The sequence below is a fragment of the Arachis ipaensis genome, chromosome B4 (genome assembly GCF_059453495.1).
Source record: "Arachis ipaensis isolate K30076 ecotype BB chromosome B4, ASM5945349v1, whole genome shotgun sequence".
Taxonomy (NCBI): domain Eukaryota; kingdom Viridiplantae; phylum Streptophyta; class Magnoliopsida; order Fabales; family Fabaceae; genus Arachis; species Arachis ipaensis.
The window spans coordinates 20,690,598-20,762,686 of record NC_142439.1 but is presented as its reverse complement, the minus strand read 5'-3'; the positions used below and the strand labels follow the sequence as shown (position 1 = coordinate 20,762,686).

Here is a 72,089-nt window from a genome sequence, read left to right as displayed (position 1 = left end):
CTATACTTACAACGCGATCATATATTTGTGAATTTCTTTACCGACAGGAAATCCAGTTCGTCAGTTGCTGAAACACTATTTGGTACTTCTGGAGGAGTTCAGCAAAAGCAGGCCCCATGGTAGGGGAAAATGGTAGGGGAGTGGCTGTATTTTGTGCAGGTTGCTGAACTTCCACTGTGAAAGCTTCCTTAATTGTATCAGTGTTGAGAAGACGTCGAATGTGGTGATACTGAGCTTACTCCGGGGTGGGGTTCTTCTCACCATACACTGTCACAAACTCACCATTATGCAGGAATAGAAGAAAAGCAGCATCATAGTCCACAATGTGCGTTTTTAGTTGCTTGAGCCAAGGAGAACCAATCACCAAGTCACCTCCAGCCACATGCAGCACAAAGACATGTGGAATAGTGACTTTGCACCCACTCATTGTGACCCCCAGAGAAGGGATATAACCCTCAACATCCATGATGCCAAAATTTTCCACTATCACCCTCACACCAGGGGCAGGCTGCATTGGAATGTTCAAGAATTTGGCTATTCGAGGTTGGAGGAAACTATCAAAGCTGCCTCCATCCAATAGAGCTCGAACCTCCAATCCTTGAAGGAGAGCTCTAATTCGGATTGTGGACGAACCAGAGGTACCATGCATGGCATTGTAGGATAGGTGATGGTCAGTTACTTATTGCTCCAAGGTCTGAAGGAAGGGATCTACTTCCTCTTCAATTGCAGCTTGTTGTTCCCCATCAGGGGCTTCGTCTCCTTCAAGCTGAAATAACATAAAGTGTCTATTCGGGCATTTATGGAGAGCTGTGTATTTCTCATCACACCAATAACACAAGCCTTTGGCCCTCTTAGCCTGAATTTCAGCTGAGGATAACCTGCGAATCGGATTCCGTGGAGAAGAAGTGGAGGATCGTGGTGATGGCGCTGGTAGTAATGGAGGAGAGCCTGTACGTAGAGAAGGCTTAGGTTGAGTTAGAGCCAATGTCGGAGGGTTAACAGAGCGGAACGAGGCCAGTGCCGTAGTGGTAGGCGGGTTGGGTGAGAACTTGTCCTCGTATAAACGGGCCAAGCTCACGGCCCTCATCAAGGAAGGCGGGCATTGCGCCTTGACCTCGCGCCTAATATCCTGCTGTAACCTGCTAATGAAACAATCCCTCAAGGCATCCGGGGGATCAATGTGGGATCGGTTAGCCAATGCCACAAATTCTGCATAATATTCGGAAACCGTCCCTCGCTGTTGAAGTTTGAAAAGAAGTTCTCTCGGTGATTCAAACAGTGAAGGACCAAACTCAATTTCAATTGATCTCTTCAATTGGGTCCAAGAACGAAAGGGGGATGTGCGTTGCATCATCTGAAATCAGGAAATTGCCATACCCGACATGTGCATTGCAGCTAGACCCACTTGTTCCTCTTCGGGAACCCGAAAGAACTCAAAATATTGATCAACAGAAAAAATCCAAGCTAAGGCATCAGATCCGTCAAATTTGACCAAGTCGCAATTTACCTTCCTGGGTTGCGCAGCTCCGCGCCAAGAATGATCCCCTCCAGAGTTCGCGCCATGGTGAGAACCCAAGACAACCGAGCGAGCCTGAGAAGACTCATTAGCGATTTGGGAAATGGAGGCTTGGAGAGACTCGAATTTCAGATCTGTTGCTTCCTTCAATCGAGCACACTCAGATCTGTTCTCCTCCATCATCGACTCCATCATCTGGAACAACTTCTTGATGTCGGCCTCCAAACCCTTCATTCTGGTGTTGTCTTCCATGGCAATGAAAGCACCAAATGGAAGGTACTTAGTAATGCAAGGGAAAAAGAGATATTGTATTGATGAATCAGAATTTAATTATAAGGAGTTTGTAGCTATATGAATTGAAAGTATTACTTGAAAAAAAGAAAAATAACAATGAACAGTGATTGGGACTAAGAAGAATTAAGTGAAGCAAGGAAAAGGAACGCAAGAATTTCTGATCTTGCGTGAGGACCTGGGTGAGAAGAAGAATTGATTAGAACAGAACGATAAATATCATGTAACCAGAATAGGGAGGAACAGAGGATAAAATAGTACCATACCAGGCTCTAACTATCTTGCATAATCCTTCCATTTGGTATTTATGATGCGTCCTCTCATGCTTTTACGCACTTCTGCAGAAGGTGGATCAACAGCCACGTGTCTCTGCTCTGTAACTAACTTTCCCTTGGCATCATGGTTTGCATTAGAGTGCTCACTCCCATCCAATTCTGTTATTTTCTTTCTTACAAATAGCTTGTTGTGGTATTGCCTCTTCCACTGAATTCCCTTCTTCCCTTTTTTCTCTGACTTCTTTTATGCATCTCCGACTTCACCTCTTATCTCTTTAAATTCTGACCTTTCCTCTATCACATCTCTAACCTTAATAATTCCATTGGCACTTCTTTTTTATTATACTTCATGTAGTTGTATTTTTTATTCTATCTCTGCTACTTTTATACCATTTAATATACATATTTTCAATTTCTTGAGGCATATATCACTAATTTACTGTTCCATTAGTTACTCCTAATCTTTACCCTTCCACATTATCACGGATAAAGAGCAATGATGATGCACTTTGACTTCCACTGTAGAATCACGATTACCTTCTAAAACATTGCACCATAAATATTGTACATTGAAACATCTTTCAGAATTTAACATAAAATAGTAAGTATTATTTAATTTTTAATTTTTATTTTCTTCAATTATGGTGAATATTATTGTCAAAAATAGAATTGTTGTGTTTACGGATTTAGTAGAAAAAATATTAATGTGTGTTTTAAACTTTATTATTTTATTTTTAATTATACTGCTTAGTCACATATAAAACATATTGGTTTATATAACGTATGTTCTTTTATGGGTTAAGTATAATTTTGGTTTCTGAGGTATAGGTAAAAAAAATTTTTTCATTTCCAAACTTTTTTAGATACAAAATCGTCCCTAAGATTCAGCTAAATTTTAAAATTATCTTTAGAAATAAAATATCCTTCTTCTTCTTCGTCTTCACAGCAGATCTCTTTTTCTTTTCTTCTTCGTCATCACAGAATCAAAAACAGCAACAATAAAGCAGAAAGAAAGAAAGAAAAGAACAATAACAATTCATTTTAACTAGCAGCAACAACAGAAGAGAAAAAAAAAGAGAAACAATCACCATCTCTCTGAACTCCTAAGAGCAACAACAAAGAAGCAGAAAAAATAGAAGAAATAGAATCAGAAGAAACATAAAATTAATCATTTTCTTTTCCCATTTTTATCTCTATTCAGAATCAGAAGAAACAGAAGCAGAACAACAATAAAATCAAAATAAAATCAGAATCAACAACAATAGAATTAAAATCAGAATCAATGTAATTAATAAAATCAACAAATCAACATTGTAATCAACCAAAAAAACAAAAGCAGAATCAACAATGTAATTAACAAAATCAACAAATTAGAAGTGGAATTAGAACCCCAAGGAAGAGCAGCGGCGAGGAGCAGAGCAACGGCGACATGCTAGGAAAAGGAGGAGCACGGCGACATAGCGAACTAGCAAGGAGGAAAAGCACGGCGACGCGGCGAACTAGCGAGGAGGAGCAGCGGTGTCAGCTGGCGCAATGGCGGCGACACTCCTCCTCTACCTTCAACTCGCACATCCCTCTCTCTCTCTCTCTCTCTCTCTCTCTCTCTCTCTCTACGGGGTCAGCGACGGTGGCGGATCTAGCGATGACGGAGCAGCTCAGAATGGCGACAACGACGTGGCTCAACGGTGGCGATGAGCCCAGTATGACGATAGCGGCCTCCCTTCCCCTTTCTTCTTCGGCCATTCCCTCCCCTTGCGTGATTCCCTTTCCCCTTCTTCCTTTAATCCGTTTTGTTTCATTTTTTTTAATTTATAATTTCTTTTATTTAGGGATAATTTAGTAATAAAAATTAAAAGTTTGGTAAAAAGAACGATTCTAAAACTAAGTTAAATTTTAGAGACGATTTTGTATGTAAAAAAAGGTTGAAAACGAAAAAAATTTTTAACCTATACCTTATGGACCAAAATCCTACTTAACTATTTTATTTATGGGCAAGTGTTTTATTATATATTTTTTTATAACAGATTTGATATATAAAAATAATTTCTAAAAATTAATGATTAATATATAATTCTAAATATATTTACATATCATATTTGTATACATATTGGTTATTGCACGGATTATTAAATTTTTTATTACCCTAAAATTAAGTATAGCCTAAAAAAATTCGGGGTTGTATAATGATGGTGATTATTGTATGGTATTTTTAAATTACTTTCAGAATCTCCTCATTTTGGAAAATAAAGTAACGATGATAAAGAATAATTTTGAAAAATATACAAAAAGAACTGATATAATTAACAGTTTGCAGCAAATTTCTATAATTTGTTTGACTAGAGAAATATTAATTGAGACAAAGGTTAACTTTATTTTTCAGTTTTGCTTGAAAATGAGGCTGGCTTTTAAATATATTTAGCTTGGTCTTCAATTTCATAATTATAACTCAAGTTTGTCATTTAGATACTATTTTAGTGAATAAAATATTAACATGTATAAGAACCTAATAACTAGCCAACATTTTACTACTGAAGTATGAAACTCAATTTGACCTATTAATCAACAAAATTAAGTCATTCACGTTAGGGGGTATTTGTAATGCGGTTTTGAACTAATTTTGAGTCAAAAATTCATTCGATCCAAACACTAATTTTATTTGCGATACAATTTAAATTGGATATTTTTTTAAAAAAATCCGATCCAATCTAATTTCAAACGATTTGGATTGGATTAAATTTGTAGTTTTGTAAATTAAAAAAATTAAATATATATAACAAGTCTTAATATCAAACTTTAAATAACCAACAATGACATAACAAATCTCAACAATATATTAAAAATCAACAATAACATAACAATAGAAATAAAATTGATGAATAAAATTGTAGATTAGTTAAAAACGAATTTTTTAAGTCACTAAAATCGGTCGTTATTCTAGTAATTTTTTGTAATGTATCCGTGTCCTAGTTATAGTCTATATAAACTACGGCTGCCTCCCACGATTAATCATTTCAACGTAATCTACAAAACCCCTACAGTGGTTTATGAAGACCACCAAACGGCCATAATCCGCGGCACCCTTGCAGCGGTTTATGTAGAAAATGGGTGAACTAAAACACCCCAAGGTATAGCAGATTACGTAAGTTTGCGTAGTGATAATCCATTATGACCTGCAGCGGATTATGAATAGTTAGAGGCTCTATATATACCAACTGAAAGTAATTGTCAAGGAGAGACTCATTTTCACAATGTCTAGTGAGGATAGTTTCTTAGTGCTAGTGCATTGATCTAAAAAAATTTATAAAAGCAAAAAAGAGGGTGTGAGGTTCACCGACAAGGAACCCTTGAATGTATTTATCCGTTCATCAAATATCTTGTCAGATCTAAAAACGAATATACTGCAGAAGCTTGGGTGTTTGGAACTAAGTGGGTGAAAAAGATATTTTATAAAATCCTTATTGCAATTGTGTCAACCAATGTGAAGTGTGATACGTTTGTGATAGGCTCTGATTAAGATCTGCAGGTTCTGTTTCATTGTCGGAGAAATTTTTCGGAGGTCAAAACACATGAGATGTATGCAAAGTTGGAGGATGGTGTTGAAAGTCCTAGGGCTTCAACTCTGAATCCTCAGTCGACTGCCTTGGGAGGTGCTTCCAATTCAATGCCTGTGATTGCATTGGCCTGTCCATTCGTTGCATCTCCATCTTTTGCGGTTGATTTGAACCATGGGGATGAAGATAGTTGTGTAGCATTGGAGAATCATTCATTCTGGCCGCTGGCAGTTGAGATGGGTAGTTCTCCTATCATGATTCCTGATTGTGTAGGCGACGGTGAACCATATCGAGTTGAAAATGTAATGTGAGAGGATGATTCGAACGAAGAGCCTGTTGACATAGTTGGGGACAGTGATGAGTGAGCAATCCACGTACACAGCACGGCCCATCAAGTTCCATCACACAACAATATCCTCCACATTTTTCAACCTTAAACTTGGATAGATGCTACCATTAGGGATCAAGGATTGCATCATGGAACCGCGCCTACAGAATTTCAAATTGGACAATCATTCCAAAATAAAGAGGAAGCTATGTTAAGTGTAAAAGATTATAGCATCCGTCACGGAGTTGAGTACAGGGTGTTAGAGTCAAATCATCTTAAGTACCATGGAAAATGTAAGGAATTCGACAAAGGTTGCACTTGGTTGATTCACATCTCACTTCGTCAACAAAGGGATACCTAGGAGGTTCAAAGGTATAATGGACTGCACACTTGCTTGGCTACATCGATTTCAAGCGATCACCGCTAGCTTGATTACCACGTCATTTGTGTGAGGATCTTTCCGTTAGTTAGAGCCGATGTTGTGGTTACGATAAAGGTGTTCTAGGAAGCAACAGAAGCAACTTATGGTTTTAGGCCTACTTAAAGGAAGGCTTAGCTGGAAAAACAGAAGGCAATAGCACATATCTATGAAGATTGGGAAGAGTCCTACAGCAAGTTACTACATTGGATGCTTGGAGTCCAGTCCACCATGGTCGGCACCATTGCAGTGTTGAAGACTTCTCCGATTAGAGTTGGGGATTAGGTTGATGAATCTACAATGTACTTTCATCATTTTTTCTGGACATTTTCTCCTTGTATTGAGGCCTTTCGACATTACAAGCCACTAGTGAGCATCGATGGTACTCACTTATATAGCAAATATGGAGGTACTTTGCTTCTGGCTATAGTGCAAGATGAAAACTCGAACATCTTGGCCATTGCGTTTTCACTTCTAGAGGGAGAAAATGCGGAGTCGTAATCTTTTTTCTTGTCCAACCTACGACAGCATGTAGCACCACAAGAGAGTATTCTTGCTATCTCCGACAGGCACAATGGCATCGAGGCTTGCCTAGAGGCCCCTGATAGTGGTTGGCTACCTCCGCGTCTTATTGATCATTTTGCATTCGTCATGTGGTGGCAAACTTTTCACTAAGTTTCAAGGGTCAATACACAAAAAGGCTACTTGTGAATGCTGCATATGCAAAGACCGAAGTGGAGTTTGACTATTGATTTGATATTATGCTGACTGAGAATCCGGCAATGTGTGATTGGACCAACCGAATGGATAAGTGGACCTAACATCAGAATAGCGGGAGACGCTTTGGCCACATGACCACAAACATCTCTGAATGTATTGATTTTGTTCTAAAGGGCACAAAGAACCTCCCAGTCATATCGTTGGTGAAGTCCACGTACGGAAGACTTGCAGAGATGCTTATTGTTTGAGGACAAATGACGTAGGCACAATTAGGGACTGGTCATCAATTTTTCTAGGCTTTGGTTAAAGTAATAAAATGCAACCTGAGTATCTCTAGATGAACCATAGCTACCACCTCAGCAGCAGAATAAGGCTCCCATAAAAATTATAAAGGATAACTAAGCTTAGAAAACACCATAAAAAGAGGCATATCAACTGCATATACTACAAATGCCACATCTAAACAACTTACATGTCGATCAAGCAACTTGTCCAAAGCAAGACGCATCTGAATAACTCTTTGCTCCTTGGCATCGGAAGTCAGTAGATAACTCGCCTACCTACAATTCACTCATTTAGAATAAAGAAGGATAATACATTAAAATAAATATGTATAATGCGCAAAACATTAAAAGATACATATAAGCTAGTGAAAAATCAAATGTGTCAAAACCATTCGGCCTCAACGTGAAAAACCGCCAAAAAATCTAAGACTGTAGTAGCTGAAGTGGTCCGGCCAAGTTAGTGACATTTTTATTGGCCACTCGACACATGGATCGATATAACCAGGTCAATGCAGCTGAGCCCCAGCTATAATTTTCTAACTCGTCAAACTTCGCCACAAACGGCAACCACTGAAGGTGAATTCGGTTCCTATTCTTATCACCAAAAAGACGAGTGGATATATCCAGAGATACTTAGTAGCAACATAATGTAAGCACGAGCGTATATACGCACTGTGCCCTCACTCGCATCTGCTAGGAGCACCCTAAACCTCTAATGGAACCATGTGAAGTAGATTGTCATCTACTTGACTTTATTCGGCAGCAGTAGCTCGCCGAATAACTCCTGAAACCACTGTCACGCTAGTTTTCCATCGGAAATGAACTGGTCAAAGTCAGTGAGGCACCCACTAACAGCCTCCCTATCAACGGGCAATCCCAACTGGTACACCACGTCTTAGAGCGTGATGGTGCACTCTCCAAATAACATGTAGAAGGTGTGCGTCTCAGGAAGCCACCTCTCAATGAATGAGCTTACTAGAGGCTCATCCATCCAGAACTAATGAGTGTCCAGTCTAGCCAAGTAATACAAACCAACGATTTCCAAATAAGGTATGATCCGATCATGTAGAGGCATATTGTTGCCTTCTAACCAAGGTTTTTGAAAACCGGACCGGTCATCGAACTGTTCTAGTCACTGGTTCACTAGTTCATTGGTTCAACCGGTCCAACTGTGATTCAATCAGAAAAATCGTTTATAATAAAATAATAAATAAATTATAAATCAATATCCTAAAAAAGTATAAACATCAAAATATTAAAAATCAATCTTTAATGTAAAAAGAAATAATTAAATCACAATAACAATTACACAGCAACAACACCAATAATTAAATCACAATAACACAATAATAAGTTACACAAGAGCAACAAACTTTTTCAAAGATTAACAAAGATTATCAAAATTGTAGGCAGATCACATCTTTCTTTGATTGATCATGATTAAGGTGGTTATTGTTCTTGAAGCAATTCGGGTTATCTAAGAGTATGCTTTAAGAGAAGGGTACTTGAAGCTTTCTATGCTTCCTCACTCTTGCATGACCCAAAACCATTGTAACGCAAAGAAACAACTTTCTTGAACTTTAACACAACTTCACTAGTTTCCACCATTAAATTCCTATTCTGAACTTGATCCCTTGGCTAAGACAAAATACTAAGAACTCTATGACAGAACTCTATGACATCTTTCAACGGCTAATCTATTAGCTTGTTCAACTTCCTCTATTCTTATCTATCTATTTATCTAAGTTAATAAAAATCTTTCAAATCAGAAGCTAAACATGCCTTGATACTAAAGAAACATGAACACCTGAGTTATGAACACAGATACCATACATTCAGCCATAAATGGCATACAAAAAGACCTAGATATGAAGAATCTCATTTTTTTCAACGGTAGCCACAAAAATAGAATTTTTCTTGTTCAAGTCTCAAAATTCCATCAAAGGATGAAAAAGGGTCAATTTTTTTTCTTTTTTGTTTATGTTTTCTGTTGTTGGTAAAAGAAACAAAGACCCTGGAATCAGAACTAACTAATAGGAGTTAGAAGAAATTGTAGCATATCTATATCTGCTTTAGAAAATAAATAAAAATAAAAAAATTCAACCAACCTTATCTTCAACGAACCCAAGAAAAAAAATGAGAAAGCAGGAGTTGGAGAGCACGGACGGGGGCCGAGATCGACGGACGGACGGTGGTAGCAATTACAAACTTTAGCACATTATAAAACATTCCAAAAACACTAAACCCAGCAAAACCAGCAACTACAAAACAAAGCCATTAGCGAATTTGAAAAAAAAAACAATTAGGATCCATCAACAACTAGTAAAACAGTAAAAGTGTAAAACACTATTAGAGCCATCGAGCAATTAAAAAACACTAAAACAGAGTAACAGCTAACAAAAAAACTTACAGCCATTGAGCCATCAGTAAATTTGAAAAAAAATCTTACAGCCATCAGAAACCAACAAATAGAACAACAATTTACAAAAAAATGGAACAAAAAAATTACAATTTTTTTTTACAAAACAGAAAATTAAAGAATTGAAGAAGAACAGCAGCAAAGAAAAAGACCGAAGAACAACAATTTCAGAACTTCAAAGTTCAAACTAAGAAGAAGACTGAACATTCAGCGAAGATGAAGACGAGAAGCCACTAACCTGGGTTTCGTGCCGAGAAGCCAGCGAAGATGAAGACGACGTGCCGAGCTATTGGGTTCCAAACATGAGGAAGAGGAAGAAGCGGCGGCGCTGAAGACCTGGGACGGCAGCGGCACGGAAGACCTAGGAACGGCGGCGGTGATGAACGGCTAGGGTTTTCCCTTTGCTTCAGAGTTCTCCAGGGAGTGACGAATGACTGGGGGAAGAAGGTGGGGTTGGTGACTTGGTTCACGAATGGATCTGGTTACCTTTTTTTTTTTTACAAAACGGTAGGGGTGTACATGCGCCAGGCCACACCGGGTTTGGCCTAACCCAGACCCGACCCGAAATATAGACGGGGCCTAATTTTTAGACCCTAACCCGATCCTAGACCCGATGAAACCTATGCACCTTCGGGCCGGGTGAAAACCGGGTAAAAACCGAGTCTTTAGCATGTAAAAATCACCTAATCTTCAATCATGATTTCACAATTCACATAGTAAAATTCACTTAGAAAAATATAACAAGAACCAACCCTTATCTAAAATTAAAGCATAACCACAATCAATACTAATATTGTCTAATAACACCAAATATTTAAATCAATACAAATAACACAATATTATGCATTAGTCTAAAGTCTTATGCATTTTAAACATAAAACATTAACTTATAGTCTTATAATGACTAATAACACAAAATATTAAGGTTTACAATAATCATCCATCACTAATAAAAAAAAATATTAATTGTGTACGATGACCGGGCCACCGGACCGAGTTCGGGTGACCCGAGCTATGACCCGGACCCGACCCGAAATAATGACTGGGTTTATTTTTGAGACCCTTACCCGGCCCTAGACCCGATGAAATCACACTAAATTAGCCCCTAAAAAGTTCGGGGCCTGGCCGGGTCTTCGGGCCGGCCTGAGTCATAAACACCCCTACAAAACGGCATTGTTTTATTCGAACCGGCCAGTTACCGATCCGGTCCAACTAACCGGTTCTCGACCGGTTCGACAGTTTACAAGCAATTTTTCTTCCAGTGGTTATAGACAACGGACCGGACCGTTTTACTCATCGGTTTGACCGGCCGGTACGGTCCGATTTTTAGAACCATGCTCCTAACACTATAAATACAATTAGTCGGCTGCATCGCATAAAAGAATTAAATTGGTACTAATTAAATTTTCATAGAAAAAAGACTAACCTAAATTATTTATAAATTAAATAATTCACAGATAAAAGACTAACACATAAATTAACAAAAATAAAATTAAATTAGTACAAATCAAATTTTAATAGATAAAATACTAACACCTAAATTATTTATAAACAACTAACATATAAAGAAAACAACATATAAATAACTAACATATTCATTGATACTTCTTGCCACGTGAGCAACGCTATCAATTGGTACAAACAATTTCGTTCTTCCATGACCGCACCTCCACAGAGTATCGTTGTTACGTGATTCTCTCCTAAATCCTCTCAACTCCAAACTAAACTCAAACACTCAAGTATCCAATCCATCACTGGCTATCGCAGTTTTATAATACCTCTACATGTAAATTGCGATAGGATGCCACAGCTTTTGCACATTTCATCTTCTTCATAAATCGGGCAGAAGTCCCACAGATTATGTTCTTAAACCACTGTAGGAGTGCTACGGATTATGCCCATTCGAAGGTCTTCATAAACCACTATAAGAATGCCACAGATTATATTGAAATGCTTAACCGCGATTGACAGCCACGATTTACATAGAATATAATTAGGACAAGCATGTAACTAGTTTCAGATTGTTGTATTTATATAAATATAATACCCAATTATTTTATTTGTCATTTGCCCTCTATAAAATTTAGTTTATTGAACAGACCAAATTAACTCACTTAAGCTATTTGATCTAACTATCACGGCAATAATCAACCTAAATGATAGTTATAAACCTCAAGGAACAAATTAGTTATCGAATGAAAATTCTCTTTAACAAATTAAGTCTTAAGTGAATATTAATTAGTACAAGCGACTATTTGTACTTTTTAGCACAGGCAAAGTTACAAAGACCTCATCGGAAGTCTTTTGAAATTACAGTATTATATTTAGCTTCCTTATTTTTGTTATTCTCAGAGTATTTCCGAATTTGGTAAGTTAATGACCAATTTGTCACGGATTTGAATTCTATTTAAAAGTTTATTGTTGGCCAATAAATTGCTGCAAAAATAAGACGGAATTTAAATCTCTAACACTTAAAGCAGACGAATGAATTAGTCATTTGACCAACTCAAATTGGTTATGTGCCTTATCTTATTTAATATTATCACAACATACCTCTGACAATAACTCTTTATTTTCCCTTTAAAAACATAGGTTCACATTTAAAAAGTGTTGCTATAAGAATCATGCAGTTTGTGCAACAGCTAAGGCATTGAAATCTTCTCTGGCTTTCCTCAAACGAGGATTGATGCAGAATGTTGGAGAGGGGACCCATCTGATTTCCTACCACTCCATCCTCTAGATGAACCATTTTTTAGTACCCTTTGAGCTATTTTTCAAAAGCAAAAGATGATGCACCACTAAATGGTGAATTCATATCATTGCCATTGATCAATTCCATTGGTAGATCAAAGTATGAACTCCTATAGAGTACATTTTATTTATGTTTTGTAAATATTTGTAACCCTAAACATTTATTTATTCCGATAACATGTTTCCTAAGTATATAATGTAGCAATCAACAAGGTCTCAAAAACATTTGCACAAATCCAATAAACTAGTAATTGCACAGACTCAGAAGAAAAAAAATACCAAGATTACAATTGAAGTGTTGTGGAGTTGGAGACCATGTTCCAGCAAAGGACATCACTAATATAAAGATGATAAAAATAATCCTTTTTTTTTTTACTTTTTATTTAGTTATAATTAAAAAATATATTCTAAAAAATGTAGATTAATAATAAAAATATAAATTATGAATAAAATTAAAGATTTAAGAGAAGTAATAATTATATTAATTATTTGAACTAATATTAATTCAAATGAAAATAAATTTCTTAAATCAAATATCAAATAATTTTTTCTAAAATTTTAATTTTACAATAAATTTTATTCAAAAAATTTAAAAATAAATAAGGATTATTGGACTAAAAATAGAACAATTAACAATAAGAATTGGTAGTTTAAAATATAGATATTCAAAAATAAAAGAATTATAAAAAGTATAAATAAAAATTCAAGTCGTAAAAAATTATTAAATTCATAAAATGAGAAAAAATATTAAAATAATAATTAAATAAAAACAGAAAAATAGTATTATAAAATTTATAAAAAACAATAATAAATAAAGCAAACCTCTAATAAAATTTTTATTAAAAATTTAAACTGTAAACAAATTTAAAAAAATGGTATCAAGGTCAAATTAATAATTTTAAGAATATAACTCATTTAATCTATGTCACGTGTCAAAAATCTAATATATAATAATCTATTCAACGAATGAGATCAAACCCCACGTTTTAAACGTCTTTGCCTGAGTATTTGCCTCTGGCAAAAATACCAAAAAAAAAAATTATTGTTACAAATAAGCATTATTGAATAATCCCAAATTTTCAACTTTTTAATGATATTCATTATTATGAAAATACTTTTTATAATTATATTTATATTTAATAGCCATTAATAAAAAGCTGAATTATTTTACTGTTCATAAAATATCTAATTTTATTATAATTTATACTTATACTATATAATATACATTTGAAATTTTATGAGATGATATCTTGCTAACTTCAGAAGCATGCACTAACAAAGATACATATAGGTATGATTTTAACTTTTAAACAATTAGTACATCTTGAAGGATGTTTTATTTTTTTGTTGGGGTGATTATTTTTCCATACACTCAATTTAGAGATAACTTCAAGACATGCACTCATAATTTACTTCTTATATATATAAAAATTATAGGCATTATTTTAACATTATTTTTTAAAATAATTAACACATTTAATTTTGTTCTTATGTTTATGCTAGAATTGTTTAAACATAAATATAAGAGCAAATATATATATATATATATATATATATATATATATATATATATATATATATATATATATATATATATATAATTTATGTTTTTTTAGTTTTACTTAAAAATATATTTTATCAATTTTTATATATTATTTTTATTTTAGTAAGTAAATATTGATTTTATTATAAAATTAATTAATAATATCTATTCAAATATCTAAATTAAAATAATAGGATAATATAAAAAAAATTATTTAAGTTGATGTTTATTTTAGTAAATTTTTTATTTAAAAGTGATTTTAAATTGTGCAATCTAAATATTTATTTTATTATAATTCATTTTGATATAAAGATTGCCAAAAATAAATCACCTTTAAGACAAACTTATATTTCATCAAAATCAAATTTGCGAAAACAATTTTATACAAATTTCTGTTTGTAAATTATAATCCAAACACACTACGTGATGATCAAAAATAATAAATTCTGATAACCTTTAATATTGGTTTTAATATGTGAGATTGGTTTGCTAGGTGGTATATATGTCTTTTGAAATCTTTTCCTTTAATCATGTGTGACTCTAATTTGATATTTAAAAATTAAATTTAATTCTTTTAAAATAAAAAAATAATAAAAAATAAAGTGAAACATTAATCATTATTAATTTATCTTTTCATTATATATGAATTTTATTATTTTAATTTAAGAATAATCAACATCTTATTTTATTACATTACTAACTCTTTCATTTTAAAAAAACTTGATTTTTAAAAGTTAATAATACTAGTAACGGATTCAAAAATTTTAAGCAAAGGGGCCAAAATCTAAACATTTGTATAATCAAATATTTCATAAAATTTTTTTAACAAATATCATGTTAAAATAGAAATTTATAATAAAAATATAATTTTATGTTTTAATGTAATTCGTAACAAAGTATTTCTCTAATATTTTTTATGTATGAATTTAAAATAATGTAGTAAATATAATATATAAAATATATTCATATTAAAAAATATTTTACTTAATATATTCTAATTTTAATATTATGAAAAAATTAAATAAAGAAAAAATAAATTAATTTTATATATTCTTAATACATTTAATTAGAAGTTATTATAAAAATTAAAATATTTTTATATAATAATAGATATAAAAATAATAAAAAAAAACCATCGTCACTAAATATATAATACAATATTTGATTTTACAAATGTTTAAATTTTGGGCCTTTTGATTAAAATTTTTGGATCCGTTACTAGTATTATTAATTTTTTAAAAATCAAACTCTTCTAAAATGATAGAATTAGCAATGTAATAAAATAACATGTTAATTGTTCTTAAATTAAGATAATAAAACTCATATAATAAAAATTACAATTTAATGATGATTAATCTCATTTTATTTTTTATTAATTTTTTTATTATAGAAGAGCTAAATTTAATTTTTAAATCTGAAATTAGAATCACACATGATTAAAAGAAGAGCTAAATTTTATTTCCTCTCTTACTCATCCTCATTTTCCTCCCATATTCTCTCCTCAAATCCACCATCCAAAAACCCTTTACCGATTTCAACAAAAAGATTCTAACTTTATCGATCTTCGTTGGAATCATGTTGGGAATCAATAATCTTCTTTTCCCATGGGGGTTTCGTATCTTTCAGTTTCAACCTCGTTGCTTCTTTCTTTTCAGCTTGGTTTCAATCTCATTCTCTCCGTTATCATCGTGAAGCAAAAGATAACATTTTCGAATCTCAACACCGTGATTCTCATCACGTTGTTCTCGCATTAAATTCGAGTAAAAAAAAGACCCAAAGGTGTAACGGAGAAGCAGTACTTCATCGGATTCTTTTGCACCATTAGCGTAGGTTTGTTGTTTGCTTTGTACCTTCCCGTTGTGGAGAAGATCTACAAGAAGGTTTATTGCTATGAGATGGTGATGGAGATGCAGCTGGTCATGCAGATGACGGCGACGGCGCTGGCCACCGTGGGAATGGCATTCGACGGCAGATTGTCCGAAACGAAGAGAGAAGGGAAAGAGGTGTCTGACAAAGGAGAAAGGGTTTACGGATTTTGATCGTGGCAACCATCTTGGCGTGGCAGTTTTGCTTCATCGGCACGGCGGGGATTGTTTTCTTGACGTCGTCGTTGACCGTAGGAATTTGCATGACGGCGCTGTTGTCCATGAAGCAAAACTGTCACGCCAAGATGGTTGCCACGATCAAAAATCCAATAAACCCTTTCTCCTTTGTCAAACACCTCTTTCCCTTCTCTCTTCATCTCCGAGAATCTGCCGTCGAATGCCATTCCCACCGTGGCCAGCGCCGTCGCTGTCACCTCCATGACCAGCTGCATCTCCGTCACCATCTCGTAGCAATAAACCTTCTTGTAGATCTTCCCCACAACGGAGAGGTACAAAGCAAATAATAACCCTACGCTAATGGCGCAAAAAAATCTGACGAAGTACTCCTCCGTTACACCTTTGGATTTTTCTCTGCTCGAATTCAATGCGAGAATGATGGAACTCAACGTGATGAGATTCGAAAGGGTTATCTTTTGCTTTACGATGATGACGAAGAGAATGAAATTGAAATCAAGCTGAAAAGAAAAAATAAGCGGCGAGGTTAAAACTGAAAGATACGAAACGTCCATGAGATAAAAAGATTATTGATTCCCAACATGATTCCGACAAAGATCGAGAAAAGTTTTGGATGGCAAATTTAAAGAGAGAATATAGGAGAAAAATGAGGATACGTAACAGAAGAAAATCCGCCCACTGAACCCAAGTTGAAACCCATTTACTTGAACCTTTGTGGGTGAAATAATACTTTTAAGAGCATGTTTGAAGAGAAGAAACCACAAAGGAAAGAAAATAATTCAGAACCAGAAGAGACATGTGCCTCTTGTTTGTTATGGATTTTTGATCTGTTGTTGCATGCGCTCTTGTGTTTTTTTATTGCCCATTTCTGACTCTTCGTTTTTTTCAATGTTAGATTCTATTTCAAGTGCTTGTAGTTCTTGTTGGTTGGAGCCCTCTCTATAGAAGAGAGTGAGACACAGGGAGACAAGGGAGATTTGATAAACACAAACAAAAAACTTATGGAAGCACAAAATTTATTGGATATAATAATGATAAAATCAAGGATGTAGTACTCTTTGTAGTAGCGGTCCTTATATATCGTATTAACAATCGAAAGATGGTCGAAAGAAAAGATCTCTATTTGACAGGGCTTCTTTCCTTTTGCCGCATTTCGTTCAAAGGGTTGAAGGGAGATAGTGCATCAAGCTGTTCGCAAGGGCCAACTTGATCCTCTTCCCCAGGATCCCAGATGAGGAAACCCTAGGAGAGCCGCCGACTCCAACTACCGTCCATGTACGATCCCTACTAGATCTGACAAGCAGTGACAATTGCCCTATGAAGACTCGCTTTCGCTACGGCTCCGGTGGTTTCCCTTAACCAAGCCACTGCCTATGAGTCGCCGGCTCATTCTTCAACAGGCACGGGGACAAAAGGAATTCAAGTACAAATTGTGGGATGTAAGACCCAGAATCTTTGAAAAGTCTTATTATGATCAAGTCTCAAATCCTACAGTTATTTATAGCCTTAATTTCAGAAATTATTTTATTAAAGATAATTAAGGCAGATTGTGATTTATTGAATTTGAGACAAGTTATGATTTATTATCCAATTTGATAATTATTGGATTATTTTCTATAATTATATTATAAAGTTGGTAGTTGCGAAATAATAAGGATTTTATATGATTTGGACTAGATAAGTAATATTTTAAATATTAATACTGCTACTTTGGAAAAATAAAGGGGTTTAATTATATTATTTCTAATTATTTTGATTTGGGCATTTTATGAAAAATAATTTATGAAATTGATGAGCAAATAGTATTTTCTATACATAATTAGTGTTGGATTTAATTTGGGTTTCAATTACTATATTATTCCCAATTTTATGTGGAATTACCCTAATGCCCTTAACCCTAATTTTCAAAATGAAACCCTAACCCAGTAACCCATGACCCGGTCCCCTTCTCACCCAACCCAGCAGCAAACAAACGCCTTCCCCTTCCCAAACCAAAACGCAGCAACGACTGCAGAATGAAGCAAAAGAAAGAAAGGGGTTAGGAGGAAACGGGAAGAAGGAGAGGGGAGACGGGAGGAACAGCGCCGGCAAGGAGCCACTATTGCCGCCGCTTCACGAAGAGAGGAAGAGCGCGAGCCAGGGCACGCGAGACGGGGCAGCCACTGCTGGGTCTCCGTTCTGCCTCGCAGTCACCACTGGAGCCGCACCCAGTCCCTAGTCGCCGCTGCGCCGCCCAGGACCGCCGTCGCGTCGCGTCGCCGTCTGCACCAGCGCCGAGGGGACCGCGCGGGGAGGAGAGACGCGCGAAGGAGAGAGCGGATCTGAGGCCGAGCTAAGGTCCAGCCACCGCGTCGGAGCCCATTCACGTCGCCAGCGTCGCCGTCCCCTCCAGCTGCGTCGCCACCGTACGTGCCGTGACCTCCAGTCGCGCCGTAGCCATCGTGCTTGCTCTACCGCCGGGAAGCTCGTCGCGGTTGGGGTCTCACCGCCGACGTCCCTGTTGTGGCTGGTGTTGTCGCCGGAGAACCAACGATGAGGAGGGAACTGCGCCGCCGTGCCTGGCCACTGGAAAAAAAAAAAAAAAAAACCCCGCTGCCGTCGCCGGAAACACAGTCGGTAAGGGTTTTGGATTTGGTTTTCATTCGTTTAAGATTCTGGAAGCTTTATCGTCTCTGTATGTGGGTTCCAGGCACCATTGCCGGAGTCCGGTCGCCGCTGCCGCTTGGGGTGGCTGCCGGGCTGCCGCCGAACGGTTCGGAGACCGCCGCTGTTTCGGTTCAGCCGTTCCTCCTTCGGTTCGGTAAGCATTTTCGGTTTGAAAGTCTTTTGGTTACTATTCTGTTATTATACGCTGAGGTTTGTGGCGTTAATTTCTATACGATTGAGTTCGGTTGTTGTATGTTGTGATTAGAGTTGTTGAGACTGTTGCGAAAGTGGCTTGGAACCGAGGTTTTGGCTGCCGGGATTTGGATTGTTGATTTCGGGTTGAGGCGAAAAGGATTCTGTGACGCGTTTAGGTTATGGAATTTGCGTTTGAGGTAGGGGCGCTTTCCAAAAAACTGTGTTTTATGTATTGGAATTATTACATATGGATACTGGTGCGAGATATTGTGTATTTGGTGATTGTATCTGCCTTATGTATTATTTGATTGACTCGAATGACTATGGATGTTGGTTTGGTTGAATTGTGGTGCGGCTTTGTGAAATGTAATGTCTGAAGTCGATTCTTTAAAGATTTGAAATATGAGTTTAATCCGTTGAGGATTAGTTTGAATTGAGTCAATTATTTTGATGATGTGAAAGATAGAATACTCTTGAAAGTCAGCCTGGGTCGCTTTAATTGATTTGGTTTTGATAAATGATTTAATGCTGAACCGATTCTTTAAAGCTTTAGAAATGAGTTAAATCGGTTGATATTGAGTTGATATTTGAAATGGTTTCCTTGAGATATGCCACTGAGGCGATTGTTGGATTTAGCTTGCTTTTGAATTGATTTCTGGTTTTGAGCTGTTGAGAAGGAATGAGAAACGGTTTAGTTGGGACCCGAACCGGGTGGCAAAAGTCCAAGTTTTAGGGGAGGTGCTGCCGAAATTTCTATAGAATCCGAGTCCTTATTTGAAATGTTAATTGGGGAATTTTGAGTTTAATGCCTTTCCTATCTATTTTGAGGATTGTGAAATTATGGCTTCTTTATTACCTTTACTTAGAACAATTAAGAAAGCAATGAAGTTATGCTTTGAAAGAATTATTGAAAAGAGAATCATGATTTATCCTTATTTTCCAAGAAGAACAGTATGTCTTTGGGTACAAGTCATTTGAAAGAGAATTTTGCTTTGAGGCTGTTTTAAAAGGTAAAACGGGTTTATGTTTTTCTCTATTAAACACAAAGATTGTCCCTTGGGAGAGTTTTCGTGATTTTAAAAGGAATTGGATTTCGATTGATGAGCCTCATTATTTTGACGTTTTAAATAAGATTCAAAGTATCTTTTGAACTCTAGTTTAACACAACAAAGATGATTCTCTTATCAGTTTGAAACGCTTCAGATTTAGTTATGGAATTGAAGCCGGTTTTGTTTAAGTAAAGGAAATGGTTTTGAAAGAAGTAAAGATTACGTGACTCGGTTTGGCTTAGATCCTATTTTCTTACTCAAATCAGAAAGCCAATGTTTTAATGATTTTAAATGAATTTGGTGAAATGAGATATGTTATTCTCCCCTAAAGACTTGGGACTCTGCCGAAAAACTTTTGTTATAAAATCCCATTGTTGGATGGGTGATTTTGAATATCTCAAAGAGGCTTTTAACTTGCCATGATTATGGAAGTTTTGGAAAGAGGATGCCGAGAGTGGCATTGTTTTGAAAGGAGAATTTACCTTGAGTAAAAGTGGCTTATGAGCCTGAGATGATTTGAGAAATGAGATCTTTAAAGCCAAGGCTGAAAAGAGTTGAAACTTGATTTCAAAGTGAAATGAGTCGAGAAAATGATTTATGGCTTAAATGCCGATTTCATGAATTTGATGATTTTGAATGTGGAAGTGTTGTTTTATTGAGAGCCGGAATGGCTGTGTATGTTTATACATATTGATTGGTTCTGGATTGAACCGTGAGCCGGAATGGCTGTGTATGATATGAATATTGGCTGGTTCCAGAATGAACCGTGAGCCGGATGGCTGAGATGGATGTTGATCCATGGATGAGATTGAATGCATGTTTATGCTGAATCATTGATATATATGAATGTTGCACTTCCACTATCTGAGATACGAGTTTCCCTGGGTAGTAGCAGTGGCTAGCCACCACGTGCTCCAGGTCGAGACTTGATACTCTGTTGACCCTATGTCGTAAGTGTGGCCGGGCACTGTGAAAGGCCCGGATGAGCTCGCCCCCATAAATATTCACCAGTGAGGGTGATGGATATGGATCATGATTATGATCAAGTTTATGATGAGTATAACTCGAGTTGGGGATGCACGACAGAGGGACAGTCCAATGGTTAGCTACCAGGACTTGTCGGGTTGGCTCTATAACCGACAGATGATATCATCAGCCACTAGGGACAGGCATGCATCATATGCATTTATGTGACATTGTTTGGGTGTGCATATTATACTTGGTTTGCCTATGTGATTAATTGCTAATTGTTCTACTTGTAATAACTGTTTGTTTGTGTTTGCATCTTCCTATTTGTGTTTGCTACTGGGACTCTGTTGGACTGTGGTGATTGGTTGATGGTTGGATTGTTTGGGCCTAGGGCCGTGGTTGGAATGAGATGAACCGATGGTTGATTTTGGTTTTGTGTTTCTGGTTTGAAATAAAATATGAAAGGCTATTTTGGTTCAGCATAGACAAACCGTTTTGAAAGGCTTTTGAGTTTTTGAGAATTGAACTGTTCCTCTTTCAGAAAAGATTTCCGATTCCTCTTTTATTGTAAACCGTTATTTTTGAAAAGAGGCATAAGACGGTTATGAATCACTGGTGCGATTATCTTCATGTATCCTATTACAGTAATTCCCAAAAACCCTCTACTGAGAACCCTTTCGAGGATGATGTTCTCACCCCCCTACATTTTTCCCCTTTCAGGATATGGGCGCAGAAGTTACGAAGAGCTTATTTAATTGTTGTTGTGATGCTCTGTATTGTTTTAGTTATGGTTTATTGTACCCTCGCCTTTATCTTGATATAATCTGTAAGAGGGATAGGAATTGTATTGGTTAATGCTTGTAAAGTTATTTATATGTATTTATGTATATATATATATGGATGTACTCTTTATGAGTTGTTGCAAGTTGTATGGTATTTATAGATGTACGTTATCGAACGAAAGTATTTTTGGGAGCGGTATCACGGTTTAAAGTTTTAAACAGGCTCATATTTTAGTATTAAATAGTATAAGTGTCGTCGTAATGTCCGAGCTATCAGAGTTACGCAGCCGGAAGCGTGAGCTTTGGTAGTTAGGGTGTTACATTATGGTATCAGAGCAGTTCTTCCTGTAGAGCCTGAGGAATGGACTGACTATGCTTCAGTTGCATACTCTGAGCGTTCGTCATGTATTAGGTCTTGTCGAATGACGAGAATTAGAGCTTTATGCACATGACAGTCTATTGATTAACGCTGTTAGTCTTGCATTGCATAATTCCTGATATTAAGTTTGGCCGGCTTAATACTAGTGAATTATGTATATGAAAGCACTGATGGGTTATCATAGATGATATACGAGTTTTGAGTAAAGCGAATCGCGGGTGTTGGGAACGATAGAAACTTTTTCTCGAGGCTATTCAGTTATGTGTCTTGAATTCTGTTCGAGTCGACCTGTTCTTTTATATCCTAACTTGAAGTTCTTGTTTGGTACTCCTCTTGAAAAGTAATTTGATGTTTCCACTCTATTCCTCTATTCATATGCATTCTTGTTTGATCTTAATTGGATATGCTTGTTTGGAATCCTTGTTGCATCTATATTTCTCTGTTTGAGCTCTTCTTAATTCGTGTGTTCTTTGATATAGCTTTGAACTTGTCTTAATGCGCTGTGCATTTTAACTCTTGGTTCCGAGTTCATTCTTAGAGAACTTGTTGATTCAGTTTTCCTCTTATTTGACAGTGATTACAGCTAATTTTGGGATTTTTATAAAAATTGCTGTTAATTAAATATACACTTATCTATATGTGGAACTTTAAAGATTTCTTATACAGTTTAACAACTATTTATTTCTAATGCCTCGCCTGTACCTTTACTGGTTTATAGAACTGCACCTACTTAAAATACAAATTGACTTTCTAGTAACTTTACTATAGTTCCAATGGACATCTTTATTTGATTGTGTATTTAGATATTTTCCGAAATACTGGAAAGAAAGGATTTTTCGCTTTTATTCCGGTTGAGTTTCGTTTGATAAGCTTTACTTAACTATTTTAAATTGAGTTTGGTTTAGCATACTACATGGTTTATGCCATTGTTGTTCTTTTGAAAATGTTGGATTCATAGCTTTCTTCTTATGAACGGACTGGTTCCTTCTTAAGCTTTTCACCTCTATGAATGTCATACGTGATTCTATTTTTAACTAATCTTTTACATCTTGTGAACATTACCATTGATCTTGGTTTGTCCCCTCTTGTGAATCTCATCCTTATGTGGGTCAGCTTGATTCATTTCAAGATAGTGCATTGTTTATTCTCCCATTATCTCTACAAGAGTTTTTAGTTAAAGATTTATCATTGAAAAATTACAAATGATTGAGTTGTCTTTTTCTATGACTTTTGTATTCTTTTGGATCAATTTAAAACTTGTTTGATGTTTCATGCCTAGTGAATCTTGTTTGGACTACTTTGGTTTAAGATCTTTTCTAGTATGGCTTGACTTTTTTTTTTGTACATCTTAAACTTCTTGAATGTTCTTCTGAGATGGTGATTTCAAGAACAGTTTTGGAGTCTTGTTCTAAACTTTTTAAAGAAGTTTTGAATTCTCTTTGAAGAAATATTAAACGGAATTTACTTTCTGTTGCTTGATTGAGATTGAAAACCATTGTTCAATTTTGATGAAGTTAATTTAAAAATTGGCAAGCGCTATTTTAAATGAGGTTTTGGAAAGCTCCCTTGTTTAGTGGAAATTGGTTCGTTTGTAATGCACCACTTATTTCCTTTACCAAATTGTAAGCAAATTTTTACTTCGGAGTTTCTTTTCTAAAAAGAGTTTAACTTCCTCTTTCGTACTTGTTATGAATGTTATACACGCTTGTTTGAATACGAAATTTTGAGAATTTTGAACAAGCATTTGATTACTTCCGAGTTTTTATGAACTGCTTTTGGTTTGGTTGTGCACCTAACTATCTTTCTAAAATATTTAAGGAAATATTTTAGCTATTAGCCAAAGTTGTGTGCATTTGTTTTTGGAACTCTACAAAATCTACTTCAACATGAAATTGAATTAAGGCAAAGCCACGATTATGCTTTTATTTTTCTCTTGAAGGAGGCTTGTTGCTTAACTTTTCTTTTAACCTGCAAAGTGATTTTTCTGCAAGTTTTTTATTCTTTTAAGAATAATGTATTCAGAAGTATTTTTAATCATGCCCTTGAGTTTTGTGAGCTTTGCCTTGGGTTTGAGATATTCTCTTTTGTAAACCTCATACTTCATCGACTCAGTTTGAGTTTGTTTCAAGCTGATGCGCTGGTTATCTTCTTGTTGATCCTATTGAACTTCTTTGATCTAAGGGTTATCTTTGAAGTTGTCAATTGAATTATGTCTAGCAAACTTTATTGCTTGAACATCCATGTTTATCTGGGATTGGATATATTCTTTCAAATCTATGACTATTGTCTTTGACATCCGTCTCTCCTTTCTAAGATCTCATATTCTTCTGAGTAGACTCGAGAATTGTTTTGGTATCACGTGCGACTTATAGACGTAGTAACGCGATGCGTTAGTTCTTTAAGACGTGATATGTATATATGGAAGGTAAAGCGGTAGGTGTGTAACGTTATGATGAGTTGTGGGTGTTTTATCCCTTGCAAACGAGCTTGCGGGTGTTAGGCTTATGTTTGGCTATGAGGTTGAAAAGTGTTTGACGGAGTTGGAAAGTTGAAGCCTTGAGGTGGATATGAGATTAGTGTGCGGAGGTTGAGCACGTCGTTTTAACTCCATCCTGTTTGATAGCCTTTGATGCCTTGCCCTTCTATCACATGATTGACCCATGTTATCTTTTGCATTGAGCCTACCTTGTAACGTTTGCTTTGCAATCACACTCCTACCTTTACATCCTTATGCTTATGACAATCAAAGTATTTGAAAATCGTATATATGATTATATTTTCAGATATTTTTGCTTCTTCCTTAAATGTGTTCAAAGGTGAACTGTTATGGAATTTCTTTCGTTTTGTATCAATTTTCGAGGGCGAAAATTTTTATAAGGTGGGTAGAATGTAAGACCCAGAATCTTTGAAAAGTCTTATTATGATCAAGTCTCAAATCCTACAGTTATTTATAGCCTTAATTTCAGAAATTATTTTATTAAAGATAATTAAGGCAGATTGTGATTTATTGAATTTGAGACAAGTTATGATTTATTATCCAATTTGATAATTATTGGATTATTTTCTATAATTATATTATAAAGTTGGTAGTTGCGAAATAATAAGGATTTTATATGATTTGGACTAGATAAGTAATATTTTAAATATTAATACTGCTACTTTGGAAAAATAAAGGGGTTTAATTATATTATTTCTAATTATTTTGATTTGGGCATTTTATGAAAAATAATTTATGAAATTGATGAGCAAATAGTATTTTCTATACATAATTAGTGTTGGATTTAATTTGGGTTTCAATTACTATATTATTCCCAATTTTATGTGGAATTACCCTAATGCCCTTAACCCTAATTTTCAAAATGAAACCCTAACCCAGTAACCCATGACCCGGTCCCCTTCTCACCCAACCCAGCAGCAAACAAACGCCTTCCCCTTCCCAAACCAAAACGCAGCAACGGCTGCAGAATGAAGCAAAAGAAAGAAAGGGGTTAGGAGGAAACGGGAAGAAGGAGAGGGGAGACGGGAGGAACAGCGCCGGCAAGGAGCCACTATTGCCGCCGCTTCACGAAGAGAGGAAGAGCGCGAGCCAGGGCACGCGAGACGGGGCAGCCACTGCTGGGTCTCCGTTCTGCCTCGCAGTCACCACTGGAGCCGCACCCAGTCCCTAGTCGCTGCTGCGCCGCCCAGGACCGCCGTCGCGTCGCGTCGCCGTCTGCACCAGCGCCGAGGGGACCGCGCGGGGAGGAGAGACGCGCGAAGGAGAGAGCGGATCTGAGGCCGAGCTAAGGTCCAGCCACCGTGTCGGAGCCCATTCACGTCGCCAGCGTCGCCGTCCCCTCCAGCTGCGTCGCCACCGTACGTGCCGTGACCTCCAGTCGCGCCGTAGCCATCGTGCTTGCTCTTCCGCCAGGAAGCTCGTCGCGGTTGGGGTCTCACCGCCGACGTCCCTGTTGTGGCTGGTGTTGTCGCCGGAGAACCAACGATGAGGAGGGAACTGCGCCGCCGTGCCTGGCCACTGGAAAAAAAAAAAAAAAACCCCGCTGCCGTCGCCGGAAACACAGTCGGTAAGGGTTTTGGATTTGGTTTTCATTCGTTTAAGATTCTGGAAGCTTTATCGTCTCTGTATGTGGGTTCCAGGCACCATTGCCGGAGTCCGGTCGCCGCTGCCGCTTGGGGTGGCTGCCGGGCTGCCGCCGAACGGTTCGGAGACCGCCGCTGTTTCGGTTCAGCCGTTCCTCCTTCGGTTCGGTAAGCATTTTCGGTTTGAAAGTCTTTTGGTTACTATTCTGTTATTATACGCTGAGGTTTGTGGCATTAATTTCTATACGATTGAGTTCGGTTGTTGTATGTTGTGATTAGAGTTGTTGAGACTGTTGCGAAAGTGGCTTGGAACCGAGGTTTTGGCTGCCGGGATTTGGATTGTTGATTTCGGGTTGAGGCGAAAAGGATTCTGTGACGCGTTTAGGTTATGGAATTTGCGTTTGAGGTAGGGGCGCTTTCCAAAAAACTGTGTTTTATGTATTGGAATTATTACATATGGATACTGGTGCGAGATATTGTGTATTTGGTGATTGTATCTGCCTTATGTATTATTTGATTGACTCGAATGACTATGGATGTTGGTTTGGTTGAATTGTGGTGCGGCTTTGTGAAATGTAATGTCTGAAGTCGATTCTTTAAAGATTTGAAATATGAGTTTAATCCGTTGAGGATTAGTTTGAATTGAGTCAATTATTTTGATGATGTGAAAGATAGAATACTCTTGAAAGTCAGCCTGGGTCGCTTTAATTGATTTGGTTTTGATAAATGATTTAATGCTGAACCGATTCTTTAAAGCTTTAGAAATGAGTTAAATCGGTTGATATTGAGTTGATATTTGAAATGGTTTCCTTGAGATATGCCACTGAGGCGATTGTTGGATTTAGCTTGCTTTTGAATTGATTTCTGGTTTTGAGCTGTTGAGAAGGAATGAGAAACGGTTTAGTTGGGACCCGAACCGGGTGGCAAAAGTCCAAGTTTTAGGGGAGGTGCTGCCGAAATTTCTATAGAATCCGAGTCCTTATTTGAAATGTTAATTGGGGAATTTTGAGTTTAATGCCTTTCCTATCTATTTTGAGGATTGTGAAATTATGGCTTCTTTATTACCTTTACTTAGAACAATTAAGAAAGCAATGAAGTTATGCTTTGAAAGAATTATTGAAAAGAGAATCATGATTTATCCTTATTTTCCAAGAAGAACAGTATGTCTTTGGGTACAAGTCATTTGAAAGAGAATTTTGCTTTGAGGCTGTTTTAAAAGGTAAAACGGGTTTATGTTTTTCTCTATTAAACACAAAGATTGTCCCTTGGGAGAGTTTTCGTGATTTTAAAAGGAATTGGATTTCGATTGATGAGCCTCATTATTTTGACGTTTTAAATAAGATTCAAAGTATCTTTTGAACTCTAGTTTAACACAACAAAGATGATTCTCTTATCAGTTTGAAACGCTTCAGATTTAGTTATGGAATTGAAGCCGGTTTTGTTTAAGTAAAGGAAATGGTTTTGAAAGAAGTAAAGATTACGTGACTCGGTTTGGCTTAGATCCTATTTTCTTACTCAAATCAGAAAGCCAATGTTTTAATGATTTTAAATGAATTTGGTGAAATGAGATATGTTATTCTCCCCTAAAGACTTGGGACTCTGCCGAGAAACTTTTGTTATAAAATCCCATTGTTGGATGGGTGATTTTGAATATCTCAAAGAGGCTTTTAACTTGCCATGATTATGGAAGTTTTGGAAAGAGGATGCCGAGAGTGGCATTGTTTTGAAAGGAGAATTTACCTTGAGTAAAAGTGGCTTATGAGCCTGAGATGATTTGAGAAATGAGATCTTTAAAGCCAAGGCTGAAAAGAGTTGAAACTTGATTTCAAAGTGAAATGAGTCGAGAAAATGATTTATGGCTTAAATGCCGATTTCATGAATTTGATGATTTTGAATGTGGAAGTGTTGTTTTATTGAGAGCCGGAATGGCTGTGTATGTTTATACATATTGATTGGTTCTGGATTGAACCGTGAGCCGGAATGGCTGTGTATGATATGAATATTGGCTGGTTCCAGAATGAACCGTGAGCCGGATGGCTGAGATGGATGTTGATCCATGGATGAGATTGAATGCATGTTTATGCTGAATCATTGATATATATGAATGTTGCACTTCCACTATCTGAGATACGAGTTTCCCTGGGTAGTAGCAGTGGCTAGCCACCACGTGCTCCAGGTCGAGACTTGATACTCTGTTGACCCTATGTCGTAAGTGTGGCCGGGCACTGTGAAAGGCCCGGATGAGCTCGCCCCCATAAATATTCACCAGTGAGGGTGATGGATATGGATCATGATTATGATCAAGTTTATGATGAGTATAACTCGAGTTGGGGATGCACGACAGAGGGACAGTCCAATGGTTAGCTACCAGGACTTGTCGGGTTGGCTCTATAACCGACAGATGATATCATCAGCCACTAGGGACAGGCATGCATCATATGCATTTATGTGACATTGTTTGGGTGTGCATATTATACTTGGTTTGCCTATGTGATTAATTGCTAATTGTTCTACTTGTAATAACTGTTTGTTTGTGTTTGCATCTTCCTATTTGTGTTTGCTACTGGGACTCTGTTGGACTGTGGTGATTGGTTGATGGTTGGATTGTTTGGGCCTAGGGCCGTGGTTGGAATGAGATGAACCGATGGTTGATTTTGGTTTTGTGTTTCTGGTTTGAAATAAAATATGAAAGGCTATTTTGGTTCAGCATAGACAAACCGTTTTGAAAGGCTTTTGAGTTTTTGAGAATTGAACTGTTCCTCTTTCAGAAAAGATTTCCGATTCCTCTTTTATTGTAAACCGTTATTTTTGAAAAGAGGCATAAGACGGTTATGAATCACTGGTGCGATTATCTTCATGTATCCTATTACAGTAATTCCCAAAAACCCTCTACTGAGAACCCTTTCGAGGATGATGTTCTCACCCCCCTACATTTTTCCCCTTTCAGGATATGGGCGCAGAAGTTACGAAGAGCTTATTTAATTGTTGTTGTGATGCTCTGTATTGTTTTAGTTATGGTTTATTGTACCCTCGCCTTTATCTTGATATAATCTGTAAGAGGGATAGGAATTGTATTGGTTAATGCTTGTAAAGTTATTTATATGTATTTATGTATATATATATATGGATGTACTCTTTATGAGTTGTTGCAAGTTGTATGGTATTTATAGATGTACGTTATCGAACGAAAGTATTTTTGGGAGCGGTATCACGGTTTAAAGTTTTAAACAGGCTCATATTTTAGTATTAAATAGTATAAGTGTCGTCGTAATGTCCGAGCTATCAGAGTTACGCAGCCGGAAGCGTGAGCTTTGGTAGTTAGGATGTTACATTATGGTATCAGAGCAGTTCTTCCTGTAGAGCCTGAGGAATGGACTGACTATGCTTCAGTTGCATACTCTGAGCGTTCGTCATGTATTAGGTCTTGTCGAATGACGAGAATTAGAGCTTTATGCACATGACAGTCTATTGATTAACGCTGTTAGTCTTGCATTGCATAATTCCTGATATTAAGTTTGGCCGGCTTAATACTAGTGAATTATGTATATGAAAGCACTGATGGGTTATCATAGATGATATACGAGTTTTGAGTAAAGCGAATCGCGGGTGTTGGGAACGATAGAAACTTTTTCTCGAGGCTATTCAGTTATGTGTCTTGAATTCTGTTCGAGTCGACCTGTTCTTTTATATCCTAACTTGAAGTTCTTGTTTGGTACTCCTCTTGAAAAGTAATTTGATGTTTCCACTCTATTCCTCTATTCATATGCATTCTTGTTTGATCTTAATTGCATATGCTTGTTTGGAATCCTTGTTGCATCTATATTTCTCTGTTTGAGCTCTTCTTAATTCGTGTGTTCTTTGATATAGCTTTGAACTTGTCTTAATGCGCTGTGCATTTTAACTCCTGGTTCCGAGTTCATTCTTAGAGAACTTGTTGATTCAGTTTTCCTCTTATTTGACAGTGATTACAGCTAATTTTGGGATTTTTATAAAAATTGCTGTTAATTAAATATACACTTATCTATATGTGGAACTTTAAAGATTTCTTATACAGTTTAACAACTATTTATTTCTAATGCCTCGCCTGTACCTTTACTGGTTTATAGAACTGCACCTACTTAAAATACAAATTGACTTTCTAGTAACTTTACTATAGTTCCAATGGACATCTTTACTTGATTGTGTATTTAGATATTTTCCGAAATACTGGAAAGAAAGGATTTTTCGCTTTTATTCCGGTTGAGTTTCGTTTGATAAGCTTTACTTAACTATTTTAAATTGAGTTTGGTTTAGCATACTACATGGTTTATGCCATTGTTGTTCTTTTGAAAATGTTGGATTCATAGCTTTCTTCTTATGAACGGACTGGTTCCTTCTTAAGCTTTTCACCTCTATGAATGTCATACGTGATTCTATTTTTAACTAATCTTTTACATCTTGTGAACATTACCATTGATCTTGGTTTGTCCCCTCTTGTGAATCTCATCCTTATGTGGGTCAGCTTGATTCATTTCAAGATAGTGCATTGTTTATTCTCCCATTATCTCTACAAGAGTTTTTAGTTAAAGATTTATCATTGAAAAATTACAAATGATTGAGTTGTCTTTTTCTATGACTTTTGTATTCTTTTGGATCAATTTAAAACTTGTTTGATGTTTCATGCCTAGTGAATCTTGTTTGGACTACTTTGGTTTAAGATCTTTTCTAGTATGGCTTGACTTTTTTTTTTGTACATCTTAAACTTCTTGAATGTTCTTCTAAGATGGTGATTTCAAGAACAGTTTTGGAGTCTTGTTCTAAACTTTTTAAAGAAGTTTTGAATTCTCTTTGAAGAAATATTAAACGGAATTTACTTTCTGTTGCTTGATTGAGATTGAAAACCATTGTTCAATTTTGATGAAGTTAATTTAAAAATTGGCAAGCGCTATTTTAAATGAGGTTTTGGAAAGCTCCCTTGTTTAGTGGAAATTGGTTCGTTTGTAATGCACCACTTATTTCCTTTACCAAATTGTAAGCAAATTTTTACTTCGGAGTTTCTTTTCTAAAAAGAGTTTAACTTCCTCTTTCGTACTTGTTATGAATGTTATACACGCTTGTTTGAATACGAAATTTTGAGAATTTTGAACAAGCATTTGATTACTTCCGAGTTTTTATGAACTGCTTTTGGTTTGGTTGTGCACCTAACTATCTTTCTAAAATATTTGAGGAAATATTTTAGCTATTAGCCAAAGTTGTGTGCATTTGTTTTTGGAACTCTACAAAATCTACTTCAACATGAAATTGAATTAAGGCAAAGCCACGATTATGCTTTTATTTTTCTCTTGAAGGAGGCTTGTTGCTTAACTTTTCTTTTAACCTGCAAAGTGATTTTTCTGCAAGTTTTTGATTCTTTTAAGAATAATGTATTCAGAAGTATTTTTAATCATGCCCTTGAGTTTTGTGAGCTTTGCCTTGGGTTTGAGATATTCTCTTTTGTAAACCTCATACTTCATCGACTCAGTTTGAGTTTGTTTCAAGCTGATGCGCTGGTTATCTTCTTGTTGATCCTATTGAACTTCTTTGATCTAAGGGTTATCTTTGAAGTTGTCAATTGAATTATGTCTAGCAAACTTTATTGCTTGAACATCCATGTTTATCTGGGATTGGATATATTCTTTCAAATCTATGACTATTGTCTTTGACATCCGTCTCTCCTTTCTAAGATCTCATATTCTTCTGAGTAGACTCGAGAATTGTTTTGGTATCACGTGCGACTTATAGACGTAGTAACGCGATGCGTTAGTTCTTTAAGACGTGATATGTATATATGGAAGGTAAAGCGGTAGGTGTGTAACGTTATGATGAGTTGTGGGTGTTTTATCCCTTGCAAACGAGCTTGCGGGTGTTAGGCTTATGTTTGGCTATGAGGTTGAAAAGTGTTTGACGGAGTTGGAAAGTTGAAGCCTTGAGGTGGATATGAGATTAGTGTGCGGAGGTTGAGCACGTCGTTTTAACTCCATCCTGTTTGATAGCCTTTGATGCCTTGCCCTTCTATCACATGATTGACCCATGTTATCTTTTGCATTGAGCCTACCTTGTAACGTTTGCTTTGCAATCACACTCCTACCTTTACATCCTTATGCTTATGACAATCAAAGTATTTGAAAATCGTATATATGATTATATTTTCAGATATTTTTGCTTCTTCCTTAAATGTGTTCAAAGGTGAACTGTTATGGAATTTCTTTCGTTTTGTATCAATTTTCGAGGGCGAAAATTTTTATAAGGTGGGTAGAATGTAAGACCCAGAATCTTTGAAAAGTCTTATTATGATCAAGTCTCAAATCCTACAGTTATTTATAGCCTTAATTTCAGAAATTATTTTATTAAAGATAATTAAGGCAGATTGTGATTTATTGAATTTGAGACAAGTTATGATTTATTATCCAATTTGATAATTATTGGATTATTTTCTATAATTATATTATAAAGTTGGTAGTTGCGAAATAATAAGGATTTTATATGATTTGGACTAGATAAGTAATATTTTAAATATTAATACTGCTACTTTGGAAAAATAAAGGGGTTTAATTATATTATTTCTAATTATTTTGATTTGGGCATTTTATGAAAAATAATTTATGAAATTGATGAGCAAATAGTATTTTCTATACATAATTAGTGTTGGATTTAATTTGGGTTTCAATTACTATATTATTCCCAATTTTATGTGGAATTACCCTAATGCCCTTAACCCTAATTTTCAAAATGAAACCCTAACCCAGTAACCCATGACCCGGTCCCCTTCTCACCCAACCCAGCAGCAAACAAACGCCTTCCCCTTCCCAAACCAAAACGCAGCAACGGCTGCAGAATGAAGCAAAAGAAAGAAAGGGGTTAGGAGGAAACGGGAAGAAGGAGAGGGGAGACGGGAGGAACAGCGCCGGCAAGGAGCCACTATTGCCGCCGCTTCACGAAGAGAGGAAGAGCGCGAGCCAGGGCACGCGAGACGGGGCAGCCACTGCTGGGTCTCCGTTCTGCCTCGCAGTCACCACTGGAGCCGCACCCAGTCCCTAGTCGCCGCTGCGCCGCCCAGGACCGCCGTCGCGTCGCGTCGCCGTCTGCACCAGCGCCGAGGGGACCGCGCGGGGAGGAGAGACGCGCGAAGGAGAGAGCGGATCTGAGGCCGAGCTAAGGTCCAGCCACCGCGTCGGAGCCCATTCACGTCACCAGCGTCGCCGTCCCCTCCAGCTGCGTCGCCACCGTACGTGCCGTGACCTCTAGTCGCGCCGTAGCCATCGTGCTTGCTCTACCGCCGGGAAGCTCGTCGCGGTTGGGGTCTCACCGCCGACGTCCCTGTTGTGGCTGGTGTTGTCGCCGGAGAACCAACGATGAGGAGGGAACTGCGCCGCCATGCCTGGCCACTGGAAAAAAAAAAAAAAAACCCCGCTGCCGTCGCCGGAAACACAGTCGGTAAGGGTTTTGGATTTGGTTTTCATTCGTTTAAGATTCTGGAAGCTTTATCGTCTCTGTATGTGGGTTCCAGGCACCATTGCCGGAGTCCGGTCGCCGCTGCCGCTTGGGGTGGCTGCCGGGCTGCCGCCGAACGGTTCGGAGACCGCCGCTGTTTCGGTTCAGCCGTTCCTCCTTCGGTTCGGTAAGCATTTTCGGTTTGAAAGTCTTTTGGTTACTATTCTGTTATTATACGCTGAGGTTTGTGGCGTTAATTTCTATACGATTGAGTTCGGTTGTTGTATGTTGTGATTAGAGTTGTTGAGACTGTTGCGAAAGTGGCTTGGAACCGAGGTTTTGGCTGCCGGGATTTTGATTGTTGATTTCGGGTTGAGGCGAAAAGGATTCTGTGACGCGTTTGGGTTATGGAATTTGCGTTTGAGGTAGGGGCGCTTTCCAAAAAACTGTGTTTTATGTATTGGAATTATTACATATGGATACTGGTGCGAGATATTGTGTATTTGGTGATTGTATCTGCCTTATGTATTATTTGATTGACTCGAATGACTATGGATGTTGGTTTGGTTGAATTGTGGTGCGGCTTTGTGAAATGTAATATCTGAAGTCGATTCTTTAAAGATTTGAAATATGAGTTTAATCCGTTGAGGATTAGTTTGAATTGAGTCAATTATTTTGATGATGTGAAAGATAGAATACTCTTGAAAGTCAGCCTGGGTCGCTTTAATTGATTTGGTTTTGATAAATGATTTAATGCTGAACCGATTCTTTAAAGCTTTAGAAATGAGTTAAATCGGTTGATATTGAGTTGATATTTGAAATGGTTTCCTTGAGATATGCCACTGAGGCGATTGTTGGATTTAGCTTGCTTTTGAATTGATTTCTGGTTTTGAGCTGTTGAGAAGGAATGAGAAACGGTTTAGTTGGGACCCGAACCGGGTGGCAAAAGTCCAAGTTTTAGGGGAGGTGCTGCCGAAATTTCTATAGAATCCGAGTCCTTATTTGAAATGTTAATTGGGGAATTTTTAGTTTAATGCCTTTCCTATCTATTTTGAGGATTGTGAAATTATGGCTTCTTTATTACCTTTACTTAGAACAATTAAGAAAGCAATGAAGTTATGCTTTGAAAGAATTATTGAAAAGAGAATCATGATTTATCCTTATTTTCCAAGAAGAACAGTATGTCTTTGGGTACAAGTCATTTGAAAGAGAATTTTGCTTTGAGGCTGTTTTAAAAGGTAAAACGGGTTTATGTTTTTCTCTATTAAACACAAAGATTGTCCCTTGGGAGAGTTTTCGTGATTTTAAAAGGAATTGGATTTCGATTGATGAGCCTCATTATTTTGACGTTTTAAATAAGATTCAAAGTATCTTTTGAACTCTAGTTTAACACAACAAAGATGATTCTCTTATCAGTTTGAAACGCTTCAGATTTAGTTATGGAATTGAAGCCGGTTTTGTTTAAGTAAAGGAAATGGTTTTGAAAGAAGTAAAGATTACGTGACTCGGTTTGGCTTAGATCCTATTTTCTTACTCAAATCAGAAAGCCAATGTTTTAATGATTTTAAATGAATTTGGTGAAATGAGATATGTTATTCTCCCCTAAAGACTTGGGACTCTGCCGAGAAACTTTTGTTATAAAATCCCATTGTTGGATGGGTGATTTTGAATATCTCAAAGAGGCTTTTAACTTGCCATGATTATGGAAGTTTTGGAAAGAGGATGCCGAGAGTGGCATTGTTTTGAAAGGAGAATTTACCTTGAGTAAAAGTGGCTTATGAGCCTGAGATGATTTGAGAAATGAGATCTTTAAAGCCAAGGCTGAAAAGAGTTGAAACTTGATTTCAAAGTGAAATGAGTCGAGAAAATGATTTATGGCTTAAATGCCGATTTCATGAATTTGATGATTTTGAATGTGGAAGTGTTGTTTTATTGAGAGCCGGAATGGCTGTGTATGTTTATACATATTGATTGGTTCTGGATTGAACCGTGAGCCGGAATGGCTGTGTATGATATGAATATTGGCTGGTTCCAGAATGAACCGTGAGCCGGATGGCTGAGATGGATGTTGATCCATGGATGAGATTGAATGCATGTTTATGCTGAATCATTGATATATATGAATGTTGCACTTCCACTATCTGAGATACGAGTTTCCCTGGGTAGTAGCAGTGGCTAGCCACCACGTGCTCCAGGTCGAGACTTGATACTCTGTTGACCCTATGTCGTAAGTGTGGCCGGGCACTGTGAAAGGCCCGGATGAGCTCGCCCCCATAAATATTCACCAGTGAGGGTGATGGATATGGATCATGATTATGATCAAGTTTATGATGAGTATAACTCGAGTTGGGGATGCACGACAGAGGGACAGTCCAATGGTTAGCTACCAGGACTTGTCGGGTTGGCTCTATAACCGACAGATGATATCATCAGCCACTAGGGACAGGCATGCATCATATGCATTTATGTGACATTGTTTGGGTGTGCATATTATACTTGGTTTGCCTATGTGATTAATTGCTAATTGTTCTACTTGTAATAACTGTTTGTTTGTGTTTGCATCTTCCTATTTGTGTTTGCTACTGGGACTCTGTTGGACTGTGGTGATTGGTTGATGGTTGGATTGTTTGGGCCTAGGGCCGTGGTTGGAATGAGATGAACCGATGGTTGATTTTGGTTTTGTGTTTCTGGTTTGAAATAAAATATGAAAGGCTATTTTGGTTCAGCATAGATAAACCGTTTTGAAAGGCTTTTGAGTTTTTGAGAATTGAACTGTTCCTCTTTCAGAAAAGATTTCCGATTCCTCTTTTATTGTAAACCGTTATTTTTGAAAAGAGGCATAAGACGGTTATGAATCACTGGTGCGATTATCTTCATGTATCCTATTACAGTAATTCCCAAAAACCCTCTACTGAGAACCCTTTCGAGGATGATGTTCTCACCCCCCTACATTTTTCCCCTTTCAGGATATGGGCGCAGAAGTTACGAAGAGCTTATTTAATTGTTGTTGTGATGCTCTGTATTGTTTTAGTTATGGTTTATTGTACCCTCGCCTTTATCTTGATATAATCTGTAAGAGGGATAGGAATTGTATTGGTTAATGCTTGTAAAGTTATTTATATGTATTTATGTATATATATATATGGATGTACTCTTTATGAGTTGTTGCAAGTTGTATGGTATTTATAGATGTACGTTATCGAACGAAAGTATTTTTGGGAGCGGTATCACGGTTTAAAGTTTTAAACAGGCTCATATTTTAGTATTAAATAGTATAAGTGTCGTCGTAATGTCCTTAAAGACTTTCCTTAAACAATCTTTGTTAGTTCATTTTTAGCTTCCTTTCCATATGGCATTGCACTTTCAGGAGCATCAATTCCTTATGGCAACTACATCAGCACACAAATCTCAAATCCAGCATTTAATTATATAACCTTCTCTAACAATCAGAACCTAGAACCCTAACAATCAAAAGCATACCTTCTTTAACAATCAGAACCTAGAATCCAAACACTCAAAAATAATACACATTCAGAAACTAAAAATCCCAAATACAACAAACTGCATAAACAAATACAATAATCAAACTGATTTTACCCACATAAAAGTAGGAGTAACGAATCCGTAGCCACAAAGGAATTTGGTTATTGTATTTTTGTGGGAGTAACATTAACCATCATAAAAATATTTATAAATAGCACCCCGTTTTTGTATTTTTGGAAGAATTTATAATTAAATATTTACCCCTGTATTTTTTCTTTTTACACATTCTTCCTTTTTCTTTTAATCATAGTTTCAAAAGAGACGAGACATTTGACTCTGCTAGGGTTCTTGCCTCCTTCTACCAGGTCGCTGGTTCTCTATTCCTCTCCCTCTGTGGTCCCTATCTCTGATCATCGTGCACCGTCGTTGGTTCTCTGCTCCTCACCGTGCGCCGTCGCTACTGCTCTGCTCCTCCCCGTGTCTCGCGTTCATTGGTGGGTGATCTCACCGTGTCTTGCTTCCGTGTCTGCTCGAAGTCGAAGCAACATTTCTTCTCTTGTCTGGACTCACTCTGGCTCTCTGCTTTAGTTCGGTAGTTCAATTCAAGTATCTCTCTCAATTTAGTTTCTTTCTTCTCGAAGTTTCAATTTTTAAATTAAGAAATGGAAATAATATGAAAGAGTCTAATCTGCCGCCGCGCAAAACGCCGTTTTTTGCTCCTGCTTGCTTCTCCTCCTTCTTGGAGCTTTTGCTCTGGTAGCTTCTCCTTATCCATTAACGTGCCTTTGCCTCCTGGATCTGTTTCTCAATTTGCGTTCTAACTTCTCACTTTTAGATCTGTAACTAAATTCACGTCCTCTTGTTCTGATTACTTCAATGATTGTTATATACTAATTATTCTAATTACATCCTCTCTCAATAATATTTTCGATTTCGATTTTGAATTCACTCTTAATTATTCTTTCTAGCATTTCATCTTTCATGAGGCTTTGATAATTGACTGGATGCTCTTTATTTCTAACTCTGTATGTTCTCCAGTTTTTCGGCTGCATAGCAAATGTTTTGCTGATAATCTGTTTCCCTGTCTCTTTACTTTTGCAGCCTTCCCCAATTAAATCTTGTTTAAAATATGGATGATGGACTACTGAATCTTTATTGCTGTTTTTGGTATTTTATTTATTTAAATTTTTTAGTGGCTAGTCTGATAGGATGTCCTTAAAATTTGTAGTATTTTAGGCTGCAGATTGGAGTAGTGCTACTTCCCTTTATGAACAGGCTGGTAAAACAATATTATTTATTCATACCTTAAATTCTGATAATATAGATAGAGATGTATGAAAATTAAAGCATGTAACTCTTTAATTTTGGCAGCTAATCGATTTAGAGTTGCCAAGGATTATGAGAGATCAAAAGCAGCATATGAGAAAGCTTCCAAGGGACAAGAGATGCTTGCTTCGTATCCTTATTTATAACTGGTTGTTCTATAATCACTGTGAAAGGATTCTGTGTTTCTGTGTCCTTGACAAGTAAACCAGCCCTTGGGATGCAGCTAAGCACATGGAATCAGCTACTAATATGGCAAAGGAACTCCGAAACTGGAGAGAAGTTGTGAGCTTCTCTCGAAAGGGCGTCGGAATTGTACATTGAGTGTGGGAGGCCACAACCTGCATCAGATGCTGTTGCAAAGGGAGCCCGGTATTGTTTGGTTTCTGTTTTCATTTTCAGTGTTCTATGCTTTAAGGATTTTGTTAAAGAACAAGTGAAAACAAACAAAATGAACTTTATGGCTTGGAGATGCTGAATTATGTAAATGATATGTAGCTTTCTTTATTTTCTCACTATGCAGTGCTTTGGAAGAAACCATGCCTGAAGAAGCTATTCAGCTATATACTGATGTCATTACAATTCTTGAGGAAGATGGAGGAGGACAAATGGCCTTTGATCTGTATCGTTCTGCTACTGCTGTTTATATAAAACTTGAGAAGTAAGTCTGTGTAGTAAAGTATGAAGTTCCATTCAAAATTTTCTACCAATTTTCCTTGAATGCTGATTTTGCAACATTTTCCGGGGTATGTTTTTGTAACACAAAGGTATTTGGATGCTGCGCCTCTCCAATTGAAGTTCGGCTTAGCAGCTTCCAAGTGTAATGCTACCAATAGCCAGTGCAAGGTTAGGATTGATTTAATTTTGCATTCTGCATTTGAACTGTAACTGTATATATATTGTATGTTGCTGTGATGGAATTTGCTTGTTATTTTTAGGGAGAAATTCCTCTAACAGAGATGCTCATAAATGCAGGCATATCTCAGTGCAATTATTATCTACCTTTATACTAATGACTACAAGCAAGCAGAGATGTGTTATAATGACTGCTCTCAGTGAGTTTCTGCCTCCTCTCTTGTTAGTTTCCTTTACTATAAAAGATTGAATGTCACTTTAATCAATTATTAATATCTATGGATAATATGGTTGTGTGGTGTGTCTAGGATTGATGCTTTTTGCAAAAGTGACCAGAATCGCTGTGCTAGCAATCTCCTTGCTGCATACTCAGATGGAGACATTGAAAAAATCAAACGTATTGCCCAATCAAGCAGCATTTCAAATCTTGACCACTCGGTAACCTAAGTTTGTATATATTACATTTCCTGTGTATGATCATATTCAGATTTCATACAAGGTGGTTTTAGAAGAAGTTCTAATAACTGTTCAGTCAGAAAATTCATACATCAGAGAATCAATTTTTTAGAGTGTAATACCGATATCAGTTTCTAAAAGATTTTTAATCCTCAACAAATTTTAATTACCAAATCAGGCTTTAACCTTTTATTTTATTAGACGTCAAATTTTGGTAAAAGGTTAGACAAATCGATCCCTATTATTATGTAACAAAGACACAACAGTTGCTAAAAATTTTTAAAATCCTCGTATTAGTTCTTCTATATTAATGAACAGTTTGATGTTAAGACCGATTAAAATATTTGAAGAACAAAATATTTGACTACAAATTTTCTTAGAAATTAATTTGGGATATTACTTATTTTTCACTATATATTTTGTTACCCTGTCCCTAATTACATTGATTTCTAATGTAAGCATACTGAGTGGTAAGAAGTAAGAGCTTGTGGCACAATTCTTGTGATGTGAACTAGCCTTTGTATGAGACTTAGTATGTGAGTTTTGAATTCTACAGATGATTAGGCTAGCAAGGAAACTGCCAACAGGAGATGTGAGTGCATTGAAGGGTAACACTGGCAGACAGGAAGACCAGCCTCTGGATGAAAATGACCTCACTTAACAATTTTCCGGGCCACATTTCTTTTATTAATTTTTCGTTTCTGACGTACCATAAGAATATTTTGATCTTAAGAACAATGAAACTTAAAAAGAGGTTTGGTGTACCAAGTGTTCAATCTTATTCAATGTAAAGGTGACAAAAATTGTGAATGCTATGCTTTATAAACATGTCTTGGTATACTAGGCCCTGTAGGAGAACAATACTGAAATATGAACTTAAAAGAGAGTAGCCAAGGACTTGAAAAGAAGATTTTTAAATATTATTCCTGAATTGTTTCACTTAGAGAGTGATTACATACAGAATATAAAAATTATTTACAACCTAATTAAGGAAAGAAAATAACAGGTAATAAAAGCTATTCAAAACAAATCTACACCAAATCTATCCTAACATAAACAAATATGTACTAATTATAGAATAATTACAACACAAGGGTTGAAAGTGAAACACATTATTTGAGGAGCAAAGTTCTCCATGTATTGTTTCTATTGATATCAATCATCATTTATATATCAGCAGCATTTCTTTTTCTGTTTATATACAGAAATTTAGAGATAAATGGAGATCAGTAAGGATGATCAATAAAGCCTAATTGACACCAAAAGCTAGCTTAAAAAGAAAAATATAAATATAAAAAAGAAAAGTATAAATGGGACAAAGGCACTAGCAACTACAATGGGTGTTTAATAGCATTAGCCACCTCTAACTAACAAGTTCACTCTATTACTAGGAACAAAAGAAAATTTTATATCTTGGCCTTACCCAGAATTTTCTTCAGTTTAGTTTATGAATGGACCTAACTACTGAATAAATTGAAAAATGACTAGAGAGATCTTATTCTTCTTTTATCTACAACCTTTCTGGATCTCTTCGATCAACACTACGAATGCCGCTCTCCATTGAGTAACTTGTGAATCAGAGCTAAATAACTTGAGCATTGCACTCAACTCGGCAGGACTGGCCTTTTTTAGGAATCCTTGTAGCAATGACTTCATCTCTTCAAATGAATGAAAATGTCCTTCTATGTTATCTTCTTGCTCCTGCTTTATCAAATTGAAGCCGAAAAGTTTGGTCTTGACATCACCCAGAGAGTTGCTTGAACCATTTGAGCACTTAGAGGCATCATTTCCACTGCCTGAAGATTCAGAGGAAAGTTCTTTGTGATGCCAGTACTCTACACATTGATGACTGGGATCTTGAGCTTCAATGGCCTAAAATTGTTTGCCGGAATTGATTAAAACTTCAGAAGTTAGATCATAACTTCCTCAGTGGCTGAAAAGATCTTCAATATTTGAGATTGCGTTACCTGAATAATGGATGGCTTAAGGAATCCGAACATTTTATGACCATTAATGCTTTGCAAAACCTCCAAGGGAGGGAGTTCTTGTTCACCTAGACTCTTACACCTCTCGATCTCAGCATTTAGTCTGTCAAGAATTGTTTCCCAACACTTATCCGATGATGTGTTTGTGAGAGCTTCAGTTGGATGTTCTTCCATGGTAACCTGGAATATATTTTACAAAATGTGTAATAAACTTCGATCAAGAACTAGTCAAGCATAGGTGTAAAACCAAAGAGAGATACAAGGTCAGAAATAATACCTTGAAAAGAGGACCAAGAAATCCAGCATCAGAGATTTCAGAAACATTATTACAGGGTCTTGTTGGATCAAGAATACTAAAGAACTTAACGCGGCTCTTGAATCCTGGATAAGTTTACCAAAACAATAAAAAAGTTGCTCTTAAAAAAAAAGAGTGCTCTGTCTTCGACACAGAATATGAAAGCTGGCTTATCCTGTAGTTATAAATAGGAGAACGGAGAGAACACAATTAGCAATATTTATTTTAGTTAACAAGATCATGCATGATGAACAAGTAGCTTTTCAGTAGTTAACAACATTTTCACCACTCACTCAGCAGAAACTATACACTATTTATCAAGATGGTGTTTTCTGTTTTCGTTTCATGTTTTACCACTTCTTCTTAGAGTCCTAAAGACTGAAAGCAGAAACAGAAAACAAGAACAAAAGCCAAACAAACACTAAGAATTTCACATGGTAACCTTGAGTTTGTTGAGCACAAAATTATGTGAAATCACGTAGTATTTTCTAACAACCTCACATGAAAAAGTTGCAATGTTTTTAAATATCAACTAACTTCTTTCAAAAACTTTGCTTTTAATATAAAAAAATGCAAGATCTGCATAGGCATAAAGAAATATCGAAGACTTTAGACAGTATAAGCTGTCTGGAATATGGAATCAAATTAAAAGTTACAAAATTGCAGTCTTTACCCTGAGATGTGATCAAGTTGGATGGAACTACCTCCATAATGGCTTCAACAAAATCAACCAGGAATCCCCAACTTGATGACTTTCAAGGCATCATCATCGCACAGGTTCCCATGAAAAGATTGCACGAATTTCTAATCGAACGCCAAAAAGCAGAGAAAGCGCATCAAGCATCAATCCACAACACCAATAAAATCACAACGATAATAGCAAATTAACCACCAAGATTTAATTGGGGAAGGCTGCAAAAATAAGGAGACAGGGAAACAGATTATCAGCAAAGCATTTGCTATGCAGCCGAAAAACTAGAAAACATACAGAGTTAGAATTGCTGTCATCCTTGAGAATGTCTGTCAGCCGTCTTGCGCGGCGGCGGCAGGTAGCGCGGCGGCAGTCGCAGGTTGCGGCGTATTGCGGCGGCGAGAATATGCCAATGAGATCTGCAGCAGAGGAAGAGGAAGAGAGAAATGCAGGAATTGAAATTGTATGAAAACCCTAGCGGACCTTTTCTTCTCTGAATGCTTCTAATGTGAGAATGAAAAGAAGTAAGGAGCGGCGGCGGAGGCGTGTTGCGGCGGTGGCGGAGGCGTACGAAATTTGCAGCAGAGGAAGAGGATGAGAATGGCAGGGATTGAAGTTGGATGAAATCCTAGCTGCTTCTCTTCTCTCAATGCCTCTGAAATCAAAAAAAAAGGAGAGGGCAGAGTTAGGTTTTTTATTCCACACTCTATTTCGGAAGGAGATTTCTTCAATCTTGTTGATGCTCTCCAAGAACTCTAATCTCTCTAAGTTTCTCAGTATCCAAAAAAAGAGAAAGGGAACAAAATTAAAAAATCAATAATTGAAAAGATCAACATGAAATTAGTAATTTTTTCAAAAAAAAAATAGGATATATTTTATAATTATTTTTATAAAAATTAATGATACTCCTATAAAAATGTAGGAGTAAAGAATCCATGGCCATAATTAAATACTTAAATATAACGCAACAAATGAAAAAGGAATGTAAACTTTATTATTGGATGCACCAAACGTAAGATAACATCCGAAAAAACTTAGGCAAATAAAGCTTCGGCATTTAATGGATATTAATTGTGAATCAACATCATTAATTAAATTCAAGATATATAGAAAGTGATGTGCATATTGTCAAAGAAAATTATATGGTACAGATCTAAATCTGTACAGATTTAAAGATTTGCTTACATAAACCACACTTTCTAAAGCCACACTTTTCACTTAAAACCGTAACTCTTTACAAAGAAAAACGTCACCTAATGGAAAAAAGTAAATTAGAAGATTTAAGAGAAGAAATAATTAAGTTATCAAAATTAATAGATCAAAAATTAATGATTTTAACTAATGTTAACTGTAATGACACCGAATTCTTAAAATCAATACAAAATGATTTTTCTCAAAATCTTTATTTTACTATAAGCTTTATTGAAGGACTTCAAAAACCTGAAAAAACTTATTTTTCACACGGAATTTCTAAGAAATGTTATCATGGAAATGATTCCCCACATCTTTATCATACTTTTAACCCACAATTAAATTCTATAGTAGATATGCTTGAAGAAATACTAGTATCCATAAAATTTCAAAGAAATAAGGAAAAAGAAAATCCAAAAGAAGAAAAATTTCAAAATATAATCAACATAACAGATTTAAAAGTAAAACCACCACTAAAATTATGAATATCGAAGAAAAATTAGAAGAAGTTACAATGCTTTTTAAACAATTAAAAATGGCTCAAGAAAATAATATTATGGAACAGGGATTTCAGATAGAAGAAGAAATAGTAAATTCTGAAAATATAGAAAATGAAGAACACATCCTAGATTATTCAAGTGACGAAGAACCAGCAATTCCAATACAAGTAAAAAATGAAGCTGGAACATCTAGGGATAATCAATCTCAATTTAAATGGGAAACAGGTTTTGATAATTATGCTTTTAAAAAAGGGTTTATAAATAAAGATTCAAAATATACAAAAATACCATCAAAATACGTTCCTAAAATCCAGGAAATGGAAGGAGAAAGAATGCTCGATTTAGACTGTAAAACAAATGAAAAAGAAATTTTCGAAAACTGGTTGAATTCCTTCTTATTAGAAGCCTTTACTAATCCAAAACTTAATGAATTATCTGGAAGAGACATTTGGAATTACATAGGGTTTCATACTAAAGGAGCTATAAGAGATTATATGACATCAATAGAAAACCAAATAATAGAAGAATTAGCAACAAAAATAACAGCTTATGATAAGATATTATATATAATGATGATTCTATATAAAGAATTTTTTGGAAAAAATATTATAGATCATAAACAAGAAGTCTATAATAAAGAATATCAAGAAGCAAAAAACCATTTAGCTAACATTCACATATATGATCTATGTAATGTGGAGTCTTATATATGTGAATATAGAATACATTATTACAAATTAAAAGAAGAAGATAAAAATCATTATCTTAGTATGTATATAACAAAACTTCCATATCCTGCTAACGAATTTATTATGGGAAGATTTATAAGAGAAGTAAATAGAGGAACAATTGAAAATAATTTTGGTGGAGCAACCTCTGCAATAAGAGAGGAAATAAAAGAACGTTGTATGCAAGAAGCAACTCAAAAAAGATTTGCAAATATAATTAGAATTTGCTGTCAGGATAATGAAGAGATACCTCAAAAATATGGTCTTAATAAAAATTTTCAAAGAAAAAGAAAATATCAATTTAGAAAAAGAAAATACTATCCAAACTGGAGAAAAAAGAGGTATTTTAGAAAAAGAAATAACAATAAAAATAAGAGACAAAAAAGTGATTATTGCCCAAATAAAAAAGAAAATTGTAAGTGTTGGTATTACCAAGAAGAAGGACACTATGCAAATGAATGTCCGAAAAAGAAAGATAAAAAGGATCTTACTAAACAAATAGAAATTGCTAAGTCTTGTTTCATGGAACCTTTAGAAGAATCTGATGATAACTTAGACTATATTTTTGAATATGTCTCGGAAACAGACTCAGAGACTGAGTAATAATGCTACATTTATTACTATAAAAATAGCAGAAAAATTTATAAATGCTTTCATAGATTCTGGAGCAACACAATGCTTTGCTAGTTCAAATATAAAACTTGATTGGAAAAAATTAAAGAAACCATTAAGAGTTAGAATAGCTGACAAATCAATACATAAAATTGACCAAAAAGCAGAGATGGTTGAAATTTTTATTCAAAATTATAGGTTCATTGTTCCATCTATATACATGTTAGATTCTGGAATGGATTTTATCATAGGAAATAACTTTTTAAAGCTATATCATCCATTCATTCAAGAACTAACATATATAGTTTTAAAAGCTCCACACGATTCTTCAATAAATCAAAAATCAAAACGTATAAAAATACCGACTACTACTATAGATAAGATCTTAAAATTTAAAATATTTTCTATATTAGAGACATGTTATTTAAATTTATACTTTCAAATAAATATCCCAAAAAATAATCTTGAAATAAAGATAGAAGAACTTTTGGATGAAATTTGTGCTGAAAATCCTTTAGATATTAAAAATACAAATAACGAATTAGTAAGCATTAAATTAAAAGATCCAACAAAAGAGATAAATGTTCCAAATAAAATCCCTTATTCCGCAAGAGATAGAGAAGAGTTTTCATTAGAATGTAGAGATCTTTTGGAAAAAGGAATTATAAGATTAAGTAAAAGTCCTCATGCGGCTCCAGCCTTTTATGTCGAAAACAATAATGAAATTAAAAGGGGAAAACGAAGAATGGTTATTAACTATAAGAAGATGAATGAAGCAACTATTGGTGATGCTCATAAACTTCCAAGAAAAGATTCTATTTTAGAAAAAATCAAAGGAGCAACTTGGTTTTCATCTCTTGATGCAAAATCAGGATATTGGCAACTTCGTTTAGACGAAGAAACAAAGAAACTAACTGCTTTTACTTGTCCAACAAAAGAATCAACAAGTGTGTTGCTCTATGAATGGAATGTATTGCCATTCGGATTAAAACAAGCTCCAGGTATTTATCAAAGATTTATGGAAGAAAATCTAAAAGAGTTAAATGAATTTGTTTTAGTGTACATTGATGATATACTAATTTTTACAAAACAGGATAGAGAAGATCATCTTCAAAAATTATTAATAGTTTTAGAAAGATGTAAAGAAAAAGGATTAGTTCTTAGCAAAAAGAAAGCAAGAATAGCAAAACAAGAAATAGAGTTTCTTGGATTAATTCTATCCACTCAAGGAAAGCTAAAACTTCAGCCAAATGTCCTAGAAAAGGTAAATTTATTTCCTAATAAAATAGAAGATAGAAAACAATTACAAAGATTTTTAGGGTGTATAAATTATATTTCTGATCAAGGATTCTTAAAGAATATAACAGAATACACTAAAAGCTTATTTCCAAAAATAAGTACTAAAAAAGAATGGAAATGGGATGAAAAAGATAGTATGCAAATTCAAAAGATTAAAGAATTATGTGAAAAACTTCCAGAACTTTATATTCCAGAAGAAAATGACTACTTAATAGTAGAAACAGATGCTTCAGACATAACCTGGTCAGGATGTCTAAAAGCTAAGAAAGCTATAAAAAGTTTGGAGCAAGGAAAAGAATCACTAGATTCTCAAAATTCTCCAAAGGAACTACTTTGCAGGTATATTTCAGGGACTTTTACTCCAACAGAACAGAGATATACCACTCATGAAAAGGAAACTCTAGCAGCAATTAAATCTCTTAAGAAATGGAAAATTGATTTACTACCCAGAGAATTTACATTAAGGACAGATTCAAGCTACCTAACAGGTTTCATACGATATAATTTAAAAGTTGATTATAATCATGGACGATTGGTAAGATGGCAATTATTTTTGTCACAATATCCAATAAAAATTGAATATATTAAGGGTGACAAAAATGTTATTGCAGATACATTAACAAGAGAATGGAGTTCGTCTACAACGCATTAGATCAAGAAATTCAGAAATACGAACAAGAACTCGAAAAATGCAAGCATTGTCAGCAAATAAGGACACAGATCCAATCCCTCAAGAAGGCCATCGAAGCAATGAAATCAACACAACAACCAAAACCATCAGAGCTCAGCCAGCTAAGCGTGGTGGACAAATCAGGTGAAGAAAAAATTCCAGAAAATAAAACAATTGCTGAAATTATCAAAAAATCCACCCAAGATAAAAAATATTATGTAATTTATAATGGCCCCATGAAAGGAGTATATGATGCCTGGGAAAAAGCAGCACCATTTACACATCAATCAAGGATAATTCATAAAGGAGGGTTTTTAACACTGGAAGAAGCAAAGGAATCTTTCAGGGAATATGAAGCTCTTCATCCAGAGCAAACCCTAAAAAGAGCAGATAAAGCTCCAATTCAAACCCAGAGAATAGGGATAATAAGAAACATTCCTACAAGGGCTGAAATCAAAGAAAAGAAAAGGGTCTGTAGATCAAATCTCAGAGAAACCCTTAATATAGTCCTGAACTGGACTGAAGAAAGAAGAGCAATCTTGGGATATTATCCTATTGCCAAAGAACAGCTAACAAAGCTGGTTATATTTCCAGATGCATCCCCATCGGACACCTATCAGTTTTTCCAGTATGGATTAATTGATACAATTTTAATTTTTAATGATCTAAAAATTATTAGTGAGTTTCCTGTAGGATTCGTTGATGCAGTGAAGAGATTTAAAAATATGATTGACAACGTAAATCCAAGGGATATATCCCTAAAATTTACGAACAGTCAACCTATTTTTAATGAAGAAGAAGAATGCTTGGTTCCAACACACCAAGTAATATTCATGTCCGTCTTCCCAGGAAATTTTCAACCAATTGATCAAGTTCAAGATTTAACAATCTACAGTCATGAAGGAAGGCTAGCCAGCACACTAGCAAGGGTCTTCGAAAGAACTCAAAAGATAACAAGGGAATCTCACACAAGAATTAATTATAAAAGCAGAAATACTTTGCTTGTGTCTAGTAAAAGGAATGAAATTGAAGAAAGAGAGATGAGACTCTTAGTGGAATTTGAATCAGCATTCTACAACTTATCTGGACTCTTAGAAAAGCTCCCTGAAGGGATAAAGAGGAATCTCTGTTATTTGATAAAAGACAGAGAAGACCACAAGTGCCAGCTATGCGTCTCAGAGCTATCTGAAGAAAGCAATAATAAAACGGAATCAACCCACATGATAAAGGAAGAAGACAACGCATCTGAAGGTCACATAATGAAAGAGGAAGACAGCACATCTGAAGCATCTCTCAACATTATTGCATAGTGACGTAAGCGCTTAGGTCATAGAGCACCAACAATGTAGCTGGTGCAAGATAATAAACAATGACGTAAGCAATGACGTCATAAGAAGGGTAAGGATGGGAATTGTCCATCAGACCCAACCATTATAAATAGGTTGCTTAGGCAATGGTAGAAAGTATCAGAAAATAGAAAGTAGGAGGCTAAGAGTACTCATATGCTAGGAGAGCAAGGAGGAAGCAGCCGAGGCGATTCTATAGTCTGAAGAAGAATTCCCTTAAGGGAAAAATAGTTCTAAACTCCCCTCTGGAGTTAGTATTTACAATCTCCCCTCTGGAGATAAAAACATCTTATGTAAAAAATACTAAATAAAGGAAGTTTTTCTCCAGAAAGGTACATCTTCATCCTAGTCTTTCATTTATGAATTATTTAGAAAGTTTAGAATTAACAGAAGAATCTGATTATTATAGATTAACTGCTTTATTAGATAATGAAAAACAGGCTGTTCTAAAAACAGAATTAAATCTCAAATCAAATGAAAATTTTAATAAACAAAACCTTTTAAAAGAAGTTTTTAATAGAAAAAATATAATATACTATGGAAAAATTCAACTTGAAGCCCCTATAAAGATAAAATCCGCTAATGGAGAACTTGAAATAGCTTTAATAAATGATGAAGAATTAAGTAAACAGATTGGAAAAATTAAGGATCAACAAAAAAGATCTAAAATTGGATGGATTCATATTAGTACTATACAAGTCTTAATCAAATCTACATATATGAAAGGAATTAATTCACCAATAAGCTTAGCAATCTGTGACAAAAGAATTACTGATGACCCAATAGATCAAATAATTGGAATTGTTCATGGAAACTTGGCAAACGTAAATGTTAAATTCAATGCCCATCTTGGGTATGCTATACCTTTATCAACTGAAAATCTTGGAAGATCTATAAGTTTGGCTTATAAATTTCACAGAAAGAATCTAATGGAACAAGATGATGAACCATTTTCAATTACATATGCAATAAATTATGCTTTAACAAATAGCCATCATAGTATAATATTTAAAAACAGAGAAAGAATTTATGTCGATAAATTATTTCAGAAAATTGTAAAAACAGAAATACCAAAATATAAAGCTATTGAAAACCCAGTTCTATTATTAAAAGAACCATCAGAAAAATTATTTTCATCGAATTTTCAAATAAGAGAATCTAAAATTAATAGCCCTTTAAGTTTATCTAAGTTAAAGATTAAAGAAGAAAATTCTGAAATAAAAGAATTAACAAAAAAGGTCGAAAAATTAAATGAAACCCTAAACACTAAATTATGACAATAAATAAAGAAGAAATATATGTAACTTATCAAGACAAGAAACAAGAGCTCTTTGAAAGAGAAAATCGTTTGAATTATTTACAGTTTTCTGAAATAAATCAAAGAGCATTTGAAGCTCTAAAAATAATCTATGACAAGTTAAGAAAAGAAGTTGAAGAGCTAGAAAAATTAATAGAATCTCTAGAAAATAGTGATGAATCAATGATAGAGCTTGCAGAAATTTTAAAATAAATAATGAAGCATAAAAAGATTGAAAAACCAGAAAATAAAATAAAAAGAAAAAGGGCGGAAAAATTAAAAAGTAAAATAAAAGAGTATAAAAGGGAATTAAATAACCTTCAGATCGAAATCGATGACCTTATAATAAAAAGGATAGAAATAAGAATAAATATAAACAAGTTGGAATTAAATTTAAAAAATTTATAAATGCCTGGAAAACCATATTATGACTTAAAAGAATTAAAACTGTTGAAAGAAAAAATGGAGAATGAAGTCGAAAAATTAAGAAGGTATTTAGAAACAACAGAAAGTGTAGAAATAAAAGAAGTTTTTGAGGATTTGAGAAATTATATTAAAGAAAAAGACAAACAGATAAAAGATTTTATATACAATAATCCATGCAAAAAAGAATATTATAAACTAAAACAAGATTAAAAACTATAAAAATGAAATCACAATATACATCAAGGATTAGTAAAAAATTGGATAGAAATGGTAAAATTTGGTATCAGAGCCAAGTTAACGATTAAGGGTAACACTTTTTCTTTAAGCAACACTTTTAGTGACACGCTTTTTAGCCACAAAAAGACAAAAATCTGTACACCCACATCTGTACACTATAAGGCCCCAATATTGTCAATTATCTAGTTCATAGCATATTATTATTTGAGTAGGACGAGGAATAGTAAAATTTGTATAAGTTAACCTTATCTCATTCTCATCCCATCATCATTCTTCCTTATTAGTTAATGGTCAATTTTTGCATAAATTAAAATAAGGATAAAGTTGATTTTGATCTAAAAAGAATATATACAAGTTGCTTTGATTTTTTTGAAAAATTCAACATTTTAATTTAATTTCTGAAAAATATACATGTGAGTTAAGTTAATGGGAAAAATATAAATTTTTTATGTAAAATAAATCGAAGAATCTGATTTGTATGTTTTTAAAAATATTTTTAATATTAAAATATAAATCTAGTCTTTAAATTTATATATTTAAAAAATTTTAAAATAAAAAAATTAAATTTAACTTTTAAATTTATAAATTAAAAAAATACAAATTTAACCGTTAATTATCTGACTCTTAAATTTATGATATTCATATTGAATTAATACACATCTAACAAAATTTAGGATCGAAGGTTATATAGTATAAAGAGTTCATTTTTCAAAAGGTGTTCAGAGAAAGTATTTGTCCACACATTATGATAAACCAATGCATTTAGACATAATTTTTGTTCATAAATATGTAAGATTGTTAATATATTTGTGTTCATATAATATTATTTTAAAATTGTCCGATCTTTTCTTTATCACGATGGGTGGAATTGTGGAAACTTGCAGAGATTTAATGTGATTATTACCACATATATGGTCACCCTATTACCTATTGGCCTTTCTCTGCTCCCTATAGATTTTCTTATTTTCTCTCTTTTTTTTTTTTCTGGTATTGCTTGGTAACAATCTTTTTGCCATTAAGGACAATAATGATGCTATGTATATTTTTAGCCTCTACTCCTCTAGCATGTTACTATGAGACCCAAATATGGGATTACTAGTCACCATAATGCACTAATCACACTTACAAAGGAAGGGTGAGTCTATAATTCTATATACACATCAGACAGGGACGGACTAAGAGGGTTAAGTAATGGTGTTGGTCTTCCCAACAAATTTTAAATTTATATATTATTATAATAAATATATTATATAGAATAAAATTTAATAATATAATAATAATAAAAAGAGTTAATATTTTTTATTTATTAGGATTTAAATTTTTTTACATATATTTATATTATTTATATTTTTATTTGATTTAGAATTTTTTATTTATACTTTTTTTAAATTGATTTTAACATTTATAATTATATAAAAAATACTTTAATATTATTATAATAATATTGTTTTTTATTATTTTTTTATTAATTTTTATCTCTATTATTATATAAAAATATTTTAATATATTATAAATTCATGTAACAAAATTATTAGTGTAATTAATTTATATTATTTTATGTCATATTTTTTAAGGATACAAAACATAAAAAAATAAGTTACTGTCACATAAATATTTAATAAAATAAATTAATTAACAAAATATTTAAAAATAGATAATTTTATATTTTATTAGATGTAAAACTATAAAAAAATTATAAAGACTAAGATAATTCTTTTATTTAATAAGTATTTATTAATTTTTTAATTAAAAATTAATTATAATTATATCTATTATTAAATATATGACATTATATTTGATTATGCAAGATTCTAATTTTCAGCCCCTTTTATTCTTAGATTTTTGGATCTGTTTCTCTACACGAATAACTACATATATGTAAACTTTTATTATTGTTTCTCATAATTATAAAGCCCTAAATAGTTTAATTGTAAGTAAATATTAAAACGAAAAAGCTCTGCATATAAGCCATTAGGGCTTGTATGCTTTACAAGCTCATTAAACAATAAAACGAAAATACGCGCTGCTCCACATACGTTGATTACACGTGCTATATAAGATCCCGCGTATATCTAACTACCAAATTTAAAATATTTGTTTCCTTCTTCGTTTTCGTTATTTTGAGATTTGGTTGTTCTTCTTTTCGCACGTCTTCCCTCGTTCTTCTCCATCGTTCTTTTCCTCTCCCTTTCTCACTGGTATGTTCTTCGTTTACGTTACTTTTTTCTCTCTCTGCAACTCGAGCTTCATTTTCTATTTTGATTTGTTGTTTTCTGAAATCAAAGTTTGAACTCGTTTTGAAGATAATGGATCATTCCACCTCAGATTCTCAGCTGAATCCAGGCGAAGTGGATTATGAATTTGAATCTAACGAAGTTCCTGAGGTTTGATTTACATAATGAATTTTCTTTCAGTAATTTGTATAGCATTGTGTAGTTGAAAAATTGCTGAACATTGACTGTGAAACTAACACGTTAACATGAATCTGTCGATTCAATGTATTAGTTGTGATTAATTACCTGGAATTTATAGCAGACTCTCAGGTGTAGATCAGGTCTTTTTTTGGGTGTATTTTTGCTAGAAGTGTGGGTGTATCTACACTAATGGTTTTGTTATTTTAATTGAGTTGTTGTTGTTCAGGTGTATTATATCAGACATGATTGGGTGTGTTTTTAGTTTTTGACATGGTGTATTCTGCAGCCTGTGTATTTACAGTTTATGGCTTTAAAGGTCATTGTGTAGTTGAGTTGTTGCGGTTCGGCTGTATCATATTAAGCATGATTGGGTGTATTTGAATCATATCTATGGGTGTATTCACAGTTTCTGACACGGTGTATTGTGCAGCCTCTCTCGGTTGTTGATGACGAGCTTGTTCCGAAGGTTGGAATGACCTTTACCACACTTGAAGATGCTGGAAAATTTTACAGGAACTACGCCAAGGCTGCAGGTTTCTCTACAAGAGTTCGGTGCACAAATAGGAAGGGAAACGAGATTAAGAATCAACTGATTACATGTAGCAGAGAGGGAAAATGGAAATCTAAAATATCTCCGACCGAGAAGACCAATCCTACAGCCGGTGTAAACTGTCCTGCAAGAATTTATATACACACATTGAAGGATGTCGGTGCTTGGATTATTTCAAAGGTTGTGCTCGATCATTCACACCCCTGCTGTCCAAGCAAAGCAGAGATGCTCAAACAGCACAGGGAACTAAGCATGTCCATTCATCGTATAATAGAGAATAACGAGGAGGCCGGTATCAGACCAAACAAAACATACCAATCATTTGTTGCGGCTGCCGGGGGTCATCGCGAGTTAAATTTTATCGAAAAGGACGTGAAGAATTACATTACGAGGGAAGTGCGGAATGTTTCCGAACAAGAAGATGCAAAGGAATTCGGGAAATATTTGTTAAGAATGAAAGAGAAGAATCAGAATTTCTTTTTTGAGCTCCAACTCGAAGAGGATCAATCGATTAAGCTGGCTTTTTGGGCCGATGCAAGAAGCAGAGCCGCCTTTGAATATTTTGGAGACGTCATTTCATTCGACACCACCTACAATACAAACAGGTAACAAACTGCCCCTGTTTATGATGCTAAATTAATTTATTTTTACGAATCCGCATCAGAGGTGTATATTGGCTGTTTTATTGGGTGTATGCGAAGCATTTGTTAAGGTGTAACTAATGATTTTGCATTCTGGACCATGGTAATTTGTTTCAGGTATAATTTGGTCTGTGGTTCTTTTGTCGGGGTGAATCACCACGGTCAGTCAACACTTCTCGGATGCTCTTTGATGAAGAACGAAGAAATTGAATCATTCAAATGGTTATTTCAATGCTGGCTTCGTTGCATGGGAGGAAACGCTCCGAAAGGGTTTCTCACCGATCAGTGCGCATCAATGAAAAGGGCTTTAGAGGCCTGTATGCCAACGACAATTCACCGTTGGTGTATTTGGCACATCATGAAGAAGATTCCAAGCAAATTAAACGGGTACAAGGGACATGCCGATATCGAACAAGAAATGAGCCAAGTTGTTTGGAACTCTCATAGCAAAGACTCATTCGATAGGAATTGGAACGATTTTCTGCTGAATTTTGGTCTTGCGGACAACAAGTGGCTTTCAGGTAATGTCTTTTTAAAATCTGCAGCAGAGGTGTAAATTGCATGTTTCCTTGGGTGTATTTAGAGTCTGTGTTTGGGTGTATTATGCAGATCTGTACGAAGACCGTCACATATGGGTTCCTATCTATCTGGATCACCACTTCTGGGCAGGGATGAGAAGCACACAAAGGAGCGAGAGCATGCATTCATTTTTTAACAAGTATATCACCCGGAACAGCTCGCTTATTCAGTTCGTCAAACAATACGATAATTGCCTCGGAAGCAGGGAGCAAGCAGAGAGAGAATCAGATGCTGCAGATTTTCATACGGTCATACCGTGTGCAACCAAATCCTCCATTGAAGCTCAGTTTCAAGAGGCGTACACTCATGCAAAGTTTAGGGAAGTCTAAGCGCAATTCAGAGGAAAGGCGAATTGCATCACCAGATTAAAGAATTCCGCTCTAGGCTATTCAGTATATGAAGTCGGAGAACAAGTTTCCAGCTCAATATTCAACAAGTTCGTGGTTACTTACGACTCAGTTGCAGCCGAGGTAAAATGCCAATGCTTATTATTCGAGTCGAGAGGGATATTGTGCCGTCACGCACTAAGCGTGTTAAGCTTCGAACAAGTAAGCCAAGTGTCACCTAGATACATACTGGAACGATGGAGCAAGAAGGTAAAGAGGCGACACACACACATCAAGAGCAGCCACGACGAGCCACTAATGGAGCCAAGAAGCAAGAGGTTCGACCAATTGGTTTTTCGTTCGCAAAATATTTGCGAATTTGCCTCCGAATCAGAGGAGCTGACTGTAATTCTGCACCGTGCGTACGATAACGTCATGGCCGAGATGGAAGCATTAAAAGCCAAAAGGAAGAGGACATCTTCTTTATCCCACGAAGACGCCAACTTGGAATCCGTTAACGAGCTTCAAAGCCCGCCAAGGATTCGAACAAGAGGACGTCCAAAAAACAGGCTAGGTTCAAAGCTGGAGAAACAGATTGCAAATGCCACAAAGAAGAAGAAGACGAAAGTTTTAAGCGAGGTAAAAGTAATGTTCTTTAAATTTGTGGCAATTGAGTTTATTTTTCTCGTTAATAGGTTAGCTAATGTGTGAGTGTTATATTCAGATAAACCTGTTTGATGCTGCATCAGCGGCGCATTCAAATTCCAGCCAATATCAAGGACACGTTATGAATTATCAGTTCAGGCTACCAGCAGCAGGGGATAACTCTTTGGGTGTATAGTTTTATAGAATATGGGTGTAAAAGCACTGTTCTTTTGGGTGTATTTTTGTTCATTGACAATTTACATATAGACACATATATAGATTCATATAGAACAAAAGCTCTAAAAATTCGCAGGTTATGGGTGTATATTTGATTTGATGTTTTTCTTCATATTTTAGTACATGTAATTCATACATTTTGAATAAAGCACAGACAGTTTGGGTGTATATTTTATGCAATCTTGGGTGTATTATTAGAGTTGCGTTGGGTGTAACAGTTTATAATTTGCGTTTATATATGCCTTGATTTTTTCCTTCATATTTTACCACCTGTAATACAGCTTTTGAATACATCACAGACAGTTTACCAGCACAGATAGTTTAACTATGGGAAAAAATATACATGGAATAGAAGTTGTTGATAAATGGCAAATATTTACATCATTTGTTCAATTTACAAACTACCCAGCAGTTGGATTACGTAGTTTCTATATCAGCAGAATTAATCTGACAAAACGGACTCAATAATACAGAGGATGGCTTCGACAGCCTTATAGCACTACTCTCCCTAATTGCCCGATCTCTTTCTTTATTCATCTCACTGAATAGTATCCGGGAAGCATACTCCACTCTATAGTGGTCCACCTCCTCCTACAATTAAAAAGTATATTCTGTTTAAACAGCAATATTAATTCAGTAAAGTAATACAGAGTTATATAGTTCTAAAGACAGTTACCTGTGGCCAATTATCCCATTCATACTTCCCCTTTTTGATGTTTTCCGGCTCAATTAACTCCATCCACTTCATAACGTAGATAGCGCAGTCATAGCTGAAAACGAAGAAAATAAATTACAAATCTCATTTACGAAAGTTTAATGTTCAGACTCACAAATTTATACCTTGTTTTTGGCCTGATATTTTAACATATGATGATTTAATTTTCTTCTCGTTCTCCCCTTTCTGCAGAGGTTCCCCGCCGAAATATGTTGTCAATCTTGAAAATACATATCCCTTAAATAGCAAAACAAATCAGTAATACACCTGAATAAATGCACAAGATACACCCAACTGAATGGACAATATACACCCAACACAACTAACAAAATAGACCTAAATATTAAAGTAAAGAAGACAGAGGCAACTTACAGTGAATTTATTAACCTGCTTTCTCTCATCGCTTGGAGCTTTTTTGTGTAGCGGGTCAAGTATATGACATTTTCGCTTTGTTGTATTTATCAGCCATAACCACCAATGCCCTAAGTGGCAAACAGGAGCAAAAATCTGAAGGATTCCCACATTTCAACAGTGCGTTATTTTATTTGGCATATAAGTAAATAAGCGTACTAACAAATTTAGCAAACAAAAACTTACATATCGATGCGAAGTTTATTTTTTTCTATCTATGAAGGGAATGAAACTCGGGTAGGCTTCCACCCTGAATTCCTTTTTCGTTTTCGGTGATACGAATTCCCCCTTTGGGTGATCTGAAAGTGCCATGCTCTGCAAGAATTGCGAAACAAGAAATGAAATACTAAACTTACACCCAATTGAACGTAAAAAATACACCCAAATCAATACAGAAAATATACCCAAAGTTCGGAGAAGTAACACTTACCACAATATCGGGGGGGAGACAGTATATTTGTTCTTGAAACCTCTTTTCATTTTTCTGGTTGAGGATGAGGCAGATGGCAGATACAATCTAGAAATATATGCCGAAATCAATTTTACATTAATAAGCATTGCAATTGACTTTGGTGTAAAAACATTAATGTTATTCTAATATTACCTGAGATTCTATATCACTTTTTGCCTGGAGGGATACAAGGTGCATTCTCATCAAAATGTATTATCCTTGGCCAATCAGAGTGCACATCTCCTCATACTCGTTAGTATTGCCATCTGCATCTTCCTTCAGTCTCGTCCCCCAGATGTAGCACTTTTGTTTCATATCATCCGTAATCTGATATAATCCCCCAGGAGTTTGAAACTTTGCAGAACTTTCTCCCCCAGTCTCCCTCTGAATTTGTGGACTTTTTTTTTTCCCTTTGCCGCACTGCTTGCTATTTTTTGGACCAAATCGTCCAATTGTTCTATCAAATTTGCAGATTCAGGAGATTTTTCCCTTTCTGTTTCCTGCGTTGACGCCCCCTCCTGGCTTGAATCAGTCAATCCAAGGCTGAATTATGGCACCCCTGGATCTGTTTTAGGAACATAGGATGCTGTCCGTGCCCTCATCAACAGGGCAGCAGCGTCTTCTGCATCTGGATGACTGCGTCATCATGTATAAGAATAAGAATAAGAATAAGAATATACGGATGATAAGCAAATATTGATTTTAGTCTGATGAACTTACATTTTAGTTGGAGCTGAGGGAAGCGTGGGTGTGGTCTCTTGAAGTTGTTTGGGGGTTTCAGGAGTGCTGCACAGTTACAAAAAATTAATCACGGCGTAAAAAAAACTAATCAGGAACAATATACACCCAAACTGTTAGCAAATATACACCCAAACTCTAAACAAATATACACTCAATACTATTTCTTACGTTTCTGTAGTCCCTTCAATCTGTAGCATAGGGGTTGGTTCAAAATCTGTCTCAGTGGTTGTTTGGGATGTCGGCACAAAAACCTGAATCGGGACTTTAAACAAGAAGAAAAATGAAAGGTTAACAACGCCTTTGAAAGTAATAAGGTTATAAGGTTGAAATATTATTAGAAAACTCACATTGCAAGCGCTTCCGACGGTGTCTGTTCCCTCACAACCATCATATTCGAATCAGACGGACTCAACCTAAAATACACCCAAAGAAAGTCAAAAAATACACCCAAACAATTCAAAAAGAAGACAGGCTTTGTTTTTTGAGAACTTACATACTTGCAGTTTTTGCTTTTTTTTCCTGCCTTTTTTTCTTGAATAAAATAATAAAGGGCTTTTTTTTCTAAAAAAAAATATATACATAATTAGAAGTAGAAGGGTAATAGAAGAACAAAAGTAACGGTTATTTGAAAGAGAAATTACATGCTCTGTGACGGCTGGTTTACACTACTCTGTTCTGTGCGTCCTTGAGAGGAAGGATCATCACTTCTCAAGTTCACAGCCGGTATTCTAAAACAGATTTGATGTTATTCAGACAAAATAAGATACAGGTATAAAATACACTCAAATGAATGCACAAGATACAACCAACCGAATGGACAATATACACCCAACACAACAAACGAAATATCCCAACTTAATAAACAACATACACCCAACTTGATCAACACAATACACCGAAATGGTTCCACAAAATACACCCAAATCATGATAACAAGATTTTATTAAATAATAAAACTTCTTACGTTTCAGACAACACATAGTGACCTTCTGTCGATCGCAGGTCAGCTTGGTTCTCCCTGCAAAACAAGAAACAATTATTAGCATACAAAACACACCAAAATATGAAATAGACAGCCCAGCAAGACATACCCCTCTGCAGCAGATTTATCAACATTTTCCCTTAGCCATTCATCTAGTTCGTCACTTGATATTTCATATGTCTCACTACATTCATAAAAGAAGATGTTAACAAAAATAATTACGATGATAGACGGTAATATAGCTTACGAGGTACTGTACCCGTCAAAGTATTGATCTTCTTTAGGAGGTGAATCCTCCACAACAACTTTTTTCTTTTTTGGTTGTGTTCTGGGTGGAAAAAAAGAGTACCAATCAGAAATAAAAAATTAATTTTATCACAGAATATTATGCAAAGAAGTGCTTACTTTTTTGGTGTTGTTTTTGTTTTTTTCTTTTTTTTCTCCTTCTCTGCAGGTGATGATTCTTCGCTCCTATAAGTTAATAATAGACACTTCAGTTAATACACGAAATCTTTATAATGAAGCCAAAAGAAAGGAGTAATAATTTCAGGACATTACTCATCACTTGGTTCAGATTCAGATTCTGAATCAGAATCTGACTCCTCTTGCCTCTGCTTTCTTTTTCTGGAGTCCATTCTGGAAGTCAAACAATCATTATTTAGAACATACTAAAAATACACCCAAATGAATTCACAAGATACACCCAACTGAATATACAATATACACCCAACGCAGCAAACGAACACACCCAGCTTAATAAACTACACACACCCAACGTGATCAACAAAATACACCGAACTCGAAAAAGAAATTACACCCAAGTATGGTACTTACTTTTTCCCCTTTTTGCTAGGGTGTTTTCTTCCTGAATCCTCTGAGTCTTCTTGAGTCTCAGACTCAGAGGTAGAAGTGTCACTGTCAGTAGCTGTTTCTGTCTCCGAAGACGATATTGGACTCGCCTTCCTTTTTTTTGTTTTTTTTATTTCTTGTTTTTTTTCTTTTTTTTCTTGTTTTTTTTCATTTTTTTTCTTGCTCTTGTCTCCGCCATCTTCACAATCCCCTGAAACATTAGATATTTTAGCTAGCAGCATTCAGGTAAATAAAATACAAGCAACATATTATGTTTACTTACCAAAATTTCCTCTCTTTCTGCAGTCATTCTTTCTACCAACTGCTCCTTAGTCCAGTTGGCAATCCAAGGCTTTGGTGGTCTTTCAGCCCTCTTCTTGCCTTTGTTTTCTGAAAGATGAAAGTATATTATCATCAGGGCAAAGAGGCAGCCATCAATTGCCTTCTTCTTCTTCTTCTGGTAGTCTGTGATGCCCTTGATCATGAAGGTCAAAACATGCCCCCCCAGTTTCTCTCCGATATGCCGTCCATCTTAAAAATTGGGGCCAGGTGCACGGGTGATATTTTGTTTATCGTCGTTGGCAAAAAGAATGCCATCTGTATGTAGAGGATGAATATCCTCTTGAACATCAGGCGTTCCTCTTCGTTGCCAACGCCGATTTCCATCATTTCATCGGTAAGACTTTTGAGGGTCTTACCCTGGAATCTTCTAAAAATTATTTTGTCATCATCAGAAAGTTTCTTATACTCAACTTTCTCAGGAAACAAATTTCCTACAAAAAGGAAAACAACAAAGTATCAAAGTCGGTTCAAATACACTCAAGCATCAACCTTAAATACACCCAAGCATCAACTTAATATACACCTATAATTTTGAGCTAGTTACCTGTTGCATTGATGCCAAGCGCATCACCTATTATTTTTGGTGTTATTTGGAAAGAACCATATCCTGTTTTCAGTCTGTTCTCCCCAAGTTTGAAGTTGTTTGCCAGCTCCCTTAACAGTTGGTGATCCACCCTCAGTGGTGGGATGTGCATCAACCCACCGAATCCGAGATCCCTCACAATCACCTTCTTCTCCTCAGTCATGTTTCTGAATTTATCACTTAGGAGATGTGTGGCACACTTAAGGTCTTTTGTTTTGTTTCTTGCTGCCATTTTCTCTGAAATGAAAAATACACTCAGAGACATCAGTACGATACACCTATATATATGAGTCAGATACACCCATTGATAACAGTAAGATACACGCATAGATATGATTCAGATACACTCATTGATAACAGTGAGATACACCCATAGATATGATTCAGATAAATCCATATATATCAGTCACGTATCACTCAAACATGCTTCAATATCAAATTAATTGAGATATCAGCAAGATACACGCATATATGAGTCAGATACACCCATTGATAACATTAAGATACACCCATATGTAAGAATAAGATACACCTATTGATAACAGTGAGATACTCTCATAGATATGATTCAGATATAGTATCCATATATATCAGTCAGATATCAGTCAAACATGCTTCAATATCAAGCCACATTACAAGTTCAAGTAGTATACACCCCCCAATCTACGGAATAAACCCCCAAAAATCATTTACCAGAAGATCTAGAACAACAAGAATAACAGGATAACTTAGAACAACAACATAGAAGAACAGTGTAACAAAGAAGCAAGAGTAACAGTAAACCCTAGAACAACGACGTAGATGGAAAGCAAAACGTAGTTTGTAATATGGAAAATATACAGGAATCTTAGTGAACTTACGTTGAGTATTGTTGCTTTGTTTTCTCTTCAGATTCTTGATGGAGAGTTTGGTGGTGTTTTGACGGAGGTTTCGAACAATGAGTTGTATATTTTGAACTTTGATTTTCGCTCGAAAATGGAAGGGTTTCCTTGTTTTCGAAGCGTTTTGAGAAGTGGAAGAAGTGGAAGAAGTGGAAGAGTTTCCCATACGTAACCGTTTGTGTTGAGTGCGTGAAGTGACGCTCCATGTAATCTGTATTGATGCGCGTGACTTGTGTTTGGGCTGGGCCAACTTGTAAGCTTGTAAGCTTGTATGTGTAGCCCAGCCCATATTAAAAATCTGAATTTTATTTTTTGTACGTAATAATTTATCAATCATGCTAGAAATATATTAAAATATAGGGTAAAAAACACAAATAAACCAATGGAGGATAGTTATTACATGAATAAGCCAAATTGAAGATTGATTCACGAATGAGCCAAAGCATACTTATATGTAATTCGAACTTATTTGGTTCGAACTCCAATTGCATATTAATCAAACCTATTTGGTTCGAACTAGACACACATAATTCGAACCTAATTGGTTCAAATTACTAAGGAATAAGTGTGAATATGTTACGTGCATGGAATTATAATTGAAATGAAACAAATTTAAAATGTTGTAACATATACAGAAAAATTATTTATTATATAAAGTTTATAAAAAATATCTTTAAAATTAATTCTAAACTTTTTTAAATTATAATTAATGTACTCTTTTAATTTCTAAGATTACTTATATTTTACTTATTATTTATTGTAAAAAAATAAGTTTTTTTTAATATATTAGTATCTGTTTGGGTTTAATTGTATGCCTCGTTAAAAAATGCTTCTAAAATCAAATCTTTTTTTTTAATAATTTGATTACAAATTTTTTAAGAAAAAAATATACTTTATATCTTTAATTGTCTTAGTTTTTTAATCTTAAATTTCATTTCGTTTCAATTTACTTTTACATTTTATTTTGTGTTAATTTTATCCTTACTTCAATTTAATTAAAGAACATTAAATCCTAATAAAATAAAATTAAAATTAAATAAAGTTAAATAAAATAAAATTTAAGAATAAAATTAAAATAATCTTCAAATTGCATATATAAAGTGTATTTTTAATCTAATTCCAATATTTAACTATATAATCTCTAGAAACAGCGATGAGCTAAAGAAATATACACGTAAAAGATAAAAATCAAATTTTTTATTGACATTAAAAAATGTTTGTAATAAATTATATATTCATTGAAATGGAACAAATTTAAAATGGTGTAATATATACGAAAAAATTATTTATTATATAAAGTTTATAAAAAATATCTTTAAGATCAATTCTAAACATCTCTAAATTATAGTTAGTGTACTCTTCTGATTTCTAATATAACTTATACTTTACTTATCACTTATTGTAATAAAAAATTAGGCTTTTTTTTTTAAATATATTAGTCTCTGTTTAGTTTTAATTTTCTGCGTTGTTAAAAAATGTTTCTAAAATCAAATCCTTTTTAACTTTTTTTTAATAATTGGTTTATAAATTTTGTAAGAGAAAAATATACTTTATATCTTTAATTGTCTTAATTTTTTAATGTTAAATTTCATTTCGTTTAGATTTACTTTCAACATCTTATTTTGTGTTAATTTTATCCTTATTTCAATTTAATTAAAGAAAATTAAATCCTAATAAAATAAAATTAAAATTAAATAAAGTTAAATAAAATAAAATTTAAGAATAAAATTAAATAATCCTCAAGTTGCATATATAAAGTGTATTTTTAATTTAATTCCAATTTTCAGTTATACAACATTTTAAATTTGTTTCATTTCAATTACAATCCCATGCACGTAACATATTCACATTTATTTCTTAGTAATTCGAACCAATTAGGTTCGAATTATGTGATAGCCCAATTCGTGTGTAATTCGAACCAATTAGTTTCGAATTATGTATGTCTAGTTCGAACCAAATAGGTTCGATTTATATGCAATTGGAGTTCGAACCAAATAGGTTCGAATTACATATAAATATGCTTTGGCTCATTCGTGAATGAATCTTCAATTTGGCTTATTCATGTAATAACTATCCTCCATTGGTTTATTTGTGTTTTTTATCCTAAAATATAAATACACATTAAAAATAAATAAAATAATATATAGTATAAATACATTAATAATTAATTTTAGTAATTAATTTTAATATATAAATAATATTTATAATAATTTATTTGTTATCATTAAATTGTTGAATAAAAATTAAATCTATAATAAATTAATATCTAATTTATTGGACTAAAAAATACTGCAAAAACACCAAAAAAATAAAAATTTGCTAGCCAAGATTTGTAGTCTTTCGAATCGAAATCAATCAATTTTTTTGGATATATTGATATTCTTTTTTTTAGTTATAGTAAGGGGTTATGATTTTTTTGTTTTATCAAAACAAGAAACTTTGCTTTTTTATTTATAAATATCAAATTTTAATCTCTAATACGTCATAAATAGTTCGAATTGTATAAAAATAATAATCAATTTTAATGAAAAAAGTCTTCAATACACGAAGGAATTTAGTTATTGCATAAATAATTAAATACTTAAAATATAGCTCAACAAATGAAAAAGCAATGTAAACTTTATTCTTGAATGCACCCTAAATAAATGCCTCCACATACTGTACCTAAGATAACATCAAAAAGCTTCGCATTTAATGGATACTAATTATGAATCAACGTAATTAAATGCAAGATATATAGAAAGTGATGTCCATATTATCAACTATCTGATCCAAGGCATATAATTCTTTGATCGAGGACCAGGATATTTACTCATCATTAATAGAAAAAATTATACCAAGTTAATGTTATCCCATCAATTCATCATCATTTCTCTTTATTAGATAAGGGTTAACTTTTGTATAAATTAAAATAAGGATCAAGTTGATTTTGTTCTGAAATGAATATATACAAGTTACTAACTTTGATTTTCTTTTTTTGAAAAATTAAACATTTTAATTTAACTTCTAGAAAATATGAGTTATATTACATATATATTAAAATTAATCATCAAAATTAATTATTAGTATAAAATATATATTAAAATATGAATATATATTAAAAATAAATTAAATTATATATATTTATATACAATATATTAATAATTAATTTTAATAACTAATTTTAATATATAAATAATATTTTTTTTTAAAAAATATACATGTGAGTTAAGTTATTAGATTAACTTTTATCCTTAAATATCACATAATATGCTAAGAACGTAATACGTGGCTTTTTATCTTATATATCAGGGATTTTTTATTTTAATAAATTAAATAAATATAATAATTATCGAAATAAATAATTTAAAAAATATTATTAAATTTATTTTTCTGTCTTATTTTATTTACATTGTAAACGAGATAATTTTACATATATCTCGTTTATACGGTAAATAAAATAAGTCAGGTGAATATGACACGTGTATATCTCGTTTACACTGTAAACAAGATACGTGCATTTGTAAATAAAAAAATATATTTTTTGAAAATAATAAAAAATATTAACTAAATAATATTTTTACTGAATGATATTTATTTTATACTTAGAATGCCGGAGGTGAACTTAGCAACCGAGACTGATCCTTTGTTTTAAAAACAGATGAATCAAAACAGTGTAAACAAATCTTCAAATTGCATGTAATTTCTTTTTCTTATACCATTTTTTAAATTCTTTTTTTACCATATTCTTCTAATTCTATATATATATTTTTTAGAACAAAGAGCCCTTTAATGTTTTATTTAAGAAAAAAAGGCAGAAAAAAAAATAAAAATCTGCAACTACGTAAGTTCTCAAAAAAAAAGCCTTTCTGAGTGTATTTAGTTATTATTTGGACGCATTATTTTCTTATTTGGATGGATTTCAGGTTGAGTCGGGAAGAAGAATCGGTGAGTGACCCAGCTCAACAACAGATGATCATTTTTCAACCGTCCTCTGAACCGCTTAATATGTAAGTTTTACAACTAAATTTCAACCTTCTAATAATCTATTTTAAAGGGTTTTCTTGATGTATTATTTTTGTCTTGTTTAGAGTTTCAATTCAACTATGCCTGCCTTCATCCCAGACAACATCAGCAAGCCCTGTGCCGCCATTTGAACCATCCCCCCTAACAGAGAGGTGAGAAAAAATATTCGGGTCTATTTAGTTATTATTTGGGTGTATATCATGAAAATTGAGTTGTAGTTGATTTTTTTATAATTTGATTCGTTTTCTCTAGCCCTGCAGCACTCCACAACCCCAGAAAGTTGATGAAAGCACGCCGACTGTGCCACTAGCTCCATCTAAAATGTAAGTTCAGCACAATAGAACTTGGTTTTCGATATCATTCATTTATTTTTATTCTTATAGTACGATATATGACAACACGCAGTGATCCAGCCCCTAAAGCCACTGCTGCTGCACTTAGGGGTGTTCGCGGTGCGTTTTGGTTCGGATTTTGAGAGAAAAGTCATCCGATCCATTCATCTAATTAAACTACGATTTGGTTTGGTTCGGTTTTTATTGAGACCATCCAAACCAAACCAAACCAATTAAAATCGATTTGATTTGGTTCGGTTTATTCGATTTTTTCAATCAATTCAAAAAATATACTATCATACTATTTCACAAAGTCATAACATTGAAATCGACAAACACAAATACACAATAGCTAACAAAGTCTTGATCCAACAAAATACATTAAACTTACTATAAATAAATAGCAGAAACAATAAATTAAATTAAAAGAATAAATACATTATTGAGCTATGGTTTTTCACTCTAAAGAATGCACATTGATATAAAATGTCTCTTCTGAAACACTCCATGATTTAAATTTTGAAATACATGGCATATTCTTCTCTAATTCATCTTAAATGAGAAAATTTGAAATAGAAAAAAAAAGAAGCAGCGACTATCATATCCAGTGCATCTGCGTTTGTCTCCTACATAGTATGATGTCAGAAGTTTACAAGCAACATAAATCGCTTAATAAAACAAAGTGCAATGATTAAAAAAAAATATAGTCATTTTGCTTTTGTTAATTGTCTTAATTAAGTAGACCTGCGAGTAATAAAAAAGAAGAACAAAAGAATAGCCACTGCATTTTATGTGGCAGTGAATAAAATTTCGGTATTATAAACCACAGTGGTATGATGAGATCACATTCTCTAGTCATCAAGTAAGAATATTGCAATGACATCGTACAACAGACAATGGAGGAGCTTTACAGCAGATGGTTGCTGCTGTTAACATTGTAAGGGACTTTAAAATGGCAACTGATGTACATAAATAGTTACAAAGATCTAATATGACATGAAATCACAAAGAAATCAATCCTAAATGGATTAAATAAGCCATGACGTAAGGAACACAATAGATAAAAAAAATAAATAGCAGAAACACAACAAATAAATTAAAAACAGAATAATACCAACAACCAGCAACAATACCAACAATAAAGTAATTTAATAAAAGTAATTCAATAATATCCAGTTTCTCATGACATATACTAAATCATTAGATACAATAACGGAGGTAATCTAATACTTCAAAACTGCTTCCATTTTCTCATTATTCAAATTTATCTTACTATACTGATTTCAATCTCTTCCTATCAAGATCCAGAACCTCCAACACTTGATAAATCATACTAAATCACTTCAAAAGTAATTTTTTATTTCATATTATTTTTCCAAAAAAAAACTAATAATAATAATAAACCAGAAGCAGTTTCAGATAAAGTTTTCAGATATTATTAGATAACACATATTCAACAATACCAACAATACAAACCAGAAGCAGTTTCAGTAATTCAACAGAACAGCAATTGGAAATGAACAACAAACAGAACAACAATTTCAGTCAAATTACATACCTGATTCGGTGGCTCGGGCTCCATCTCTGAATAATAAACAACAACTAGCAAAAATACCAACAATAAAATAATTCATCAATACCAAGTTACCAACATTACCTAACAAACAGCAATTAGCAACAATGCATCAATAAACAGCAATTGGTAAACATTACCTAAATCGATGGCTCGGGCTCCATATTGACTTGAATCGGTGGCTGGGTGGGAGATTGAGAGGTGCTGTGTTGAACTGTTAATCGTGGCCAGAACCCAGAAACGCTACTGGGTGGCGGCGTTTCACTGGCGTGGTACTGTGCTGGCCTGTTGTGCGACGGCTTCGTATTCGTGGTGCACCGGCGGTGGGAGATCTCTTCTCTATCCGCGAAGAGGAAGACTTCGGCGTTGGGACTTGGGAGGAAGGCTTCGAGGTGGTGGGAGGAACGTGGGTGCTACTGGCCTCGAGACTCAAGGACGTGGGTGGCTCCGTGGCTGAGTGCGCAGAGGGCGAGATTTGAAGAAGAGAGAGCTAGGTTAGGTTTCGATTAGGGGTTAGGGACGCGCAGCAGTAGCACTCGTTGGGGGGGTGGCCTGGGGGTGGGGTTGGTATTTTCTAGGGTTTTTGCCAAATTGGTTCGGTTCGGTTCGGTTGGAGTTTTTATGGTCAAAACCGAAAACTGAATCGAACCGCAAAAAACAGCAAAACAAATTTTTTTTAGTTTTTCAATTTTCGCTTTATTCGGTTTTCGGTTATTTCGATTCAGTTCATCGGTTTAGTTCGGTCCGAATTGGTTTTGAACACCCCTAGCTGCACTATTGATGATGGCCTGGACAACATCCTATGTACCTAGAGAATCTCCGTTGCCATCATTTAGCCTTGGATTGACTAATTCAAGCCAAGAAGAAACACAAACCCAAGAGGGAGAGGGAAAACCAAAACCTTAGGTGGGAAAAAGTCCGGAAACCAGAGTACTAATAGAAGAATTAGATGAGCTAGTGGACAAAATTGCAAATAGTGGAGTAACGACAGCACTAGATTTTGCAGAGGGAAAAAGTCCCCCAATTGAAAAGCAGACTGTGGATCAGATTTTTGACAAGTTTGAAACTCCTGCAAGGAGCAATTTAATGTCGGCCGAAATGAAAGAAAACTGCTACTTCTAGGCCACACGTATAAGGACATACGGGGATGGAAGTACTGATGAGTATGATCCAATTTGCTCACTCAATGCCCAACAACTATTGGTGTTGTCAAGAGTCCACTTTGCATCTCTAAAAGCTACTTCATATATCGAAGCTGACGTAAGATTAGAATAAGATTAATGATTATGTTATGACATATGACTGCAATATTGATTGATTTAATTAATTTGGCTATTTTGTTTTTCTAGATTGTATATGTGCCTGATCTTGAATAAAAAAATATTAAAAGATTCCAGGAAGAAATTTACTGTCTCCCGCCTAATATTGTGGTAAGGTGTAATGTAATAAAATTTGGGTACATTTTGTTATCTTTTGGGTGTATTAAAAGATTTTTTTTGGTGTTTCACAAATGCTGCAGAACATGGCCATTGGAAATCATCTAGGTGGGGAGTTCTTGCCGTCAAAATCCAAAAAGCCATTTAAGGTCGAAGACTACCCAATGTTTATACCCTTTTTGGACCTGACAAAATTAGCATCACATCCATATGTAAGTTTTTATTTCTAAAACTTCTTATCACAATTCTTTGGTTATGTGCGAATTAAACTAAAACACTGTTCAATGTGGACATGCTTCAGATTTTTATACCTGTTTGCTATTTAGAGAATTGGTGGACATGGGTGGCTGACGTAAGAAAAAAAAAATTTTATATACTTGATCCCTATCACAAAGAGTGTCCCTCCAAACCCAGAATGAAGCTAAATAAATTTATTGTAAGTTGATTATGTTTTTTGCTTTTTAAAAATTGGGTGTATTTCAATTCAAAGTAAGGTGGATAGTGTGATCCTTTTGGTGTATTCATTTATTAGATTTATTTCTTCTTATATATTGCTTTGTTTTTTATTCTTAGGGGTATGTGATTTCGAGAATTAGGCTATATACTGGGGGCACATCTCAAGATAAAAGATCGTGAAATTGAACCTCCATACATTGACATTTCAGGCCAACAAACACCGTACAAATCTTTCACTCTGAAAATTATGTTTTCTCTTGCTATCCTATTTTAATTTGCTAAATTATTTTTGGTTTTTAGCTATGATTGTGCTGTTTATGTAATGAAATGGCTTGAAATAATCCAGCCTCAAAACGTTAAAAAGGGGAAGTATGAGTGGGACAATTGGACTCAGGTAATAGTGTTTTAAACTATATAACTGTCTATTACTTTTCTAAATTAACAGAGTTAGTTAAAAGAATATTCTTTCAAACTGTAGGTGGAGGTGGACCACTTCAGAGTTGAATTTGCTTCCCGAATTCTTTTTCATGAGATGAATCGTGACAGAGATACAACGACCAAGGGAAGTGAAGCAATGAAATTGTCCAAGCCATCTGCAGTTTTGTTGAGTCCATACTGTCAAGTAGATTCATATGATATTGACAGTGACAGTGATTAATTTCAGTGTTATCTAGTCTTGAAATAGTTTGAACACTTGTAAATTTTGTGAATATTTAATGCAATTGTATTACAAAATTCCTTTGCATAAATAAACTGTCTGTGCTGTATTCAAAAGATGTAAATTACAGGTACAAAAAAAATAAAGGAAAACACTAAACCAACTAATACGCCCAATTACTTTAATTATTTGGTGCACGAAATTGTGATCTCAGGCAACGGCGCCAGAAACTCTGTACGCACATCTTAATAAATCGTTTTCCATTCACAACTTCGATACAACTAACCAGCAAGTGCACTGGGTCGTCCAAGTAATAAACCTTACGTGAGTAAGGGTCAATCCCACGGAGATTGTTGGTATGAAGCAAGCTATGGTCACCTTGTAAATCTCAGTCAGGCGAATATAAAATAGTTATGGAGTTTTCGAACATAAATAATAAATAGATAGAAAATAAGGATAGAAACACTTATGTATATCATTGGTGAGAATTTCAGATAAGTGTATAGAGATGCTTTCGTTCCTCTGAACCTCTGCTTTCCTGCTGTCTTCATCCAATCAATCTCACTCCTTTCCATGGCTGGCTTTATGTCAGGACATCACCTTTGTCAATGGCTACTTTTGATCCTCTCTGGAAAATGGTCCGATGCACTGTCACTGCATGGCTAATCGTCTGGAGGCATCACCCTTGTCAATGGCTGCATCCTATCCTCTTGTGAAAATGGTCCAAATGCTCTGTCACAGCACGGCTAATCATCTGAGGTTCTCGATCATACTGGAATAGGATTCACCCTCCTTTTGCGTCTGTCACTACGCCCAGCACTCGCGAGTCTGAAGTTCGTCACAGTCATTCAATCCTAGAGTCCTAATCGGAATACCACAGACAAGGTTTAGACTTTCCGGACTCTCATGAATGCCGCCATCAATCTAGCTTATGCCACGAAGATTCTGATTAAGAGATCCAAGAGATACTCATTCAATCTAAGGTGGAACGGAAGTGGTTGTCAGGCACGCGTTCGTGGGGGAATGATGATGATTGTCACATTCATCACATTCAGGTTGAAGTGCGAATGAATATCTTAGAAGCGGAATAAGTTGAATTGAATAGAAAAATAGTAGTACTTTGCATTAATCTTTGAGGAACAGCAGAGCTCCACACCTTAATCTATGGAGTGCAAAAACTCTA

The 72,089-nt window shown here is 34.8% G+C and overlaps 1 protein-coding gene and 3 pseudogenes across 2 annotated transcripts; 2 read left to right on the top strand and 2 right to left on the bottom strand.

Moving 5' to 3' along the window:
• Positions 1-15,554: 15,554 nt before the first annotated feature.
• On the top strand, positions 15,555-16,248 carry LOC110271456 (putative purine permease 4; annotated as a pseudogene).
• Positions 16,249-16,256: 8 nt separating this feature from the next.
• On the bottom strand, positions 16,257-33,650 carry LOC110270558 (putative purine permease 4; annotated as a pseudogene).
• On the top strand, positions 33,649-40,493 carry LOC107622413 (gamma-soluble NSF attachment protein-like; annotated as a pseudogene). Its single transcript, XR_015880978.1, has 9 exons — positions 33,649-33,819; positions 38,425-38,467; positions 38,560-38,644; positions 38,724-38,883; positions 39,035-39,172; positions 39,279-39,357; positions 39,487-39,566; positions 39,675-39,804; positions 40,379-40,493. The product of XR_015880978.1 is annotated as a gamma-soluble NSF attachment protein-like (transcript).
• Positions 40,494-41,091: 598 nt separating this feature from the next.
• LOC107639080 (lysine-specific demethylase JMJ14) lies at positions 41,092-43,210 on the bottom strand. The gene is made up of 5 exons (XM_021120936.2): positions 43,091-43,210; positions 42,776-42,906; positions 42,085-42,188; positions 41,790-41,987; positions 41,092-41,694 (listed from the first exon to the last, which is right to left on the bottom strand). Exons 2-5 carry the CDS (start codon positions 42,810-42,812, stop codon positions 41,329-41,331), a joined length of 705 nt encoding a protein of 234 aa, XP_020976595.2. The 5' UTR covers positions 42,813-42,906; positions 43,091-43,210; the 3' UTR covers positions 41,092-41,328.
• Between the last annotated feature and the right edge of the window lie 28,879 nt (positions 43,211-72,089).

Bases quoted from the DNA above. Each gene is read 5' to 3' on its own strand.
- LOC107639080 (XM_021120936.2), bottom strand. From the start codon at position 42,812: ATGGAGGTAGTTCCATCCAACTTGATCACATCTCAGG. The intron at 42,189-42,775 runs GTAAAGACTGCA...AAACTTATCCAG, and splicing joins CAACTTGATCACATCTCAGG to GATTCAAGAGCCGCGTTAAG. The intron at 41,988-42,084 runs GTATTATTTCTG...AATATATTCCAG, and splicing joins TTCTTGGTCCTCTTTTCAAG to GTTACCATGGAAGAACATCC.